Genomic DNA, 72089 nt, shown 5'->3' with positions numbered 1-72089 from the left:
GAAAATATCCCAAATGGACTTTGAAAAGGGCAGAAAAAATAGTCAGTAAAAAAGAAAGAGAAGCAATGTTAGTATCTAAAAAACATAATTTAAGAGAAAGACATAACAACAAGCCATTTATTTGTTTACAGTACAGTCCGCAGTTTAATGAAATTAAAAAAATAATCAATAAACGTCTACCGATTTTTATATGAAGACAGTACGCTGCTGAATATATTAGAAGGTATAAATGTAGTTTCAAGGAGGGCTCCTACAGTGGGAAATTTAGTTTCCCCAGGTGTGTTTCGTTCTAACACCAAATCCACTACATGGCTGGAAACAAAGGGCTGAACATATAAGAGATACCTTGAAAGGCAGTAATAGTAACAGAAATATCTCAATGGTAGCCAAACATTTTATAACATTTCATGCGGGGAATTTGTCCGCAATGAAGGTTCAGGGAATAGAACAGGTAAAAAAAAAACGATGCGCGGAGGTGACATAAAAAGGCGTCTTCTGACGAAAGAAGCTTACTGGATCTATAACCTGCATACGAGATATCCAAAAGGCTTAAATAGGAAAAATGAATTGATGTATCACTATTTGTAAATTTTTATCACTATGTTTTTGTATTGTGTTGTGTATGTATAAATTTTTTATAGTGTGTAAGTGCTTTAGAAATGCCAAATGAAATTCAATGGGGGCGTATCTGGCACAGGTGGATTAATTAACTATGTAAGAACGGAAGTAACACCATATAAAAAGACTCACAGATGAGGGTGAGTCCTAGCTGTGAAAAAGATCATATCTGACGCGTTGCTTGTTTATTTGTATCCACTGTATCAACATCCACGCTGTACAAGGACTTTGCATTTTTAATGGATAAATAAAGAATTGGAAATTTTAAAGGAGCTGGAACTACAAACTTTTTTTTTCTCTGGATTGAAGACACGTTGGTTCAGAACGGGTTTCGTGCACCTGTGAAGCGAATCGGTGAGCTGGCTGAGGCTTTGCCCCTTTTTTTTCATTTACTTTATAATAATGCACCCAACTAATGACGTGATCAAAAGGGTGGGAATATAAGGGTGCCGTCATGTCTCATGAAAAAACACATTACCAGGTATGTAATACCCGTGTTTTTCCATCATACATGACGGCACCACGAGAGAGTTACAGAGATTTGTATTCTCTTTTAGGGAGGGATCACTGCTTGTAACACTCTTCTCCGAAATGTGAGATCAGAGGTAGCAGATAGGTCTAGCCTATAATGTTTAAAAAATGTAGACGGAGAGGACCAAGTGGCCGCCTTACAAATTTGTTCGATGGTAGGATCTGCTCTCTCCGCCCACGACGTCGCCATGGCCCTTGTGGAGTGGGCTTTCAAACCCTGTGCAACAACCCTGCCTGCACTACTATACGCTAGAATAATGGCCTCTCTCACCCATCTAGCGATAGTTTGTTTTGAGGCTTTAAGGCCCTTCCTTGACCCCTGGAATGAAACAAATAAAGCCCTCTGTTTCCTCCAGGATTTTGTCATGTCTAAATATTGTAGGATAAATCTCCTAACGTCTAGGCAATGGAGTCTCTCCTCTTTCTTGCTGCTAGGATTGGGACAGAAAGAGGGTAGGGTTATATCCTGAGCCCTATGAAATCTCGATACCACTTTGGGGAGATATGCCGGATCTAATTTTAATACAACTCTATCGTCCATAATTTGCGTGTAAGGGGGGGTCAGCTGAGAAAGCGTGTAAATCCCCCACCCTACGGGCTGATGTAAGTGCCACTAACAAAGCTGTTTTTAATGTTAGTACTTTATCTGATTTAATGGCTCAAAGGGGCTTTCTGTCAAAGCTGTCAATACTAAATTTAGATCTCATGGTGGAGGAGTAGGGGATGGAACAGAGTCAGCTCTACTACAGGCTCGGATAAACCTCATCACCCATCTATTGCTTGCCAGGTCACAGTTGAATAAGGCTGATAAAGCTGAAATGTGTACTTTGAGGGTACTAACAGCTAATCCCAGATCTAAGCTCTTTTGCAGGAACTCCAGTATTGCCACTATCGGGACCTCCCCTTCCCGTATTGGCCCTGAGCTGGACAGGAATTTCTTCCATATTCTCCCATAGATCTTTGTCGTTACTGGTTTTCTGCAACTGAGCAAGGTGGATATTAAACCAGCTGAGAACCCTTCTTTTTCTAACAACGACCGTTCAAATGCCAGGCTGTCAAATGTAGCCCGGAATTCTGCGGGTGGTTGAAGGGACCCTGTGTTAGAAGGTCCTGGTCTTCCGGGAGTACCCACGGGTCCGTCACTGACATCACTCTCAGCCAGTAAAACCATGGTTTTTTCGTCCAGAAGGGAGCTATTACAATCACTCTGGCCTTGTCCTCCCTGATCTTCTTCAGAACTGCTGGAATTAGATATATCGGTGGGAAGGCATACAAGAGTCCTGACGTCCATTCTATGCTGAAGGCGTCTACTGCCAATGGCCTGTCTGCTGGGTTCAGGCAGCAGAACTTTTGAACTTTTTTGTTGGCTTTTGAGGCAAAGAGGTCTACACTGGGTCTTCCCCACATGTGCACTATCCGTTGAAAAATTGACTTTTTTAGGAACCATTCCCTTTGCCTTAATTGGTTCCTGCTTAAAAAGTCTGCCTTTATATTGTCCACACCTCGAATATGCAGGGCCGATAATGAAAGGAAATGCCTTTCGGCTAGAGTCATGAGTCTTTTGGTTATGTGCATCAGTGACCGAGCACGGGTAACCCCCTGGTGGTTCACGTATGTGACCGCTGTTCGGTTGTCCGATAGGACTCTCACATGATGCCCTGTCAAGTGTGGAAGTAACCTCTTTAGCGCTTTTTCACTTGCTAGGACTTCCCACTCGTTTGAGGATAGATTTTTCTCCTCTTGAGCCCAGGGGTCTTGGACCCATAGTGTGTCTGAGTGAGCTCCCCACCCTCATGGATTGGCATCCGTTGTGATTACTTTGGAGGCTGTGTATGTCCAGGGAACTCCTCATTTGTTTGATTTTTTCCTCTTTTTCCTCTGGGAGGCGACACTCCTGAGCCAGGGAGTCTACCGTATCCCTAGGAAATTCTGGACCATTGCTGGCTCTAGTTTGGATTTCTTGAGGTTCAGTTGCCATCTTAGTGTCTGTAGAGTGTCCATCACTATTCTGACCTGCTCCTGACAGTGAGAAAAGTTTTTCCCCACTATCAGGAAGTTGTCTAAGTAGGGTATTATCAGAGTATCTTTTTCTCTGAGATGTGCTGTGACCTCTGCAATCAGTTTTGTAAATACCCGTGGGGCTGTTGCTATCCCAAAGGGCAGAGCCCTGTACTGAAAGTGACGCAAATGGGACCCCATCTGAACTGCCACTCTGAGAAACTGATGATCTTGTTGTCTGATTGTGACGTGGTAATAAGCGTCCTTTAGGTCTAGGACTGACATGTAAACACTGAGGATATAGAAGTTTCACTGCTGATTTTATTGTTTCCATTTTGAACAATGGAATTATCAGATTTGTTGAGGCCTTTTAAATTTATTATTGTCCTCCAAGAATTGTCCAGTTTTTTTATGAGGAAAAGGGGGGAGTAAAACCCTTTCATCATTTCCTCTATTGGAACTTCTTCCAAGACGTGTTTGTCTAGGAGTGATATTATTTCTCCTTCCAGACTGTCTTGTTTCTCTTGGGAGGACTGTACCGGGGTCTGCATGTATCTTCTTGGAGGCCAGTGGTGGAATTTTAGTTTTAGGCCTGATCCTATAATCTGTCGGATCCATACGCTGGATGAGATCCTCTCCCAGGCTGGAAGGAAGTGAGAGAGCCTCCCACCCACCTGAGAAGGACCGTCACTGGGAGGGTTTCTTGGTGTCCCTGGGGGACATGCCAAAATAGAAGCCTTTTCCTCCCCTTGATCACTTGTCAAAGTTGCTCCTGTCTCGGTCTCTATACTGCTGCCTTCGGAATTTTTGGCCTCTCTGAAAGGAGCATCGAAAGGGCTGAAATGGCTGTTTCGAAAAAATTTTCTTTTTGTCACCGGCTTTTTCCAATACCTCATCTAATGCTGGTCCAAACAGGAAGTTCCCTTCACATGGCAAAGAGCAAAGATTCATCTTTGCCTGTGTATCTCCTGGCCAGCATTTAAGCCATACCGCACGGCGTCCTGTGTTGGCTAAAGCTGCTGACTTTGCTGCCAGTCTAGCTGAGTCTGCTGATGCTTCAGCTAGAAATACTGCCGCTGCTCTCATGGTTGGTATTGCCTCTAGGATAGTCTCTCTGGGAACTTTTTGTTCTACCTGTTCCTCCAGGTTGTATATCCATATTTTAAGGGATCTGGCTACACAAGTGGCCGCGATAGCTGGCCTTAGAGCTCCTGCCGAGGCTTTCCATGCTGTTTTCAGGGAACTGTCCACCTTTCTATCCAGAGGTTCCATTAGAGAACCTAGATCCTCGAATGGCAGGGAGGATTTTCTGGCAACTTTTGAAATTGCCACATCAATTTTTGGGGCTCTATCCCAAGATGAGGATGCCTCCTCCTCAAAAGGATATCTTTTCATTAGGGAGTTGACTGTTTGGGACTTTTTCTCCGGTTTTTGCCATTCCCTCTTAATCAGGTCTTGTAGCTGTTCATTAATAGGGAATGACCTCAATTTTTTCTTTTGCAGACCACTGAACATTAGTTCTTGGGCCGTCTTTTTTGCCTTCTCGTCTACCAGCCCCATGGTAGAGCGAACAGCTTTTATAAGCTTATCCGTAGCCTCCGCTGGAAATGTATCTTCCTCCTCTGAGCTACTATCTGAGCAGCGAGCTGTATCTGAGTCCTCCTCTGACTGCGAGAAATCCCTTTGGGATGCTACTGAGGGGCTGGATCTGTCCCTAGATCTGACATCTGTGTCAGGTGTCTGTAACGCTTTTACAGACCTAGAGACCTCTGACTGGATCAGAGATCTTAGGCTCTCCGTAAAGGAGGATGTTTCCTCCGCCACTGTCTTGTTGATACACTCCTGACACTGTCTTTTACTCCAAGATGTTTTTAAAGGCTTTTTACAGCAGGTAAATTCCTTATTTTTAGCTTTTGCCTTATATTTTTTGGGGACCTCCTATACTCCACCCCCCAAATGTATGTAAGAAAAGAGGGGAGAGACGGAGATAAGAGAAAAGAACAGACATTAGCGTGCTGGACTTTCTCGAAGTTCACTCACCACTTGGACGCTTTCAAAGTACGGGTACCGGATCCGGAGATTGGCTGGTTTTCTCCATGTCTCCCAATGAGACAAGGGACCCCTCCTTGGTATGGCGATCCGTCTGTACGCTGTCCGAGCGGCTTCTGCCATGGCGGATATGGCTCTTCTCACTTGAGCGAGACCGCCTCTGCTGCACCTCTTGCTGTGGCAATAAATGTTCTGGCGAAAAGCTCTCCATCTTACACACTACCACGTAACAAGAGCAGTCACAATCAACCTGGCCTGGTTTAGTGACACAGGGCAGCACTTCTGGTTCGTTTAAATAGACTCACTTCCTTCTCTTTTTTTTTTAATGGATCACCTGGTTGATCCTGCCTATTACTGGTCGTTCAACACCCTGGTGTCTGTGCTACAACCAGGTGTATATGCACACCTGTCCTGCTAATCTTACTGATTAATTACCTGGCTGATCATGCCTGCACCACTTCCGGTGCATGTGATGCAATCAATCACCTGGTTGATACTGCGTCTGTCAGCTGCCAGCGAGACGCCTGCGCTATACACTCATGCATAAGCGCGCATCCAGCAGCCACTTCCGGTGCGCGCTTCTTAATCCACCATTCACCTGGTTGATCCTGCCTCTGCCCAAACACTGCCGTGGGGTCCTGCGCGCGCACCCGGTCCTTACTTCCGGTGCGCGCTGCTGTACTGTGCTCCAGGCGCGCATCTGGTCATCACTTACAGTGCGCGCCACCTTTTTCGGTCCCCCTGCCCCTTAGCCCTATACAAACGTTCCAAGTGCTGCCGCCGGGTATTGTGCGCATGCGCGTACCCACCATTTCCGGGTACCCGGCGCCGGCTGGGAAGGAGCTCACAGCGCCGGGAATGTCCACGCCACGGACTCCAGGAGGCAGCGCAGCACTCACCCCCAACGTCCTGATCCTCTCCAGTGCTCCGGACACCGCTCCATACCCTTCCTTTGTGCAGCCTCAGGTACCAACCAGGGAGGAGGGGGGAGACCTGCTTTCAATGCTCAACAGGGAGGGCCCCAAAACCTCCGAGGAGACTTACCCAGCCCGGCACCGATGTGCCTTACGGGCTGCATGGCCACCTTTGGTCAACAGGGGGGCACCATAAAAGTGACCCCCGTGGACAGCAGGATTTTAAATCAACAGGGGGAAACACTACCTGTGGCCCCCGAGGATAATCTTTACCTGGGCATTGCCTCACGGGTTGTGGCCATGCTTCGCTCAGGGGGGGCATGGAATACATGGCCCCCGAGGTGACTACCGGTACCTGGTGACGGGTGCAGCAAACCAATGTCTGCCCAAATCCACCCGACCCAGGCATCCTCTTCTGTTTTCAGAAGTCTTCATCTTCAGGGTTCCCCATCAAGGACAGGAAACCAACTGATGTGGAGAGAGGAGCCACCCCTATTATCTTGAAGGTTTCCTGTTCTTGAAGGGCGGATCCCATCTCTCGTGTTGCCGTCATGTATGATGGAAAAACACCAACGTTACTTACTGGTGGCCAGTTTTTCCGGAACCCATGATGGCACACCTGAGAGAGGGGATCCGCCCAATCAGGACAGGAAACCCTACTGAAAATAAAAGGGCGGTACCTCTCTGTCGCTTCAGTTGGTTTTCAGAGCATGAGAGGCCCCCCTGGTTAGTATACATGGCAATCCATCACCACATCTTAACTAAAAAAGCACCCAAAACAATAGTGCACATCGAATGGGTGATAAAGGGGAGGAATACACTGGTGCCGTCATGGGTTCTGGAAAAAACGGCTATCGGTAAGTAACCTTGGTGTTTTCTCTTCCCCCATGACGGCACACCTGAGAAACTTTTGTAGAATGAAACCTTAGGGAGGGACCACCGCTTGTAGTAACCTTCTACGAAAGGTTAGGTCAGCAGAGGAAGAAAGATCTAGCCGGTAGGGCTTGAAAAAAGTTGAGGGTGAGGACCAGGTAGCGGCCTTTCAAATTTGATCAATTGATACCGCAGCCTTTTCTGTCCAGGAGGTAGCCACGGCTCTGGTGGAGTGAGCCTTGATGCCTTCAGGAACCGGAGTGCCTCACGCAGAATAGGATAAACTAATGGCCTCCCTGATCCATCTAGCAATAGTACTTTTAGCTACCCCACACCTTCTTTTGCTACCCTGAAAGGCTACGAATAGGGTTTGATCTTTCCTCCATTGACTAGTTATAGACATGTATTGTAACATAGATCTTCTTACCTCTAGCATATGGAACTTTTGTTCCCCTGGATCTCTAGGATTACTACAGAATGATGGTAAAGTAATCTCTTGACTCCTATGGAACTTTTGAACCACCTTGGGGAGATACGCCGGGTCTGGTCTTAGAACTATCCTGTCATCAAAAACCTGAGTATAAGGAGGGCATATTGACAGGGCCTGTAAATCACTTACCCTGCGTGCCGATGTTAAGGCTACTAGTAGAACCGTTTTAAGGGTAAGTAACTTAGGTGATAACTCTTGCAAGGGCTCAAAAGGGTCTTTAGTTAGGGCTTCTAAGACTAAATTTAGATCCCAAGGAGGGATTTTTGGGAATAACGACCGGTAGAGATCTACTAGAAGATTTTATGAATCGTGAAACCCATGTATTTGAAGCAAGATTACAAATATATAGGGCCCCCAAGGCTGAAAACTGAACTTTAAAGGTGCTGGTTGCTAACCCAAGATGTAATCCTGCTTGCAGACATTCTAGGAGAGGACCCACTGGAGCCACCTCCCCCAATGGTTCACCCAGGAAGTTAAGAAAATTTTTCCATGTCCTACCATAGATCCTAGAGGTTATGGGTTTTCTGCTTTTCAATAGGGTGGAGATTAAACCTGGTGAGAATCCTTGGCGACTTAGTAACGCCCTCTCAAATTACAGGCTGCCAGATGGAAGCCCTTCACCTGAGAGTGGGTCACTGGGCCCTGGGTTAGCAGGTCCGGAACCTCTGGCAGAATCAATGGGTCCGTTACTGACATCTGCCTTAGAAGGGAGAACCATGGTCTCCTTGGCCAGAATGGAGCTATGAGGATTATTTTCGCTTGATCCTCTCTGATCTTCCAGATCACAGCTGGAATCATCACTATCGGGGGGAATGAGTAGGCCAGAGAGAACTTCCAGGGTATCAGTAGGGCATCCACTGCAAAAGGATGTTCTCTTGGATTTAAGGAGCAGAACTTTTTGACTTTTTTGTTGTGTGAGTTGGCAAACAAGTCTATTTCTGGTGTGCCCCAGGCTTGTACTATTTGTTGGAATATCTGGGGGTTTAGGGACCATTCCCCTTGTCTTAAGCCTCTGCGACTCAGGAAGTCTGCTTGTGTGTTTTCTATGCCCCTGATGTGTAGTGCCGTCAGGGATGACAGGTGTTCCGCCAACTGAAAGAGTAGATTTGATAGTTCCATGAGGCCTTTGGTCCTCGTCCCCCCCTGATGATTGATATACGCCACCACTGCTCGATTGTCCGTCATGATTCGAGTATGAAGGCCACGGAGCAAAGGGAGAAAATGTCTTAGGACTTTTTCCACTGCCCATAGCTCTTTTTCATTTGACCCATAGTTTCTTTCTAGTAAGGACCAGGTTCCTTGTACTGAGTGAAACCTCAGGTGAGCCCCCCAACCTGTAACGCTTGCGTCGGTCGTGATGTCTTTGACGGGATTTTGCCACTGGACCCCCATTGTCCGGTGGTCTTCCACCGTCCACCAAACTAGGGAATCCCTTACGCCCAGGGAGAGACATAGATTTCCTTCGAAATGCCCTCTTAACAGTCTTTGAGCTGAGAGAACTTCCCACTGTAGTTGTCTTAGGTGGAATTGTGCCCATCCTACTGCCGGAATACACGATGTTAACAAGCCTAGTAGGGACATCACCTTTCTTAGAGTCATTGCTGGTTGATGTATTGCTGTACCGGCCAGGTGTATTATCTTGGCTACTTTGTTTTCTGGAAGGAGGCAGAGCTGATGCTCGGAGTCCAGCATTAACCCCAGGAAGCACTGTAGTTTTAGTGGTACTAATCTTGACTTGGGGATATTTATTATCCAACCCAGCTCCATTAGAGTTGATGTTACCACTGATACTTGATGAGTGCAGTGGGACTCTGATCTCCCTATTACAAGGAAATCGTCCAGATATGGGACAATTACTGCATCCTGGGACCGGAGGTATGACATTACTTCCACCATTACTTTGGTGAAAACCCTGGGGGCTGTAGACAGGCCGAATGGAAGGGCTGTATATTGGTAATGCTTTATCTGATTCTGAATATAGAGAGCTACTCAAGTATTTCCGATATTCCTGATGTATTGGTATATGGTAGTACACATCTTTTAAGTCTATTACTGCCATGAAGCAGTGTTGGAAGAGAAGTTTTATAGTCGTGTTGATAGACTCCATCTTGAAGGAGTAGTTCTCTATCGATTGATTGAGATTCCTTAGATTTATTATAGTTCTCCAAGAGCCATCCGGTTTTTGGATTAAAAAGAGGGGGGAGTAAAATCCGCCTCTTTCTTCCCGAGCCGAGACTTCCTGAAGAACCTTTTTGTGAATGAGTCCCAAAACCTCGGTCTCCAGGGCAGATTGCTCCTGCTGGGACCTTCATCGGAGAGTTATTATAAAGTTTTGACTGGGTGGATGGATGAATTTTATTTTTAGGCCGTCTTTGATAATATTCACGACCCAGGTACTGGGGGGAGATATTTTTCCAGGCCGGAAAGAAGAGGGAGAGTCTTCCTCCCACTTCTGGCGTAATGTCATTAGGGGGATTTTTTTTTGCTGATGCTGAGGGCCCTTTAAACATGTAGCCCGATCCTCTCTTATCCTTAAAGTCCCAATTTTACCTCTCCCCTGGGGGACGACCTTTATTAAATCTTCTCCTCTGAAAGAAAGGTTTTTCGGAATCTTTAGGGATATTGGGAAAAACTTTCTTTTTATACCCTGCATGTTCCAGGATCTCTTCTAGTTTTTTTGCCAAAAAGGAGTTGGCCATCACATGGAATGGAGCACAGCTTATGTTTAGATGGCAAATCCCCCAGACAACCCTTGAGCCAAAGGGCTCTTCTTGCCGCATTGGACAAGCTCGCTGCTCTGGTTGTTAGTCTTGCAGAATCTGCGGAAGAGTCTGCCAAGAAAGCTGCAGCTTCTTGCACTAAAGATATATTTGCAAGGATGTCGCCTCTGGGTACTTTCTCCCTTAGCTGATCCTCTATCTGCTGTAGCCAGACCATGAGAGCACAGGCCATACATGTCCCAGCAGTTTCTGGCTTCAGGCTCCCCAGATATGTCTCAGAAAACTATCTGCTTTTTTTATCAAGCGGGTCTTTAAGAACACCCGAGTCTTCTAATGGAAGGGACGATCTTTTTAAACATTTGGCTACTGCCCCGTCAATTTTAGGGATCTTCTCCCAGGATTCACAGTCTTTTTCCTCAAAAGGATATCTCCTTTTGAATGAAGAATGCAAAGTACCCATTTTTTCAGGTTTCTTCCACTCTTTCTCAAGTAATGCACATTTCCGGTCAATGCGAAAATCAAAGCATTTCCTTTTCTCTTTTAAGCCACCAAACATGACATCTTCTAGTGACCTACAGTAGGTGTCTTCTCCTTAAAGGGAACCTGTCACCCCGAAAATCACGGGTGAGGTAATCCCACCGGCATCAGGGGCTTATCTACAGCATTCTGTAATGCTGTAGATAAGCCCCCGATATTACCTGAAAAAGGAGAAAAAGACGTTATATTATACTCACCCAGGGGCGGTCCCGCTGCTGGTCAGGTCAGATGGGAGTCTCCGGTCCGCTGCGGCGCCTCCTATCTTCTTTCCATGACGTCCTCTTCTGATCTTCAGCCACGGCTCCGGCGCAGGCGTACTTTGCTCTGCCCTCTTGAGGGCAGAGGATAGTACTGCAGTGCGCAGGCGCCGGAAAGGTCAGAGGCCCGGCGCTTGCGCACTGCAGTACTTTGTCTGCCCTCAACAGGGCAGAGCAAAGTACGCCTGCGCCGGAGCCGTGGCTGAAGATCAGAAGAGGACGTCATGGAAAGAAGATAGGAGGCGCCGCAGCGGACCGGAGACGCACATGCTGAGAAATACAGTACATTACCAAAGTCGGTCTGGTCAGGTGGGCGTGGTGACATCGCTCTTTTCTTCCCCAGCTTTCCGTTGGTGGCGTAGTGGTGTGCGCATGTCCAAGTTCCGAATTCCCTGCGCGCGATCTGCACTGTTATCCCTTTCATCGGTGGGGGCGGCCATCTTCCTGGGGCCGCGCGTGCACAGATGGAGTGCTCTGCTGCACGGGGCTTCAGGAAAATGGCCGCGGGATGCCGCGCGTGCGCAGAAGAGATCGCGGCGGCCATTTTCCCAAAGCCGAGATGCAAACTCGGCTTTGGGAAAATGGCCGCCGCGATCTCTTCTGCGCTCCCGCGGCCATTTTCCTGAAGCCCCGTGCAGCAGAGCACTCCATCTGCGCACGCGCGGCCCCAGGAAGATGGCCGCCCCCACCGATGAAAGGGATAACAGCGCAGATCGCGCGGTTTCTTCACGTGCGCGCAGGGAATTCGGAACTTGGACATGCGCACACCACTACGCCACCAACGGAAAGCTGGGGAAGAAAAGAGCGATGTCACCACGCCCACCTGACCAGACCAGCCTGATTGACAGGCGAAAACGGCGACTTTGGTAATGTATGTCTCAGCATAGGTGGGGAATCAGGGTACACTACATACACTATAGTAACGCACAGCGCAGGCCCTATTTAACAGTATTTATATCTCAATCTCAAAAAACGGGGTGACAGGTTCCCTTTAAGGGCCATTTTCAAGGAGTCTTATCTCTGCCTGTATTATGGCTTTAAGGCTGGTGGCAAAATTAGGGTCTCTTCTTGGTTTTATTAATGCAGTTAGCACAGAGATCCTTCTGCCACTGAACTGCAAGCAGGTCTTTACAAAGGGCACACTCTCAGTTCTTTGTTTTACCGCTAGACTTCCTGGACCCCTAGTGATCAAAACAGAAAAAAAATGGACCCTGTTACCATAAGGGTGACATTCACATAGATCACTCACCACCACTGACAATCAGGAGTACCGGTTTTGGAGGCTGGACAGATGCACGTGAAGCGTCCCTCCTGAACGCCAACGAATCTTGCTGGACAGGATGACTGCTCCTGGTATGCTGGTGGCTTGGCAAGGAATCTGGCGAGAGCTCCTGCTGCTGTGATGGCGGCTGCTGCTCTTGCTGCCCCACTTCCATGGTGAAGTTTCTGGGCATGAGTGCATCTTCTGTGGTTATCACCCTTTTATTATGGGGGGGATCCACTGCACTCCCTGCCTCCTCCAGTGCCCAATAGTGGCCCCTATGCCAGAGTCTTTATCCACCGGCCAGCGTTTTCTTCATGGGTGCCGCCATCTTGGATCTGGTGCTGGCCTTAGACTACACACTGGCACGCACATTCCCAACATGCCTTGCGCGTGGCCCAGAAGCAGCTGCTGCATGGCAGAGGAGGGTGGCGTTGCAGCCACGGAAGGAACCCAGCCATGCTGCACAAACGCCTGCAGAGCCCCGGAGGAGCTGCTGATGGCGCATTCCAGACCCTGAGCTCCAATGCACAGGTGCTGCCTGTTCTTCCACGCTGGAACGGGAGCTGGGTAAGAGGAATCACTGCCGTGTTCAGCACAAGGGTCTGTCAGGACAGGAAACCCAACTGAAGCGAGAGGTACTGCCCTTTTATTTTCAGTAGGGTTTCCTGTCCTGACTGGGCGGATCCCCTCTCAGGTGTGCTGTCATTGGGAGGGGGGAAAAAAAAAAAAAAAAAAAAAACTTTCCCTCTAGACCAGAATGTATTTATAGGGAAGTTCACCCTTAATCCAGGTTTAGAGCTCACCCCTTCTAGCCTGGAGTATGAATGTGTTGTAAGTGATTACCTGGTGAGTTATCCTTCATTGCTTCCAAGCGTGACACTCGCCCCAAAGGGAAAGCAAAGCCACTGACAACCAGGACCCTGGGGCACAGATGCAATCTCGTTTGCCTACCCATCTAGTGGGAAAGTTGCCCCAGAGGGTATAAGAGCTCATTCCACGAGAGCAGTGGCTACCTCCTGGACTGACAGGTTGGAGGTATCGATAGATCAGATCTGTAAGACTGCCACCTTTTATAATCACCATCGGCTGGAACTAGCCTTCTGATCTAACCTTTGGGAGAAGGGTTCTACAGGCTGTGATCTCTCCCCAAGATACAATTCTCTCCATGGTACCGTCATGGGGGAAGGAGAAAGACCTAGTTTTCTACTCTGAAGTAGGGTGGAGACCAAGTTTGGGGAAAAACCTCTGTCCCTCAGAAGCACCCTTTAAGATTCCACACTGAAGTGTAAATTCACCACCTGATATACTGGTCCCAGAAAGAAAAAGGTCTGGAACTTCTGTAGTATCCAAGGGTTGGTGATGGACATCATCCTCAGCCAAGAGAACCAAGTTCTTCTTGGCCAGAAAGGGGCTATCAATATTACTCTTGCCGAGTAGTATATTGATGCCCAGAAACAGACTGTAGTCTTCAATAAGCCTGTATATTAGTCTTCTTGAGGAGTGCAAGAACAGTACAACAGTCCACATAAAAGAAATTCTTTAATTGCACAACTATATCTATTCATTAAATGCATGAGGTGTAGAATGTCACAAATTGTGCCATAATCAGCTTTCAAGACAATTTTTTTATTAAAAGAAATCTTTAATTTAAAGTGCCAGGTTCAGACTAAAAGTACATAAAAACCCATAACATTTACACTATTAAAAAAAAAAAAAGTTACTGTTATGCAGCTGCTCTTCCCCTGCAAAGTACACAGCACCCTTTATAATACATACACCAAGCTGTACAACTATTGTACCCATGAGTGTTTTTACAAATCACACATGCTGACTTCTGTAAACTAGCATATGTGAAAAGTCCAGATTATATGTGCCGCCATATGAACAATCTGAGCTTATAGTCACTGTAACAGGCGCCAGTTCTGCATGTGGCAGATAAGGACAACCCAAGTTAAATGCCCTCAGTCTTACTGCACTGAGACATTAAGTCCATTTAGAAATCAGCATCAAGAGTGAATTTATTGTCTGCAGCTTTTGCCATCACTCCCATCTTCTGATATTCTCCAACTTTCTTTTCAAAAAAGTTAGTCTTTCCTTCCAAGGAGATGTTTTCCATGAAGTCAAAAGGATTTTCTGCCTTGAAAATCTGGAATGTGAAGTAGATCATTAGTACAAATTTATAAAGAACCCCCATGAGGGGGAAAAAAAAAAAAAAAAAAAGTTATTTGAGCAACATTTCATATTCCCTTTCGAATCAAACCACTGCTGGTGTGACAGGCAGCAAATTAAGGAGCACAGGCCTTGTTGTAAATTTCACATCTCTGATCTGTCTATGCACAAAAATGTTGAGTGGTTTGGAGGCCAGACTAGTCCCTGAGCTACATGTACAAAGTGAGCTCTGTTGACGGCTCAGATCAGAAGTAATAAGCCGGCAACAGAGTGCGGTGTCACAATAGCTAGTGTGCAGAGACCGCTGATTCCACCTGCAAGGCCTGCACACTGAATTTGCTGACACTGTTGCAGTCTCGTTACCACTTATCCAAGCTGCCAACAGAGCGCAGTCATTGTGAAAGGTGAGAGAAGGGACTAGCCCAGCCACTGAAACTAGCGTGACCGATAAAATTTTGTTTCAGGGAAGGGGCAGAGGCTACAGCAGTGACTGCTGCCTCTGCCCCTGGATAACACTATTTTGAGAATTCCATCATGCACTGGGATTCAAAACAAAGCAATAAAAAGTACAGGGGAAAATAAGTTTAGGAGCAGATGGGAAATTTAATGCAAGTATAGAAAATAGCTTAAAAAGTGGCACTAAATAGAGACTGGGAATGAAAGACCACCCCAGCTGTGTGCATGCGTCATTTATATTATGATAGCCTCCCCCCATCCCAGCTCCTTAAAAACAAGTGTAAAGCAGACTGCAGTCACGACATTGTAAAATACTGCATTTACCTTGCTAAACCCAAGCTCCAGCAGGAGACGATCAGCCACAAATTCAATGTACTGCTTCATCAGATCACCATTCATGCCAATAAGTTTTACAGGCAGCGCGTCAGTCAAGAATTCCTGAAAGTGCAAAATGTTAATGTCAAATCAACTTAGAAAAAAAAAAATAAAGCCTGCCATACATTTTTCCAGGAAAGGCTTTTCTAGCATATAGATTACTCATACAATTATTGTTCAGATGCTTTGCGGACCAACTTCCAGAGCATTTTAATTTGTATAGGGTCCAAATCACGATGTTACTGGAAAATGCAGCTTTTTTTACCCACATAATGCAATAACCCCAGATACATTTTACACCGGTCAGCTAAAGGATAGTTTAGCAGTGTGGTTTAAGAACTTCTGCAGCTCATCTATTCACTAAACCAAAGGATCAGCCATTGTAAATTCCAAATCCTGATGCCTCTATCCCCCCACGGAAGTCAGGAAGGGGTCGGCTGATACCCCTGATGTTATCCTGGACGAACATGCCACGGAACAGATTTGGAAAATTCGATATTAGGCGACTTTCACAGTAGCCTTAGGAGGCAACATATTAAGGCTTACTACAAACATAGGCTCTAAATAAAACAGATCTAGGTTTTTACAATGAGATTTTGTAGTTCTTGTACACCAGCCGTTATGATTCCATACACACCTGTTCAATCTGGACAGCATCGACAATCAGCTCTCGGACACGATCTTCCGATGGTTTGTGAACCAGATGTTTGAACATAAGACACGCAAAGTCTGTGTGAAGACCCTGTGGTAGCAGATACAGAACATGTTACCCCAGCACAGAGGAAAGAAATACAACAACTCTTCTGTGGTCGAGAATATTACCCCACCTCATCACGACTGATCAGTTCATTGGAGAAGGTCAGACCAGGCATCAGTCCACGTTTCTTCAGCCAGAAGATTGCAGCAAATGATCCAGAGAAGAATATGCCTTCCACTGCTGCAAATGCCACAATACGTTCACCATAAGTGGACTGCTTGTCCCCAATCCAGCGCATCGCCCAGTCAGCCTTCTTTTTCACACATGGCAGAGTTTCAATGGCATTGAACAGAAACTCCCTGTAAGTACATGAAGTTAATAAAATGTTCAGATATTTCAATATACTCCATTTAAAGTGAAAGTGCATAGCAACTACAGCCAACACTAACAAATAAATTATGAACAGTTACAAGGTTGCACTGCTGGGGCACAATGTTAGCGTACAAAAAAAAAACAAATTTGAAAGCATTAATGGTATGTGCACACGATGCAGAAGACGCTGCGGATCTGCAGCAGTTTCCCATGAGTTAACATTACAGTGTAAACCTATGGGAAACAAAGATGCTGTACACATGCTGCAGAAAAAAACTCAGTTGTTAACATTCCGCAGCATGTCACATCTTTCTGTGGATTCCGCAGCGGTTTTACAGCTGCTCCTATAGAAACTGCAGTGAAATCTGCAGAAAAAATGCTGCATTTTTGCCCTGCAGACTTATCAAATCTGCTGTGGAAAAATCCAGTGGACCATTATACGTGTGCACATAGCCAAAGAAGTCAATTACTGTAAACGTAAACACCTTTGCATATATTTTATGCCCAGAATGCAAATATATCCTAATATTGAATATGCTAGCAAATTGCATTAATCCTATACACAGACTTTACCCATGAGAAGATTTTAGACCTTTTCATGAAGTCGTGTGAGCCCATCTGCCAGCAACAAGCCATTAAAAAGGCATTACCTGGGGACCCATCAACTACAGGCCTAAGAACAGGCAGGTAGTTACTGTCTGCTCTACTCAGCATCAGATTGAAGGACCACTCCATGTCCAGAGCTGCTCTTCTGAGCTGCTACTGTTGACCGGGTGTCATGTTGATTGTCAGCCAGCTTCTTGCAATTAGGAAGCACAAAACCGCTGTCCTTCAGCATGACATCAGCTGTCACATCCAATCAACACAGCATAGGACAAGCAGCTACGGTCGACTATGTCCACAGAAGCTGCAGAGTTCCTGACAGGGGTGGTCTGTTTGTACTGTTATCTTTGAGCCTAAGTAACTTCCTTTAAATATCCACCATACAAATGCCTACCTTTCTTTAGAATCCTTGATGTAGGTGTCAATGAGGAGACTGTACATCTCTGAATGAATGTTCTCCATAGCAATTTGGAAGCCATAGAAACAGCGAGCCTCAGTTACTTGAACTTCTTGACTGAACCTCTCAACCTGTAAAAAAGTTACATAGATGTGAATTTGAGATCACTGAGAATATTTTAGCCACGTTTTCTTGCCCTTAATTGACTGAATCTGGCGCTGAGCCAGTGAAGTATTTGATTAGCTAGGTTACATACATTTATATTCTCCTAACCAATATTTTTTATGTATTTCAATGTTCCTCAGCATGCACTTACCAAGTTCTCATTTACAATGCCATCACTTGCAGCAAAGAAGGCCAACACATGAGAAATGAAGAACCTCTCTTCATCCTTCAAGGACTCCCAGTGCTGGAGATCTTTAGAGAGATCCACCTACAAAGACCAGGGTTCAGTAGATCAGATCATTGACACACAGTAAAGGAGGACATTATGGTGCAGTAGTGAGGAGACATCCAGTGTCCGCTGCGCTCACCTCCTCTGCCGTCCAGAAGGAAGCTTCTGCTTTCTTGTACATTTGCCAAATATCGTGGTACTTGATTGGGAAGATGACAAAGCGGTGGGGGTTCTCCCTCAGGAGAGGCTCATCTTCAATGCGCTGCTGTTTAGGCTTCACCTAAAAAAATTGAATAAATAAAAATGCTGTTAAGTTCCCCCTAGACTTGTAGGGACCCAAGGAGCTGAGAAAACATTGGTACCAGGATCTACCAAGTCACATAATGAAGTCCAGTTTAATTTCAGATATAACAGAAGAGAACTAGACTAGTCAATGACCTGATCAATGCATGCTAGTCTACATAGGTACCAAACCCCATTCACACATGCAATTGCTCATTCCAACCAATGCAATGAGGTTATGCAAAATATGAGATAATTTAGGCCTCACTAAGTCAGTGATTTTTCATTAAAAGAAAAATAAAATTCTATAGAAGCCAAGCCACAACCAATGAACAGGTTGTAGGGTACTCCCTCACCTGTCACTACTGACAACTGGGGGTTAAGTTGTGGGAATTGGCGTTCTGTCCCGAAACTAGAGACCACCGCTCCTGAGCGCCCTCCACAGATAATGAAGTGACCATCATTGTATCCCTAACAGGTTATTGCGGCCCTGCCCACTTCTGTATTGTGATGCCGTGGGTATCATTAGGTCAGGACAAGGTGCGACATCCCCATTCACAGGAGTGAAGACAGAACATTCCTTTAAAGCCGTCCCAGCTGTTCCGACAGCCGCAACACATGCAGGGATTGAGTGTTAGGCAATTCCATGCATGTGTTGCGGCTGTCAGACACCAAAGATACTGTTAGCACCTGAGCATGCTCGAATAACTATCCAATCACTCATTGCTAATCAGGTGTCATACACCTGTCCTAATAAATTGGACATGTGCACAGTAACAGCCAATCAAGCAGATGAGTATACTCCACTTATGGCATGGAATTGAGCAGAGGTGCAATAATCATAACTACAAGTCTAAATTTCCCTGTCTTGCACAAATTGAAAAAAAAAAAACGAACTTGTCCTGCAGATAAATAGTGCACTAAAGCTGCACTGTAATCCCAGATAACAGGATAAAGTTAACTCCATTACTCCTGGTAACCTCCAGTTAGAGGTGCAGCTTCAGTCACTGAGCCCTGGTGCCGACTGACAGCCAGCTCAGGAGTACTTTAAGGGTATGTGCACACGTATTCTGGAGGACTGCGGATTTGGAAAAATTGCAGTGCAAAACCGCTGTGTTTTTTCCTGTGGATTTATCGTGGTTTCTACTGCGGATTCCCTTGCGGTTTTATACCTGCAGTTTTCTATTGGAGCAGGTGTAAAACCACAGTGGAATCTGCACAAAGAGTTGACATGCTGCGGAAAATAAACCACTGCGTTTCTGGCAGTGTTTTCCACATAGTTTTTTGTTTCCCATAATAAATAATAATAATAAATTTATATAGCGCCAACATATTCCGCAGCGCTTTACAAGTTATAGAGGGGACTTGTACAGACAATAGACATTACAGCATAACAGAAATACAGTTCAAAACAGATACCAGGAGGAGTGAGGGCCCTGCTCGCAAGCTTACAAACTATGAGGAAAAGGGGAGACACGAGAGGTGGATGGTAACAATTGCTTTAGTTATTCGGACCAGCTATAGTGTAAGGCTCAGGTGTTCATGTAAAGCTGCATGAACCAGTTACCTGCCTAAGTATGTAGCAGTACAGACACAGAGGGCTAATACTGCATAAAGTGTATGAGAACATGATGCGAGGAACCTTTTTTTTTTATTTTTTATTATAAATAGGCCACACAGGGATCGTTAGGTTAATGCATTGAGGCGGTAGGCCAGTCTGAACAAATGAGTTTTTAGGGCACGCTTAAAACTGTGGGGATTGGGGATTAATCGTATTAACCTAGGTAGTGCATTCCAAAGAATCGGCGCAGCACGTGTAAAGTCTTGGAGACGGGAGTGGGAGGTTCTGATTATTGAGGATGCTAACCTGAGGTCATTAGCGGAGCGGAGGGCACGGGTAGGGTGGTAGACTGATACCAGGGAGGAGATGTAGGGTGGTGCTGAGCCATGGAGTGCTTTGTGGATGAGGGTAGTAGTTTTGTACTGGATTCTGGAGTGGATGGGTAGCCAGTGTAATGACTGGCACAGGGTAGAGGCATCGGTGTAACGGTTGGTGAGGAATATGATCCTGGCAGCAGCATTCAGGACAGATTGGAGCGGGGAGAGTTTTGCAAGAGGGAGACCGATTAGTAGAGAGTTACAATAGTCCAGACGAGAATAAATAAGTGAAACAGTCAGAGTTTTTGCAGAGTCGAAATTAAGAAAAGGGCGAATTCTAGAAATGTTTTTGAGATGCAGGTAGAAGAGCGAGCCAGTGATCGGATGTAGGGGGTGAATGAAAGGTCAGAATCAAGGATGACCCCAAGGCAGCGGGCATGTTGCTTTGGAGTAATGGTGGAACCGCACACGGAGATGGCAATGTCAGGCAAAGGTAGGTTAGTAGAGGGAGAGAACACGAGGAGTTCAGTTTTTGACAGGTTTAGTTTCAGATAGAGGGAGGACATGATGTTAGAGACAGCGGTAAGACAATCGCTGGTGTTTTCTAAAAAGGTCGGTGTGATATCGGGAGCAGAAGTGTATAATTGGGTGTCGTCAGCATAGAGATGGTACTGGAAACCAAATCTACTGATTGTTTGTCCAATAGGGGCATAGGTATACATTGTACTGTAACCTCATGGGAAACTGCTGCGGATCTGCAGCAAAATCTGCATCGTGTGCACATACCCTAAGTGGGGAGCTGGCTGTTAGTCAGTGCTGGGGCATAGTTACGGCTGCCAGTCACCGTGTACTGACTGATTACTTAAGTTAACTTACACCCTTTAGCTGCCATATCAGTGCAGCAGAAGGGCAGCTTGAGTACTCCTGCAGATTTATAGGATATGGGGATGTGACTGGTCCCCCTAAAGGAGTGTGGTGCTGCCATAGTGACTGTTTGGGGTAGATGAAGAGGCTGCACAACAGGAAAGCAACAACCTATAAGGCTACTTTCACACTTCCATTTTTTGCAATCTGTCGCTTAGGGCAAAAAACGGATCCTGCAAATGTGCTTGCAGGATGCGGTTTCGCCCATAAACTTGTATTCGCGACGGATTGCAACACATCGCGTCCGTCGAGCGATGGCTCCGTCGTGTTTTGGCAGATAGTCTCACAAAAAAGTTCAATCTAACGTTTTGTCCTTCGCGTCCGCCATTTTTGACCGTGCACAAGCGGCCGAAACTGCACTCCCTCCTCCCCAGACTGCAGAATGGGCAGAGGATGCATCGAAAAACTGCATCCGCTGCCCATGTCGTGCAAAAAAAAAAAAAAATTCACAACGTGCATCAGCCCGACGCATTGCGATGGACCCGTACTGACAGAAGTGTGAAAGAGGCCTAAGGGAGGCCTGAAGACAGGTCACCTTGCAGCAGGGAGTACTTGCAATGCACGAGCTATCAAACCCATTTATAAGGTGTAATGGACCACCACAATACAACAGGGGGCAAACAATGGTGGCGACTGACGACAGTTTCCAACTCTAAGCCCAGATTCAGCATTTGTAAGCCAAAACCAGGAGTGGGTGATAATACAGGAGTGGTGACGAGTTTCTATTTTACTTTTCCTCTAATTGCTCTTCTGGTTTTGACTAAGGCTACTTTCACACTAGCGTTTTCAAAACGTTGAAATGCGTAGTTTAGGGGAAAAAACGCATCCTGCAAAGTTATTTGCAGAATGCGTTTTTGCCCCATAGATTAACATTAGCGACGCATTGACGCGCGATGGTTGCGCAGTGTTGTGGCGGACCGCCGGGAACAAAAAACCTCCGCCCCCACCTCACAATGGGGCAGCGGATGCGATGAAAACCCGCATCCGCTGCACCCGTTGTGCTGCGCAAACAACGCTAGCGTTGTTGAATCTGAACGTCACAGCGCACGACGCTAGTGTGAAAGTAGCCTAAACAAATAAGATACTGAACAGGGCAGAGTATGCTTTTTTCGTGTATTAAAAAAAAAAAAAATTAATCTGCTTATTACAGTCCCATCAAGGCAGAATCAAGGGGGAAGTGTGAAATCCCATGCACTTCCTCACTGCATTCTGCCCACCCCCCCAGGTTATTTGTTAGTGTTTACTCAAATGGGAGAAAGATACAAGACTTGCCCCCATTGTACCCAGCAATGTTTCTGCCACCACTGTGGTATTTGGTGCAGAGGAAGGCTACTTTCACACTGGCATCGGAATCTCCCCGTCGCAATGCGTCAGGCAGAGATTCCAACGCTAGCGTTTAGCGCATTGCACAATGGAGGCAGCGGATGCATTTCTCCAGCGCATCCGCTGCCCCATTGTGAGGTGCGGGGAGTTGGGGGCGGAGTTCCAGCCATGCATGCGCGGTCGGAAAAAGCAGTCCGCCAGGAGCAAAAAAAACGTTACATATAGCGTTTTTTGCTCCCGACGGTCAGCCAAAGCACGACGGATGCAACGTGTGGTAATCCATCTCAATGCGTCGTCAATACAAGTCTATGGGGAAAAAAAACGCATCCTGCAAGCACTTTTGCAGGATGTTTTTTCTGCAAAACGACGCATTGCAGTTAACGCTAGTGTGAAAGTAGCCAAAGACAATAACCATGGTGTGTGATCATAGCCTCAGATTAATAAAGCACCGATTTGTAGCCTAGAGGCGGACATGCAGTTAGCCATTTATACATATTAGCCAGGGAATATATTGCAGTTAACCCCCTCCATGCCGGAGATGACCGCAGATCAGAGGCTTCTGGTGAGATTTGGCGGGGAGGAAGCCGGTCACCACCTCCCCTTTGGCGCCAGGATAGGGCCCCTCCCGGTACAAACCACCACCCCCATTCTTCACTGCGTACACGCATGCACTGCTGGGAGTTGTGGTCCTCCTGGAGCTGCAGCTTGGGCACTTACCACCAGCTCAGTCTCAGCCTCCTGGAAGATCTTGCGGGCGGTCTTACTGGCCAGGATCCGGGTGTTGCTTAGAGATGGAGGCTGCAATGAGCAAGATAAGTAATTAGTAAGAGTTATGCATTGGATACAACAGCGCCGGGAGCGCGGACAGCAGGGAGCGCGCACTCACCGTGTTCTCCTTGTCACCCAGCGACAGGTGCTTCATTGGGGAGACGTTTTCGTTGACAGCAGAGAATGGCTGACGGGAGGACAGCATGGTAACGGCGGGAAGCGGCAGACGGCTGGGCGCACAGCGGAGAATGTGTGTACAGAGCAGGGGAAGATGAGCCCGCCGACCCCGGGCGCTGCCTATTTATACCCAGTTTGCATTTGGCGCCAGGAAAACTTCAGCCAATCAGGAGTAAGACAGGGGTTACCGGCACTGAAAGATGATTGGACAAGAGTGACTGAAGGAGGAGCCATAAGGAGTTAATCATAAGTGGCGGGTCTGGAGCCACAGCTGTTGCTGTCAAAAGTGCGCGCTTTTTACACAAAAGAGCAGAGAAAACACGAGTGATAATGGTGTGGCGTTATCAGCTGCTCCTGCACATACATGTATGACACAGTACACACACATCTGTGAGGGGAAGTTATGTATATAATATATATCATCATAAACATCTGCACAGAGGTCTGAGGTGAGGCTGCCCCACCAGACACAAAGGGGTGTGAGGTGAAGCTGCCCCACCAGACACGGAGAGGTCTGAGGTGAAGCTACCCCACCAGACATGGAGGGGTCTGCGGTGAAGCTACCCCACCAGACATGGAGAGGTCTGAGGTGAAGCTGCCCCACCAGACACAAAGGGGTCTGAGGTGAAGCTACCCCACCAGACACGGAGGGGTCTGAGGTGAAGCTACCCCACCAGACATGGAGAGGTCTGAGGTGAAGCTACCCCACCAGACACAAAGGGGTCTGAGATGAAGCTGCCACACCAGACACAAAGGGGTCTGAGGTGAAGCTGCCCCACCAGACACAAAGGGGTCTGAGGTGAAGCTGCCACACCAGACACAAAGGGGTCTGAGGTGAAGCTGCCCCACCAGACACGGAGAGGTCTGAGGTGAAGCTACCCCACCAGACACAAAGGGATCTACGGTGAAGCTGCCCCACCAGACACAGAGAGGTCTGAGGTGAAGCTGTCCCACCAGACACGGAGGGGTCTGCGGTGAAGCTGCCCCACCAGACACGGAGCGGTCTGAGGTGAAGCTGCCCCACCAGACACGGAGGGGTCTGAGGTGAAGCTGCCCCACCAGACACAAAGGGATCTACGGTGAAGCTGCCCCACCAGACACAAAGGGATCTACGGTGAAGCTGCCCCACCAGACACAGAGAGGTCTGAGGTGAAGCTGCCCCACCAGACACAAAGGGATCTACGGTGAAGCTGCCCCACCAGACACAGAGAGGTCTGAGGTGAAGCTGCCCCACCAGACACAGAGAGGTCTGAGGTGAAGCTGCCCCACCAGACACGGATAGGTCTGAGGTGAAGCTGCCCCACCAGACACAAAGGGATCTACGGTGAAGCTGCCCCACCAGACACAGAGAGGTCTGAGGTGAAGCTGCCCCACCAGACACAGAGAGGTCTGAGGTGAAGCTGCCCCACCAGACACGGATAGGTCTGAGGTGAAGCTGTCCCACCAGACACGGAGGGGTCTGCGGTGAAGCTGCCCCACCAGACACGGAGGGGTCTGAGGTGAAGCTGCCCCACCAGACACGGAGGGGTCTGAGGTGAAGCTGCCCCACCAGACACAAAGGGATCTACGGTGAAGCTGCCCCACCAGACACAAAGGGATCTACGGTGAAGCTGCCCCACCAGACACAGAGAGGTCTGAGGTGAAGCTGCCCCACCAGACACAAAGGGATCTACGGTGAAGCTGCCCCACCAGACACAGAGAGGTCTGAGGTGAAGCTGCCCCACCAGACACAGAGAGGTCTGAGGTGAAGCTGCCCCACCAGACACGGAGAGGTCTGAGGTGAAGCTGCCCCACCAGACATGGAGAGGTCTGAGGTGAAGCTACCCCACCAGACATGGAGGGGTCTGCGGTGAAGCTGCCCCACCAGACACAAAGGGGTCTGAGGTGAAGCTGCCACACCAGACACAAAGGGGTCTGAGGTGAAGCTGCCCCACCAGACACGGAGAGGTCTGAGGTGAAGCTACCCCACCAGACACAAAGGGATCTACGGTGAAGCTGCCCCACCAGACACAGAGAGGTCTGAGGTGAAGCTGTCCCACCAGACACGGAGGGGTCTGCGGTGAAGCTGCCCCACCAGACACGGAGGGGTCTGAGGTGAAGCTGCCCCACCAGACACGGAGGGGTCTGAGGTGAAGCTGCCCCACCAGACACAAAGGGATCTACGGTGAAGCTGCCCCACCAGACACAAAGGGATCTACGGTGAAGCTGCCCCACCAGACACAGAGAGGTCTGAGGTGAAGCTGCCCCACCAGACACGGAGGGGTCTGAGGTGAAGCTGCCCCACCAGACACGGAGGGGTCTGAGGTGAAGCTGCCCCACCAGACACAAAGGGATCTACGGTGAAGCTGCCCCACCAGACACAAAGGGATCTACGGTGAAGCTGCCCCACCAGACACAAAGGGATCTACGGTGAAGCTGCCCCACCAGACACAGAGAGGTCTGAGGTGAAGCTGCCCCACCAGACACAGAGAGGTCTGAGGTGAAGCTGCCCCACCAGACACGGATAGGTCTGAGATGAAGCTGCCCCACCAGACACAAAGGGATCTACGGTGAAGCTGCCCCACCAGACAGAGAGGTCTGAGGTGAAGCTGCCCCACCAGACACAGAGAGGTCTGAGGTGAAGCTGCCCCACCAGACACGGATAGGTCTGAGGTGAAGCTGTCCCACCAGACACGGAGGGGTCTGCGGTGAAGCTGCCCCACCAGACACGGAGGGGTCTGAGGTGAAGCTGCCCCACCAGACACGGAGGGGTCTGAGGTGAAGCTGCCCCACCAGACACGGAGGGGTCTGAGGTGAAGCTGCCCCACCAGACACAAAGGGATCTACGGTGAAGCTGCCCCACCAGACACAAAGGGATCTACGGTGAAGCTGCCCCACCAGACACAGAGAGGTCTGAGGTGAAGCTGCCCCACCAGACACAAAGGGATCTACGGTGAAGCTGCCCCACCAGACACAGAGAGGTCTGAGGTGAAGCTGCCCCACCAGACACAGAGAGGTCTGAGGTGAAGCTGCCCCACCAGACATGGAGAGGTCTGAGGTGAAGCTACCCCACCAGACATGGAGGGGTCTGCGGTGAAGCTGCCCCACCAGACACAAAGGGGTCTGAGGTGAAGCTGCCACACCAGACACAAAGGGGTCTGAGGTGAAGCTGCCCCACCAGACACGGAGAGGTCTGAGGTGAAGCTACCCCACCAGACACAAAGGGATCTACGGTGAAGCTGCCCCACCAGACACAGAGAGGTCTGAGGTGAAGCTGTCCCACCAGACACGGAGGGGTCTGCGGTGAAGCTGCCCCACCAGACACGGAGGGGTCTGAGGTGAAGCTGCCCCACCAGACACGGAGGGGTCTGAGGTGAAGCTGCCCCACCAGACACAAAGGGATCTACGGTGAAGCTGCCCCACCAGACACAAAGGGATCTACGGTGAAGCTGCCCCACCAGACACAGAGAGGTCTGAGGTGAAGCTGCCCCACCAGACACGGAGGGGTCTGAGGTGAAGCTGCCCCACCAGACACGGAGGGGTCTGAGGTGAAGCTGCCCCACCAGACACAAAGGGATCTACGGTGAAGCTGCCCCACCAGACACAAAGGGATCTACGGTGAAGCTGCCCCACCAGACACAAAGGGATCTACGGTGAAGCTGCCCCACCAGACACAGAGAGGTCTGAGGTGAAGCTGCCCCACCAGACACAGAGAGGTCTGAGGTGAAGCTGCCCCACCAGACACGGATAGGTCTGAGGTGAAGCTGCCCCACCAGACACAAAGGGATCTACGGTGAAGCTGCCCCACCAGACACAGAGAGGTCTGAGGTGAAGCTGCCCCACCAGACACAGAGAGGTCTGAGGTGAAGCTGCCCCACCAGACACGGATAGGTCTGAGGTGAAGCTGTCCCACCAGACACGGAGGGGTCTGCGGTGAAGCTGCCCCACCAGACACGGAGGGGTCTGAGGTGAAGCTGCCCCACCAGACACGGAGGGGTCTGAGGTGAAGCTGCCCCACCAGACACAAAGGGATCTACGGTGAAGCTGCCCCACCAGACACAAAGGGATCTACGGTGAAGCTGCCCCACCAGACACAGAGAGGTCTGAGGTGAAGCTGCCCCACCAGACACAAAGGGATCTACGGTGAAGCTGCCCCACCAGACACAGAGAGGTCTGAGGTGAAGCTGCCCCACCAGACACAGAGAGGTCTGAGGTGAAGCTGCCCCACCAGACACGGAGAGGTCTGAGGTGAAGCTGCCCCACCAGACATGGAGAGGTCTGAGGTGAAGCTACCCCACCAGACATGGAGGGGTCTGCGGTGAAGCTGCCCCACCAGACACAAAGGGGTCTGAGGTGAAGCTGCCACACCAGACACAAAGGGGTCTGAGGTGAAGCTGCCCCACCAGACACGGAGAGGTCTGAGGTGAAGCTACCCCACCAGACACAAAGGGATCTACGGTGAAGCTGCCCCACCAGACACAGAGAGGTCTGAGGTGAAGCTGTCCCACCAGACACGGAGGGGTCTGCGGTGAAGCTGCCCCACCAGACACGGAGGGGTCTGAGGTGAAGCTGCCCCACCAGACACGGAGGGGTCTGAGGTGAAGCTGCCCCACCAGACACAAAGGGATCTACGGTGAAGCTGCCCCACCAGACACAAAGGGATCTACGGTGAAGCTGCCCCACCAGACACAGAGAGGTCTGAGGTGAAGCTGCCCCACCAGACACGGAGGGGTCTGAGGTGAAGCTGCCCCACCAGACACGGAGGGGTCTGAGGTGAAGCTGCCCCACCAGACACAAAGGGATCTACGGTGAAGCTGCCCCACCAGACACAAAGGGATCTACGGTGAAGCTGCCCCACCAGACACAAAGGGATCTACGGTGAAGCTGCCCCACCAGACACAGAGAGGTCTGAGGTGAAGCTGCCCCACCAGACACAAAGGGATCTACGGTGAAGCTGCCCCACCAGACACAGAGAGGTCTGAGGTGAAGCTGCCCCACCAGACACAAAGGGATCTACGGTGAAGCTGCCCCACCAGACACAGAGAGGTCTGAGGTGAAGCTGCCCCACCAGACACGGAGGGGTCTGTGGTGAAGCTACCCCACCAGACACGGAGGGGTCTGCGGTGAAGCTGCCCCACCAGACACGGAGGGGTCTGAGGTGAAGCTGCCCCACCAGACACAAAGGGATCTACGGTGAAGCTGCCCCACCAGACACAGAGAGGTCTGAGGTGAAGCTGCCCCACCAGACACAGAGAGGTCTCCGGTGAAGCTGCCCCACCAGACACGGAGGGGTCTGAGGTGAAGCTGCCCCACCAGACACGGATAGGTCTGAGGTGCAGCTCAGCAACAATCAGGAGTGGGTGATAAATCCAGAAGTAGTGACGTGTTTCTATTATACTTTTCCTCTGATTGTTCCTCTCCTGGTTTACAAATACTGGTATAAAATACTGACCATGTGAACGTGGCCTCATTTAATGAGCACAGAGCCGTCCTAGTCATACACCCATGTATCACAGATATAAAATGTATCCTTGAAGGAGTTTTACGGGACTATTTTATTTTTTTTACTGTACGCCAAAGAAACTACTTGTCTGTTCTACCCGGCAGTGGCTCAGACCTCTTTTGCCAGTGATACTGCTACTTTCAAGTCAGAGCGGCTCTTCCTCTTCCACTCTGTTGAGGAGACGTGATTGGTGATATCAAGCAGACTGACAGTGCGCTCCCCGCAGTGAGGCAGCAGGGAGCCGGCTGTCAACCAGCTTGACGTCTGTAGTCACACCGTCAACAGGGCGGAGTGGAAGACAAGCAGCTACTGGGTCAACAAGATGTCAACAGAAGCCGTAGAATCGCTGTCAGGAGCGGTCCGTGCCGGATGAGATCTACTCCAGGCAGATAGGTAGTAACTACCTGCCTCTTATTAGGCCCATGGTAAGAAAAATAAAAAAAGTTCTGGACAACCTAACAGCCTTTAGGGCTGTTCACACGTCTGTTTTGTGGGCCAAGTGTCTACCAAAAAAAATAAAATGAACCCGTCCATTTTTGATCCAAGTTCTGGATCAAAACTGTCGAATCAAGGTGCATTCAGACGAATGTATTTCTGGCCTGTAGGGAAGGCAGACAGCTCAGGGGCACAGCGTGAGGCGCTTAGGGGGCCACGGGTCCATGTGGAAAAAAAGAAAACAGAGGGTGCGTGCGCGCACGGAGCCAGTCACGTCCGCAATTTTCAGACATGACCGGCCCGAGATTTGGTACGGCCTTCAGCCTCATTCAGACATCAGTGATCCTTTTCACACTTGGACAGATTATCATCAATGTTTTGGATCAAACTTTCTTCAGAATTTGGTCCGTTTTTACCATCAGATTCTTCAGCGTTGAGGTTTCTCACACTTTTATCAAACCGTCTGTGAAAAACAGCGCGCGGGTGGCAGCTGAGTGTTTCATTTTCCTTCACAAACCCACAGACTTGAAAGAGTGATTTTGATCCATGACTGATAAAAACTGGACGCCTCAGTTTGTTGGGGGTTTTTTCTCAAATCATTTGGTTTGTATAAAGAAATGATGGCGTGAACGGCCCCATAGAATATAATGAATCACCTCCGTCTGTATTATTATTATTTTTCATTAAAAAGAGTTGTGCCAAGTTCGGAAGTTATGCCCTATCCTATAGATAGGGGACACATTCCTGATCGCTGGGGGTCCGACTGCTGCGCTCCGCTGGCCTGCAGCTCTCCCAGTAGGAATGGACGGCGCCTCCTGGAAGATTCTCATGGGGCTCTCACCATTTCCAGGAACCCCAGACCCTCAATGATCGGGACGTTACCCCCATCCTATGGACATAAGGGACAAATGCAAAGCGTGGAACAACCCTAAACCCTGTTATGCATCTTTTGCGTTTATTATTTTTTGCACGTATTGTGTTTTATTGCTTTTTTCTCTATATGCAGAATATGCAGTGTCAAAATAGAACAAATATGGCTGCAACACAAATATGGAAAAAAAAAAAAGGAAAAATAAAAAAAGCTGCATTGCCTGTCCGTTATTGTTTCGTATGGTCATGCATGGTGTGACAATATGGCGGTACGCATGCAAGTAATACTGCGCATAGGAGGCTCGGGGTCAGGGTGTCAGTCCCTTTTTGTATGGGTACAAATGACCTGAGTGATTCCTAATCTCTGGCCCAATTCCGGGTGTAATAAGCTAATGAGGCTTCATTTTACTGCAATATTTGTGGCAAACAGCTGAAGGCTTTCCTGTGTATGTGCCCGTAAGTAAAAACTCTTATAAATTGCAGCTATGACGTCACTTCTCACATTTAATAATGGAAACTGTATTAAAACATGTAAGGGCCAGCACGTGAGGGGTTAACTGGACTCCCGCCAACCGTTTCCCCATCACGTGACTGGGACTGACAGAACTTTAATTTAGCGCGCGCGCTGCTGTCTGAACACATGAACCGTCGCATCCTATTGGTTGGGAGAGTTCTTCTACATTTTTTCCCCCCTCCAATAAGAGCCCGGCTTCGTTGTCACGTGTGTGCGTTCCTAACCTCGCTTTCGATCTTGCGCGGAAATGAATAATCCTGTATTTCCCGCGTCTTTATGAACGTGCGGCAGCAGTGATAAGTGAGTGAGAGGGCGGATCTACTGGTCTCCATCCTTACTGAAAGCTGTAGGACTGCAAGTCCCATCATGCCCCGGCACAGGGATCAGGGCTCTTTTAGGTTTGTAGTGCACACTTTGTGTTTTTACAAATAAAGATTGTAGGAAAATTGCAATGTTCCCTGTGTACAGAACCATTCTGTATGTACCTTGTTCCTGATAAAGCCCACGTATATCATCATGTAGTGGGGGGATCGTGGAGGCCCCGGCAGCTGTATACAGGGCCTGCCGATCTCTGTGCTTCATAGTGCTGCTCTGCTGGGGGCCGGGATTTCAGGTCTGTGCCCGGTCACCCCCTGATCGCAACAAACTTGTGTCCTCCTGCAATTCCAGCACTGCAGAGTCAATGCCGCCTGATAAAGCCCATCATGTTGGGGGGAATTTAGGGCCAGCTGTGCAATAATGCCGCCAGTCTGATAAATACTGTATCCTGCCCCTCACAAAGCAGAGGGTAAAAAGGGACAACACTTCTAACATAGTGTGTGTATATAGAAGGTGTTATCTGAGCATGCTCGGGTGCTGAGTGACTGAGTAATGTTTGACAACTGCAACATATGCGAGGATTGTCTAACAAGCAAGCAATCATAGAACTTAAAAAAAAAATAGTGCAAATGGAGGGATTAAGATGGTGCAAAACACTATCAGCTGGACAAAAACCAGGAGCAGATGCTATAACACATCGGGCCCTTAGTGTTCATGTAGTCTTCAGTGGTATCGGACCACAATGCACGTACTGACCACAGCTCTCCCACCCTGAGCGTGGCAGACCGCTTATATTTCTATGAGACCGTCAGACTTGGGTCTGGAGAGTCGCCGCCTCTCTGTGCTCGGACTGATTTCCACGGACGTCTGCAGGAGCCCTAAGGCTGTGTGCACACGATGCGTATTCGCAGCGGATATTTCCGTGCTGAAACGCTGCAGATCCGCACTGTGATGTACAGTACAATGTAAATCAATGGGATTAAAAAAAAGCTGTGCGGAACTGCTGCGGATTTCAAAGAAATGCATGTCACTTTTGTGCAGATCTGCAGCGTTTCTGCACCCCTCCATGTTAAAAATCTGCATCAATTCCGCATAAAAGCCGCACAAAATCTGCATAAAAACTGCGGCAAATCCGCAGCTGCGGATTCTGCCAGGAGATGCGGATTTTGTGCAGAAAATTCTGCACCTCTTTTCCTACGTGTGCACATAGCCTTGGAAGCAATGACTTGGCTGAACAATGTGGTGTAACCTGTGTTTGGTCAATAATTCCTATGTTATCGCGGGGAGTAGCTGCGCTGAATCATTCTTTGGCCCAGGGATGTGTGTACTATTTCTTGTATCTGGGCTGCATACTAGTTCTCCTCTTGCAGAATGGCACATAATAACCTGCCTCCCTTCCCCCTCTGCCTTCCCTCCCCCAGGCTGCACAATGCTTTAGTGTAGGATCTGCTGCTCCTTTCATATTTTTCTTTTTCCCTCCTGATCTGGGGCTTGCAGGAGTTCTACTTTTGGCATATAATTAATGTTTTGATATTTTTCCTTTATACAGTTTTAGAAGCACAAAATGCTCAACTATTCCAGGACTAATTGGCTCTATGGCTCTACTTACATAAGATGTTTTTGGGTGCACAGGCAAAATAACATTAAGGACAAATGCAGTTTTAATACAACTTGTTGTGTTTTTGTGATGTAGTTTTCAGCTGCAGGGTTTTACAGGTAAACTATTAAGCTGCCGTCACACTAGCAGTATTTGGTCAGTATTTTACATCAGTATTTGTAAGCCAAAACCAGGAGAGGAACAAATAGAGGAAAAGTATAATAGAAACATATCACCACTTCTGGATTTATCACCCACTCCTGGTTTTGGCTACAAATACTGATGTAAAATACTGACCAAATACTGATAGTGTGACCGCAGCCTCAGAAAGAGGAAGCCAAAAGAGAGAGAAAATTGATAAAAAGGCCAATAATGATGGTGACAAATACATAAAGCTTTATTTGATCAAGAATTTGGTGCACATAGGGAGGAGAAACCACCAGAAAAACAGAACGCACTAATTCGAATGTACCAAAATATATAGATTATAAATACGGTACATGGAAACAATATAGTGAATCCAAATTATCACAAAATATGCTTATAGTTTATTATACAAGATTATCGAGTGCAGAGTAAAGGTCGTCATCACCTATGTCTAGGGATAACATCAAGCTCAGCAGCGTAAGACAGATTCTGGTATTTGAACCATGAGGTGGTGTATCAGTGTGTGTGCTTGGAAGAGGCTATAGTCATGGATACCCAGACAAAGGAAACAAAGCCCCCAGCGTATATTATTGTGGCAAGATAATCAAGCTATAATCAACAGTAATATTAACCTCTTTACCACCTTTGGGTTTTTCCATTTTTGAGTTTCCATTTTTCACTCGCCTCCTTCCCAGAGCCTTAACTTTTTTTTTTCTATCAATATGGCTATGTGAAGGCACACAATTAATTGTTTTTTTTTGTTGTTGTTTTTTTTACCCCTTTCACCAAATGCTAAAACAAACCTGCCATTATGATTCTCCAGGTCATTCCAAGTTTATAGACACCAAACGCATATAGGTTCTTTTTTATTTAAGTGGTAAAAGAAAAATACAAAGTTTCTACCCAAAAAATAAAAGTTGTAATTTTCCGAGACCCGAAGCCTCTCTATTTTTTTGTGATCTGGGGCTCAGTGAAGACTTTATTTTTTGCAGGCTGAGCTGACGTTTTTATTTATACCATTTTAGGGTAGATAAGATTTCTTGATCACTTTAGGGTATGTGCACACGCTGCAAATCCGCAGCAGTTTCCCAGGAGTTTACAGTTCAACGTAAACCTATGGGAAACAAAAAACACTGTGCACATGCTGCGGAAAAAAACGCACTGAAACACGGCGGTTTACATTCCGCAGCATGTCACTTCTTTCTGCGGATTACGCAGCGGTTTTAGAGCTGCTCCAATAGAAAACCGCAGTTGTAAAACCGCAGTGAAATCCGCAGAAAAACCGCGGCAAATCCTCAATAAATCCGCAGCGGTTTTGCACTGCGGATTTATCAAATCCGCTGCAGAAAAATCCACAGTGGACCAGGATACGTGTGCACATAGCCTTATAATGCAATGTTGCAGCGACCAAAAAAATTTAATTCTGGCTTTTTGATTTTTTTTTTTTCTCGTTACGCCGTTTACAAATCGGATTCTTTCTTTTTATATATTGATCAGGCTTTTCTGAATGCGACAATGCCAAATGTGTCTATTTTTTTTTGAATGGGGTGTGATTTAAACTTTTATAATTTTTTTTTTAATCATTTTAAATCAATTTTTTTTACTTGCTTCAATAGTGTCCATCGGAGACTAGACGCTGCAGTCATCCAATCGCTTGTGCTACACAGAGCAGGGCTTTCAGCCCTACTCTGTGTTGCAGAATTGCTCACTTGCTATGAGTGCTGACAGCGTGCAGCACTTATAGCTATCCGGCAGTGTAGACCACGGGTTATCATGCTCACCCATCGCCTATCTGTGGTCTTGTGACACAGGCGTCGATGGGTGGGATTAGTGACACGCTTCCTGCGTGAGCATGTTAAATGCCGCTGTCAGAGATTGATAGCAGCATTTAACATGTTAACAGCCGCGGGTGTATTGCAATTCCACCTGCCACTGTTAGGGGCACATGTCAGCCCGCTGCAAATGAGTAGGCAACCTTTGACGTACCTATATGTCCAAGGTTGGAAAGGGGTTAAAGAGAACCTGTCTGCGGGAATGTCCATGTTAAACTAAAGGTATGGGCAGAATGGTGCTGTCATAGGCTACTTTCACACTAGCGTCGTGCACTGCACGTCGCAATGCGTCGTTTAGGAGAAAAAACGCATCCTTCAAAATTGCTTGCAGGATGCGTTTTTTCTCCATTGACTAACATTAGCGATGCATTGCGACGCTTTGCCACACATCGCAACCGTCGTGCGACGGTTGCGTCGTGTTGTGGCGGACCGTCGGCAGCAAAAAACGTTACATGTAACATTTTTTGCTGCGTTGTGTCCGCCATTTCCGACCGCGCATGCCTCCCCGCAACTCACAATGGGGCAGCGGATGCGCTGGAAAAATGCATCCGTTGCCCCCGTTGTGCGGCGCTTGCACAGTATGCGTCGGTACGTCGGGCTGACGCAGCGCGACAGCCCCGTATCGATGCTAGTGTGAAAGTAGCCATACTGATTTTATACTTGTCTTTATTGTAAAAACAATTGCAGCCTGGTTTTTGTTAAATCAAAATGATAAATTTTGGTGTCCTCTTCTCTTTGTGCTTTGGGGTGCGACTGTGTCGGTACTGTCTTCGGCTCAGCCACGACCCCTCCACTGTCTCTGTTGTATTCATTATTTTCGTAATTAAAATTTTGGGTTGGCGCTGTCCTAGCTGTGGGTGGCGCTCTTGCAGATTCGGCTGTTGGTGATCTTCATGAAAATGGCACATGCGCAGATCGACCTCCGGCGAGATGCACTGTCTCCTGGAGGTTTGCTGGAGGTTCATCTGCGCCGGCGCCATTTTCATGAAGATCATCAGCCGAATCTGCAAACAGATCACTGCCTGGCTTAATTTTGGTCAGCAGAAACTCTTTGATCTCTGGAAAAGGAGGCATTACTGCAGATTGCTGCTGCACAATGACAGCTTTGCCCGGCCCCAGCAGCCACCTGTCCATCTTATGTTAAGGTACCGTCACACGATTACGTTGCTTTTTGTGACGTAGCAACGATATCGTTAACTAAATCGTTATGCGTGACAGCGACCAACGATCAGGCCCCTGCTTTGAGATCGTTGGTCGCTGGGTAATGATCAGGACTTTATTTTGTCGCTGGATCACCCGCTGACATCGCTGAATCGGCATGTGTGACGCCGATTCAGCGATGTCTTCACTGGTAACCAGGGTAAACATCGGGTTACTAAGCGCAGGGCCGCGCTTAGTAACCCGATGTTTACCCTGGTTACCATTGTAAAAGTAAAAAAAAGAAAACACTACATACTTGCATTCCTGTCACGTTCCCTCAGCGTCAGCTTCCCTGCGTCCCCCAGTGTCAGCGCCGGCCGGCCGTAAAGCAGAGCATAGCGGTGACGTCACCGCTCTGCTTTCCGGCCAGCGCTTACACCGTGCAGGGAAGCAGACGCCGGGGGACGCGACAGGAATGTAAGTATGTAGTGTTTTTTTTTGTTTTTTTTTTACTTTTACAATGGTAACCAGGGTAAACATCGGGTTACTAAGCACGGCCCTGCGCTTAGTAACCCGATGTTTACCCTGGTTACCAGGGGACTTCGGCATCGTTGGTCGCTGGAGAGCTGTCTGTGTGACAGCTCTCCAGCGACCACACAACGACTTGCCAACAATCACGGCCAGGTCGTATCGCTGGTCGTGATCGTTGGTAAATCGTTAAGCGTAACGGTACCTTAAGGCATTGTATCCCTGCTTTGCCTCAGCTATTCAGGTTTTTAATCTCGTTACAGATTATTTGGATGTTTAGCCCCCCTCCTCACATTTACAATATGCTTCCATGTAGAGAAAACATCAAGGGATCTGCATGTAAAAAATAAAAGCAATACATACATTTTCCAGGACGTCCCCCTGACAGCACATTGGAGGACGTCCTCCTCCTCCTTGCAGGGACAGGAAACACAACACGAGAGGTTAAAAGGTCCCACTCCACCCCCTTTTCCCCAGTGTTTTTCCTGTCCCTGCATGGAGGGACACACGAGAGAAGGAGCGCTATACTAGCGTGAAGACTCACCAGTCCGGAGGCTCGGGGGATCGTGCGGCTAACGCCAATATCCTTCCCCCGCTCCACTAAGCCCCAGGCAGAAACTTCCCGGTGGGGAGTCCCTCTGCCATAAAGACCAGTAGAGCGGATGAGCTCCTGGGTCGAACCGCTTCCTCCCGGTGGGGGGCTCTCGGTTCGGGCGCCAGGAGAAGAGGCGCCGCTAGAGGATCCAGCAGCGTGCGTTCCACTGTGTGGAACGCGGAAGTAGGACTAATAAGACAGGCGCGATACTTCCGGTGTCAGGCGCAGGTAAGGTGACGTCACATCCGGGGTCGGGGCCATCTCGGCGTGCGTTCCACCTGGTGGAACGCGGAAATGAGCAGGCTTAAGAGCGCAAAGAGGGGCTCTTGCAGATGTTTCCAGTGCTTCCTCTAGTGGTAAGAAGCGCTAGAGGGCATCCCTGGAGAAATTGGCTACAGGACACAGTAAGGTCCGTACGACCAGATTGCTGCAGACATGCCAGAGTCTAAGGGTGAGTGCAGCAGTCGCTGCTATATCCCTTTTTTACATCTGTTACCATAAGGATCACTTACTTATAGTGGCATTTCTCCACAGAAGATATGGAGAACAGGAATGAGGAAATGGGGGTAAGTGCGCAATGCGCAGAGTACTCAAATATACGCCTGCACATACTGAGCCATTCTTGTCCTTATTATTACATTTAGGATAAAGAGGCCAGTAAAGCTCCCCTCCCTCAGTCTAAAAAGTCTGGCAAGGTATTGACTAAATCTAAGAGGTGCTCTCTTTGTAACACAAAACTGTCAGAAACATACAAGAAGGATCTGTGCAGCTCTTGTATTAAGAAAATTGTCAGAGAAGAACAACCATCAATGTTGTCCGAAATGAGGAATATAATCCGGGAGGAGGTCCAGAATTCCTTAGCTTCAATGTCACAACGGGAAGTGTACAGTCCGGGCCCGGCTCGTAAAAGACCAAGGAAAGATCCAGAACAGGAGGTTCAGGATGGTTCGTCGGAGGCGGAATCAGAATATAGAGGTTCTGATCAAGAAGAAGGAGAACTGCCAGTAGAAGAACAAGAAGGGAAAAGGTACTACTTTCCAGTCGAAGAAACAGAAGAACTGGTCCAGGCGGTCAGACGTACTATGCAGGTGAAAGAAGACCCCCAGCCGAGGTCTAGACAAGATCAGATGTTCGGAGGGCTCACATATCAGGAACGGACGGTGTTCCCGGTGAGTGAACACATACGTAAGATGATCTCACAAGAATGGAAAGATGTGGAGCGAAGATTGGTGATGTCCAGAGAGTTTAAAAACCGTCTTCCGTTTGATTCAGAAGAGATCAAGACATGGGAAGAGATTCCGAAGGTAGATGTCCCTTTAGCCAAGGTGGCAAAGAAAACATCCATACCTTTCGAAGATTCATCTAGTCTTAAGGATGCAATGGATCGCAAGGCGGATATCCTTTTACGTCGAGCCTGGGAGACTTCAGCAGCTTTAATAAAAACTAACATCGCAGCTACTTCTGTAGCGAGATCCATGTTCCTGTGGATGGAACAGCTGGAAGAACATTTAATTAATAAGACTTCATGGGCGGATATAATTGCTTCTCTGCCTATCATTAAGTCAGCCACGGCCTTTATGGCAGATACATCAGCTGAATCTGTGAGATTTGCGGCTAGAAATAGCTCCTTGTCCAATGCAACACGAAGGGCTATTTGGCTTAGATCTTGGTCGGGGGATAATGCATCCAAAAATAAATTATGCGCCATTCCATTTTCAGGTTCCAGAATATTTGGTCAGGCTTTAGATGACATCCTAGAGTCAGCAGCTGATAGTAAAAGAGGGTTTCCCGAGGATAAACCCAAGAAGTTTCAGCCCTTTCGGAGGAGGCCTCTCCCCCCTCCCCCTCTCCCCCGCAGATTTCCAGAGTATAGAGAACAATGGAGATCAGGTAGAGGATCCTTTAGGAGTTCCTACGCTCAGAATAGAAGGGGTAGGAATTCCTTGTTCGGTTCTGGCTATAGACCAAGGAAACAATGACGCCATAGGAATAGGCGGGAGATTAAGTTTCTTCCGCAAACAATGGAGTCAGATCTCAGACAACGATTATGTCCTCAAGATAATCTCAGAAGGTTACAGAATAGAGTTAATATCCCGCGTACCTCAAAGGTGTATCTTACCAACAATGTTAGCCAAAGATTCCCCTATGTTTCTAGACCTACAAAAACTGTTCGACTCCGGGGTTATAGTTCGGGTTCCTACTCCAGAAATAGGTGCAGGTCACTATTCCTCTCTTTTTTCTATTCCAAAACCGTCAGGGGAATCCCGTACAATAATAAATTTAAAACCTCTGAACGTTTTCGTCAAATACAAACGGTTCAGAATGGAGTCGATCAGGTCCATCATTCATCTTATAAACAAAGATTCGGTAATGTGCACTCTCGATCTGAAGAGTGCGTATTATCAGGTCCCGATACATCTCTCTTCTCAGGAGCTTCTGAGATTCTCGGTAAGTCTCTCGGACATGACCTGCCACTTCCAATTTCAATGCCTCCCTTTCGGTCTAGCATCCGCCCCAAGAATTTTCACCAAATTGGTAGCAGAGGTGGTGGCTTTCTTAAGAAACCAAGGAATAACAATAATTCCATACTTGGACGATTTTCTGGTTGTGGCACGATCAAGGGTCATTCTGCTACAACACAGAGATCGGGTCATAGCAGTATTAGAGGAAATAGGATGGGTGGTCAACAGGAAAAAGTCACATTTAAAGCCAGAATCCCAGAAGATATTTCTAGGAGTACTCTTGGATTCTACAACCAGGCAGTCCTTCTTACCAAGGGACAAACGAACCTCATTAAAAAAGATGATCTTAGAATTCCAAAGCAGTCCAGTGACGATAAGAGCAGCTATGAAAGTCTTGGGGAAGATGACAGCATGCATTCCGTGTGTCAGATGGGCTCAGGCTCACTCAAGGCCTTTACAAGAACAGATACTCATGGTATGGGATCGACGTCGTTCCACATTAGACAAGAGGCTAGAGCTATCAATGAAGACAAGAAGATCACTACGATGGTGGATCCAGGACTACAATCTAAAAAAGGGCATCCCTTGGATATCAACCCCTTGTGTGATAATCACCACAGATGCAAGTCAGTGGGGATGGGGAGCGCACCTGGAAGGAAAATTCTTTCAGGACAAGTGGCCCGAGGAGATCAGTCAGATGTCGTCAAATTACAGAGAATTATACGCAGTCTGGGAAGCTCTCAGAAGAAACCGTTCATGCCTAAAGGACAAACATGTAAAAATCCTATCCGACAATGTAACAGCGGTATCCTTTTTGAGGCATCAAGGAGGTTCCAAACACAAAGCGCTTCAAGGTCTAGCGCAGAGAATATTTGCCTGGGCAGAAGACGTTGTCTTATCTATAACAGCAGTGCATCTAGAAGGGTCACAGAACATACTAGCCGACTATCTAAGCAGAAAGAAAGTTTCTCCAACCGAATGGGAACTAAGTCAAGAAATGTTCCAAATTCTTTGCCACCGTTGGGGAACGCCCAGGATAGATTTATTCGCCACAAGGAAAAATTCAAAGGTTCCCAGATTTTATTCCCTCAACCCTCTAGACATGCCGGAAGCAGTCGACGCCTTAAGTCAAGCATGGAGCGAACCTCTGTCTTACGCATTTCCACCAATAGCACTTATTCCAATAGTGCTCAGGAAGATTCAGGAAGACCAGGCAACAGTGCTGACAATTGTACCATTCTGGCCAAAGAGAAGTTGGTTCCCATTGTTGGGGGCCATGGCAACGGGAGACCCTATCATGCTCCCGTTATGGAAGGATATAATTCATCAAGGGCCTGTTTTACACCAAAACCCGGAGAGACTGCATCTATCAGCATGGATCCTGAGAGGGACATCTTGAAATCCAGAGGTCTTTCAGATGAAGTAATTACAACCATCCAGGCTAGTAGGAAGCCTGTCACCTCAGCCATCTACCACAAAATCTGGAAAAAATTTTGTATGGGAAGTGGCGGGTCAGCTGTGATTCCGGGGGTCTTAGATGTTCCTAGAGTCTTAAAATTCTTACAGGCAGGCTTTGACTTGGGGCTCAGGCCAGGTACAATTAAAGTCCAGATCTCGGCCCTTAGTACTTTTCTGGATTATCCATTAGCTTCCCACCCCTGGATAATCAGATTTGTGAGGGCTATCCAAAGATTACGGCCTACCTTGAGACAGCTAGCTCCCACATGGGACTTAAATTTAGTCCTTAGGGCTCTATGTAAAGATCCCTATTCTCTAGAGGAGGACATGCCTATTTCAGTTCGTACCTGGAAGACGGCCTTCCTAGTAGCGATTACAACAGCTAAACGCGTAGGGGAAATTCAGGCTCTATCAATTAAGGATCCATATCTTCAAGTCAGAGAGGATCATATAATCCTAAAATTAGACCCAGCTTTTATCCCAAAAATAGCTTCAGCAAAAAATCGAGATCAGGAAATAATTTTACCTTCCTTTTGTGAGAACCCTTCTAATGAAAAAGAACAGGCTTTACACTCCCTGGATGTTAGGCAGGCAGTATTAAACTATCTAGAGGCCACTAGCTCCTGGAGGAAGGATTCTAATCTTTTTATCCTATTTGGAGGTAAGAATAAAGGTAAAAAAGCTTCCAAGGCGTCTATAGCTAGATGGATTACTACTATAATTTCAAAAGCCTACGCATCAGAAGGGATAGCGTGCCCAACAGGGATTAAAGCTCACTCTACTAGGGCTGTTTCAGCATCATGGGCTGAGCGAGCAGGAGCGTCACTAGATCAGATTTGCAAGGCAGCAACTTGGGCCAGAGTAAACACGTTCTGTAAGCACTATAAGCTAGACGTAGTAGCAGCTCAGCAGACATCTTATGGGAGGAAAGTTCTCCAAGCAGTTGTCCCACCCTAAACGTAGTTTTCTTTGGTATTCTCCAATGTGCTGTCAGGGGGACGTCCTGGAAAATGGGTATTATTACCTACCGATAATTCGGTTTCCAGGAGTCCATCCTGACAGCACCGTTATTTCCCCCCCTATGCATGCCAGTTCATATGCTGTAATATGTTTGGTCAAATAAAGTTTCAAAAGTATATCTATCCATGGTGTGGTACTTGTCAAAACACTGAGGAAAAGGGGGTGGAGTGGGACCTTTTAACCTCTCGTGTTGTGTTTCCTGTCCCTGCAAGGAGGAGGAGGACATCCTCCAATGTGCTGTCAGGATGGACTCCTGGAAACCGAATTATCGGTAGGTAATAATACCCATTTTCCAGTTGCTCCTAGAAGCAGATTTACGCCTCATTAACACCAGTATTTCATCAGCATGGGAGGGAACTAAAAAATTGACAGTGTAAAGCTCGTCTGAAACGGCGCCTGTCTCTGAGGACCCTGCAAGTCCGTATCTTACATGGACGGCCATTAGTTTGTAAAAAATTCTGATATTAGTATTTTAAAAGTACAGTCCTCCGTATGTATGTGTTGCGGCTTATGTCCCTATAGTATTTGGCGTTTTAAAATATTACTTTTGACTTTCGCACCTTTTCTTAAAAATTTAGCTGTCAGGTTTGACCCTTAACCGTCATTTTAAGACTTGAGATAATGATGTTTGCTAAGACTATACAAATGTTGGACGGTATAGGAGATTGATACATTTTAAGATCATCCTTGGTTTAGAGTGTGCCCAACCGTTTTCTGGTTTCTGCTTCCAATAGGTAATTCATGAAATTAAACTTCTTTTTTTGATGCAATATTTTGACTTTTTTGGTTACCCATGATGATTAAAGGGACTCTGTCACCTGAATTTGGAGGGAACAATCTTCAGCCAAGATTGCCTTATGCAGGCATGTACTATGGAGGACAGAGAATGAACTTCAATCCAATATTGCAGCCAGCATGCAGCCAGCGGGTAAGGAAAGGGTGAATCAAACACCCGAAAAGCCTGCCCCTATGGTTGAAGATTGTTCCCTCCAAATTCAGGTGACAGAGTCCCTTTAAAGAGGACATATGTATGGCTGTCACCAGGAGCTACACAGTCTCTGCGTGAGTCCTGTTCACATGCAACTGCATTTCAGTTGCTTTTTAACCTTATGGATCCATTATTCCACAAGAGACTCTTTTTAATAGGAGAAAATACTCAAATGATGCACAACACTTTTTGCCAAAAGCGTGTAAGCCTTTTGTGCACACCCTACAGGGGCTTTAGGCTGTAACTTCACATACTTATAACACCAAAGAGAAATATAAAAAACAAGTACGGTATCTTTTATCTTTTTTTTATAACATGACTGGTAGTTCTCATTTAGGCCGGAAATTCCAGTTCGTTATTTATCTGGTTAATGAAGCACGTGACTAGGTCTGATAATTATGTTATTATTTTGGGCGTCTTCCTGTTTTTCCCACTAATGTTGAATCATGTCAGAAGAATGTAATTAGATGTCTGTTTATAGGATACAGCTAGGAAGAAAAGGCCAACCGTGAAAAGTAAATAAAAGACCACTCTAAAGGTACCTTCTGTTATGGCTGGCAATCAGGCAACACAGCGTGCAGTAATCAGCGCACATACAGAGATCTGGCAATAACCAAAAACAATAGGACGAGCTCTGCGACGTGGAATCTCTGTAGACTGCAGTACCTGATCTATCCTCACACAACTATAAGCAGCAGTGGATTGCGCCTAACAACTACCTATGCAACTCGGCACTGCCTGAGGAGCTGACTAGCCTGAAGATAGAAATACAAGCCTGACTTACCTCAGAGAAATACCCCAAAGGAATAGGCAGCCCCCCACATATAATGACTGTTAGCAAGATGAAAAGACAAACGTAGGAATGAAATAGATTCAGCAAAGTGAGGCCCGATATTCTAGACAGAGCGAGGATAGCAAAGAGAACTATGCAGTCTACAAAAAACCCTAAAACGAAAACCACGCTAAGGGGCAAAAAGACCCACCGTGCCGAACTAACAGCACGGCGGTGCACCCCTCTGCTTCTCAGAGCTTCCAGCAAAAGACAATAGCAAGCTGGACAGAAAAAAACAGAAAACAAACTAGAAGCACTTATCTAGCAGAGCAGCAGGCCCAAGGAAAGATGCAGTAGCTCAGATCCAACACTGGAACATTGACAAGGAGCAAGGAAGACAGACTCAGGTGGAGCTAAATAGCAAGGCAGCCAACGAGCTCACCAAAACACCTGAGGGAGGAAGCCCAGAGACTGCAATACCACTTGTGACCACAGAAGTGAACTCAGCCACAGAATTCACAACAGTACCCCCCCCCCTTGAGGAGGGGTCACCGAACCCTCACCAGAACCCCCAGGCCGACCAGGATGAGCCACATGAAAGGCACGAACAAGATCTGGGGCATGGACATCAGAGGCAAAAACCCAGGAATTATCTTCCTGAGCATAACCCTTCCATTTGACCAGATACTGGAGTTTCCGTCTAGAGACACGAGAATCCAAAATCTTCTCCACAATATACTCCAATTCCCCCTCCACCAAAACAGGGGCAGGAGGCTCCACAGATGGAACCATAGGTGCCACGTATCTCCTCAACAACGACCTATGGAATACATTATGTATGGAAAAGGAGTCTGGGAGGGTCAGACGAAAAGACACCGGATTGAGAATCTCAGAAATCCTATACGGACCAATAAAACGAGGTTTAAATTTAGGAGAGGAAACCTTCATAGGAATATGACGAGAAGATAACCAAACCAAATCCCCAACACGAAGTCGGGGTCCCACACGGCGTCTGCGATTAGCGAAAAGCTGAGCCTTCTCCTGGGACAAGGTCAAATTGTCCACTACCTGAGTCCAGATCTGCTGCAACCTGTCCACCACAGAATCCACACCAGGACAGTCCGAAGACTCAACCTGTCCTGAAGAGAAACGAGGATGGAACCCAGAATTGCAGAAAAATGGAGAGACCAAGGTAGCCGAGCTGGCCCGATTATTAAGGGCGAACTCAGCCAACGGCAAAAATGACACCCAATCATCCTGGTCAGCGGAAACAAAACATCTCAGATATGTTTCCAAGGTCTGATTGGTTCGTTCGGTCTGGCCATTAGTCTGAGGATGGAAGGCCGAGGAGAAAGATAGGTCAATGCCCATCCTACCACAAAAGGCTCGCCAGAACCTCGAGACAAACTGGGAACCTCTGTCAGAAACAATATTCTCAGGAATGCCATGTAAACGAACCACATGCTGGAAGAACAAAGGCACCAAATCAGAGGAGGAAGGCAATTTAACCAAGGGCACCAGATGGACCATTTTAGAAAAGCGATCACAGACCACCCAAATGACCGACATTTTTTGAGAAACGGGAAGGTCAGAAATGAAATCCATCGAAATATGTGTCCAAGGCCTCTTCGGGACCGGCAAGGGCAAAAGCAACCCACTGGCACGTGAACAGCAGGGCTTAGCCCTAGCACAAATTCCACAGGACTGCACAAAAGCACGCACATCCCGTGACAGAGATGGCCACCAGAAGGATCTAGCAACCAACTCCCTGGTACCAAAGATTCCTGGATGACCGGCCAGCACCGAACAATGAAGTTCAGAGATAACTTTACTAGTCCACCTATCAGGGACGAACAGTTTCTCGGCCGGACAACGATCAGGTTTATTAGCCTGAAATTTCTGCAACACTCTCCGCAAATCAGGGGAGATGGCAGACACAATGACTCCTTCCTTGAGGATACTCGCCGGCTCAGATAACCCCGGAGAGTCGGGCACAAAACTCCTAGACAGAGCATCCGCCTTCACATTTTTAGAGCCCGGAAGGTATGAAATCACAAAATCAAAACGAGCAAAAAATAACGACCAACGGGCCTGTCTAGGGTTCAAGCGCTTGGCAGACTCAAGATAAGTAAGGTTCTTATGATCAGTCAAAACCACCACGCGATGCTTAGCACCCTCAAGCCAATGACGCCACTCCTCGAATGCCCACTTCATGGCCAGCAACTCTCGGTTGCCCACATCATAATTACGCTCAGCAGCAGAAAATTTCCTGGAAAAGAAAGCACATGGTTTGAACACTGAGCAACCAGAACCTCTCTGTGACAAAACCGCCCCTGCACCAATCTCAGAAGCATCAACCTCGACCTGGAACGGAAGAGAAACATCAGGTTGACACAACACAGGGGCACAGCAAAAACGACGCTTCAACTCCTGAAAAGCTTCCACGGCAGCAGAAGACCAATTAACCAAATCAGCACCCTTCTTGGTCAAATCGGTCAATGGTCTGGCAATGCTAGAAAAATTACAGATGAAGCGACGATAAAAATTAGCAAAGCCCAGGAATTTCTGCAGACTTTTTAGAGATGTCGGCTGAGTCCAATCCTGGATGGCCTGAACCTTAACCGGATCCATCTCGATAGTAGAAGGGGAAAAGATGAACCCCAAAAATGAAACTTTCTGCACACCGAAGAGACACTTTGATCCCTTCACGAACAAGGAATTAGCACGCAGTACCTGGAAAACCATTCTGACTTGCTTCACATGAGACTCCCAATCATCTGAGAAGATCAAAATGTCATCCAAGTAAACAATCAAGAATTTATCCAGATACTCACGGAAAATGTCATGCATAAAAGACTGAAAAACAGATGGAGCATTGGCAAGTCCGAACGGCATCACCAGATACTCAAAATGACCCTCGGGCGTATTAAATGCCGTTTTCCATTCATCTCCCTGCCTGATTCTCACCAGATTATACGCACCACGAAGATCAATCTTAGTAAACCAACTAGCCCCCTTAATCCGAGCAAACAAGTCAGAAATCAATGGCAAGGGATACTGAAACTTAACAGTGATCTTATTAAGAAGGCGGTAATCAATACACGGTCTTAGCGAACCATCCTTCTTGGCTACAAAAAAGAACCCTGCTCCCAATGGTGACGACGATGGGCGAATATGTCCCTTCTCCAGGGACTCCTTCACATAACTGCGCATAGCGGTGTGTTCAGGTACGGACAAATTAAATAAACGACCCTTAGGGAATTTACTACCAGGAATCAAATCGATAGCACAATCACAATTCCTATGCGGAGGTAGGGCATCAGACTTGGACTCTTCAAATACATCCTGAAAGTCCGACAAGAACTCTGGGATGTCAAAAGGAATGGATGACGAAATAGACAAAAATGGAACATCACCATGTACTCCCTGACAACCCCAGCTGGTTACCGACATAGAGTTCCAATCCAATACTGGATTATGGGTTTGTAGCCATGGCAACCCCAACACGACCACATCATGCAAATTATGCAGTACCAGAAAGCGAATAACTTCCTGATGTGCAGGAGCCATGCACATGGTCAGCTGGGCCCAGTACTGAGGCTTATTCTTGGCCAAAGGTGTAGCATCAATTCCTCTCAACGGAATAGGACACCGCAAAGGCTCCAAGAAAAATCCACAACGTTTAGCATAATCCAAATCCATCAGATTCAGGGCAGCGCCTGAATCCACAAACGCCATGACAGAATACGATGACAAAGAGCACATTAAGGTAATGGACAAAAGGAATTTGGACTGTACAGTACCAATAACGGCAGAGCTATCGAACCGCCTAGTGCGTTTAGGACAATTAGAAATAGCATGAGTAGAATCACCACAATAGAAACACAGTCTGTTCAGACGTCTGTGTTCTTGCCGTTCTACTTTAGTCATAGTCCTGTCGCACTGCATAGGCTCAGGTTTACTCTCAGGCAGTACCGCCAGATGTTGCACAGATTTACGCTCGCGCAAGCGACGACCGATCTGAATGGCCAAGGACATAGACTCATTCAAACCAGCAGGCATAGGAAATCCCACCATTACATCCTTAAGAGCTTCAGAGAGACCCTTTCTGAACAAAGCCGCTAGTGCAGATTCATTCCACAGAGTGAGTACTGACCATTTCCTAAATTTCTGACAATATACTTCTACATCATCCTGACCCTGGCATAAAGCCAGCAGATTTTTCTCAGCCTGATCCACTGAATTAGGCTCATCGTAAAGCAATCCGAGCGCCAGGAAAAATGCATCAACATTACTCAATGCAGAATCTCCTGGTGCAAGAGAAAACGCCCAGTCCTGTGGGTCGCCGCGCAAAAAAGAAATAATAATCAAAACCTGTTGAATAGGATTACCAGAAGAATGAGGTTTCAAGGCCAAAAATAGCTTACAATTATTTCTGAAGCTCAGGAACTTAGTTCTGTCACCAAAAAACAAATCAGGAATCGGAATTCTTGGTTCTAGCATCGATTTCTGATCAATAGTATCTTGAATCTTTTGTACATTTACAACGAGATTATCCATTGAGGAGCACAGAGCCTGAATATCCATGTCCACAGCTGTGTCCTGAAGCACTCTAATGTCTAGGGGGAAAAAAAAGACTGAAGACAGAGCTAAGAAAAAAAAAATGATGTCAGGATTTCTTTTTTCCCTCTATTGGGAATCATTGGTGTGGCTCCTTGTACTGTTATGGCTGGCAATCAGGCAACACAGCGTGCAGTAATCAGCGCACATACAGAGATCTGGCAATAACCAAAAACAATAGGACGAGCTCTGAGACGTGGAATCTCTGTAGACTGCAGTACCTGATCTATCCTCACACAACTATAAGCAGCAGTGGATTGCGCCTAACAACTACCTATGCAACTCGGCACTGCCTGAGGAGCTGACTAGCCTGAAGATAGAAATACAAGCCTGACTTACCTCAGAGAAATACCCCAAAGGAATAGGCAGCCCCCCACATATAATGACTGTTAGCAAGATGAAAAGACAAACGTAGGAATGAAATAGATTCAGCAAAGTGAGGCCCGATATTCTAGACAGAGCGAGGATAGCAAAGAGAACTATGCAGTCTACAAAAAACCCTAAAACGAAAACCACGCAAAGGGGCAAAAAGACCCACCGTGCCGAACTAACAGCACGGCGGTGCACCCCTCTGCTTCTCAGAGCTTCCAGCAAAAGACAATAGCAAGCTGGACAGAAAAAAACAGAAAACAAACTAGAAGCACTTATCTAGCAGAGCAGCAGGCCCAAGGAAAGATGCAGTAGCTCAGATCCAACACTGGAACATTGACAAGGAGCAAGGAAGACAGACTCAGGTGGAGCTAAATAGCAAGGCAGCCAACGAGCTCACCAAAACACCTGAGGGAGGAAGCCCAGAGACTGCAATACCACTTGTGACCACAGAAGTGAACTCAGCCACAGAATTCACAACAACCTTCACACTGAGCAACTTTAGAACGATAGCGATCCGTGACGTTGCAGCGTCCTGGATAGCGATATCGTTGTGTTTGACATGCAGCAGCGATCAGGATCCTGCTGTGACATCGCTGGTCGGAGCTAGAAGGCCAGAACTTTGTTTCGTCGCTGGCTCTCCTGCTGACATCGCTGATCGGCATGTGTGACGCCGATCCAGCGATGTCTTCACTTGTAACCAGGGTAAACATCGGGTTACTAAGCGCTGTGCTCTGCTTTACGGCCGGCCGGCGCTTACACAGTGCAGGGAAGCGGACGCCGGGGGACAGACACTGGAATGTAAGTATGTAGTGTTTGTTTTTTTTTTTACTTTTACAGTGGTAACCAGGGTAAACATCGGGTTACTAAGCGCGGCCCTGCGCTTAGTAACCCGTTGTTTACTCTGGTTACCCGGGGACTTCGGCATCGTTGGTCGCTGGAGAGCTGTCTGTGTGACAGCTCTCCAGCGACCACACAACGACCTAAACAGCGACGCTGCAGAGATCGGCATCGTTGTCTATATCGCTGCAGCGTCGCTAAATGTGACGGTACCTTAAGCATAGATAACATATCCCATGGGCTCATTCAGACATCAGTGACTTTTCTCATATGCAAAAAATAGTCCAAGTTTCATCAGTGTTTTTGATCAGAGTTGGGTTAGTGTCGGCTTTTACCATTAGTTTGGTCAGTTATATCCGTCTTTCTCAGATGGGAAAAAAAAAACTGGAGGTTTCTCCACCTCCTTTCATACAGTCCATGTAAAACGGGCAGCACGTGGATGGGATCCATGCAGTTATCTCAAAGATCCTTAAACTTGAATTGGCGTCTTTGATCACACTCGGATCAATATCGGACAAGTCTCTGTGCTTTTGTGCTGATCACTCAGTCCAAGGAAGAAATTGGACATGTGAACTGTAAAGTGGCCGAGGGCGGTAGCCGTGGATGAGCTGCTGGTCCATGTCACATTGGCACTTTACAGGAAAGTCGTGCGCCAGTCCCAGTGTGCTGTCAGGTGTGGGGTACATCACACTTAGGCCAGGTTCACATTGCGTTAACAGCAGCCCGTTCAACACATGCGTTAATGGGCTGCTGTTAACGCAAGTGCCGATGTGTCATCGCGTAAGCGCAGCCCGCGTCCCAGGGTCCGTCACTCAATGACGGCACATCACCATTGTGGGCGTGCACTAGCGATGCGTCCGACATTGGAATCAATGAAAGCGTTATGCTGTGGTGTAACATAGTCTATCTAACGGACGCCAGTAACGTAATGTGAACCCAGCCTTACATGTAGGCCGCCAGCCACCACTGTCTCCAGACCTCCATCATCAGGAGCTACCGCTCATAGCTCAGGGGCCACAAAGTTAGTTTTAACAAACAGGGATTTACTGGACAGTTCAAATTCATCAGATAGTAATGCTAATGCAACAATCTTCTGCTCCTGGACTATCCCTACACCTACTGGCTCTGTCAGCCCCAGGGATTTCCCATCCAATTTCACAGTGCTCCCGAGATTCATTTCCTTCCTTTCACGTGGTTCCTCATCCATTGTCTCCTGTGCGCCAGAGGATACAGCACTCTTCATAGTACCAGTATCTGACCCTGAGCTCCGGCCATTGCAGGAATGTCCACAAGGGATTCCATTAAGGCCTCCCACTAACCCCAAACTATAGGTTTTTGCTGGCCCTAGCAGCCCACTGCACTTGAACTTGACCTTGGTCACTGAACTTCCCTATCTAATTATCTACGAGGAAGCAGTCCCTTTTCACGGGCTTTTGCTTCTCCCACTATAGACTAGTCCAATCTTTAAATATAACAACACAAACCTAAATAAAATTATTTAGGGAAAAAGAGGATCCGTTGCAGAAACTATTTTTAAAAACCATACTTTTTTAATTCACATTAAAAATGTAGTGATAGAACAAAAAGTGACACTTTACTATTAAAGTATATCCTGTTTAGAATCACAAGCAGACAATGTATAATAGTGTGACCCCAAAAAATCTTAGCCTTGCACTCCCCACTTCACAATTCAAACACAAGTAAATCAACGGCTTTAGATTATAAAGTGCATGTGCATATATTAAAAGCCTTGGACACATAGTCATTGTGTTGCTGAAGCAAAATGATATCTAACAAGTGTAGGGGAGAAAAGGTCTAATAGGTTGGTATACTTACAAAGTGCCAGGTGCTTGTGAGGTAGAATGTAACGTGTCACCACCCCGACGACGCCGTTTCGCCCGATGCTTTTTCAAAAGGGCAAGAACTAATTCCAGTTCGTTATTTATCTGCTTGGTGAAGCACGTGAACAGGTCAGATAATTATGTTATTATTTCGGGCGTGTCCCTGTTTTCCTACTAATGATGAATCATCTCAGAAGAATGTAATTAGTTGTGTGTTTATAGGATACAACTACGAAGAAAAAGTCAACCGTGAAAAGTAAATAAAAGACCACTCTAATCATAGATAACATCCCATGGGCTCATTCAGACATCAGTGATTTTTCTCATATCCAAAAAAACAGTCCAAGTTTCATCAGTGTTTTTGATCAGAGTTAGGTTAGTGTTAGCTTTTACCATCAGTTTAGTCAGTTATATCCGTCTTTCTCTGGAAAAAAAAAATGATGGAGGTTTCTCCACCTCCCTTTCATACAGTCCATATAAAACAGGCAGCACATGGATGGGATCCATGGAATTATCTCACAGATCCATAAACTTGAATTGGCGTCTTTGATCAAACACTTGGATCAATATCGGACAAGTCTCCGTGCTTTTGTGCGGATTATTCAGTCCATGGAAAAAATTGGACATGTGAACTACTGTAAAGTGGCTGAGGGCGGTAGCCGTGGATGAGCTGCTGGTCCATGTCACATTGGAACTTTACAGGAAAGTCGTGCGCCAGTCCCAGTGTGCTGTCAGGTGTGGGATACATCACACTTACTTGTAGGCCGCCAGTCTCCACTGTTTCCAGACATCCATCATCAGGAGCCACCGCTCATATCTCAGGGGCCACAAAGTTTTAACAAACAGGGATTTACAGGACAGTTCAAGTTCATCAGATTGTAGCATTACGATCTACTGCTCCTGGACTATCCCTACACCTACTGGCTTTGTCAGCTCCAGGGATTTCCCCTCTAGTTTCACAGTGCCGAGATTCATTTCCTTCCCTTCACGCAGTTCTGCATCCATTGTTCCCTGTACGCCAGAGGATACAGCACTCTTCATAGTACCTGTACCAAGCCCTGAGCTCCTGCCATTGCCAGAATATCCGCAAGGGATTCCATTAAGGCCTCCCACTACCCAAAACGATAGGTTCTCCAGTCACCTTCCACGACAGCGGTACTGGAGGATGTCTCCCCGCCCTAATGGGGGACAGGAAACACAAAGAGGTTAAATACCCTCCCCTTCCTGCCATCTCCAGTGTTTTTCCTGTCCCCTTTGGGGCATGAAGAGGTCCTGCGGTAGTGCTGCCGTGGCCGGCGATCGGAGCACTCGAGATCTTACCTAGCCGGGCAGCCTGGGTCGGGATGTTCCTCCTCCCTGCGGCGCTGCTCCCGTCTCCCCACTTGGTGTGGACTCGGGACCCTTCCTCCGCTCCTCCCGCGCTCCTTCGGGAGTAAAGCGGAGCGGTATGGTGCGGCCGGGGTCCCCGCACGGCTCCCCGGCATTCCTCCTCTCCTGCATGGCCGGAAACGGTGGACGCGCAAACCGGAAGTACCCGAACTTCCGGTTCACGGCATGTGCGTTCCAGCGGTGGAACGCACGCGCGTCGGAAAGCAATTCTGATGGGGCATGGCGGTTCTCTCCCCTATGCCTGGGACCGGGAGGAGGAGCACACGATTGGACGCAGCTTCCACGGTATTTAACCCTGGAAGTCACCTCCAGGTAAGGCCCCCTGTCTGACTGACTGGACTTCAGTACTGACTGACCATGGAAGGTGACAGACCTATCTCTGCTTCTGCCGAGCCCTGCGTCCTCCCTCCTACCGTGAGTAGCGGGTTAAGGTCCCTTTATCCCTGTATTCCTTAGGGTGCTATATACTTAGTCCTCCTTCTCTCTCTTTTAGGGAGACAAGGCCTCTGCCCCTAGGAAGGACAGATCTTCCAAGACAAAATCGGAAGATCGGAAATGTGGTGTTTGTGCATCAAGGCTTCCTTCTTCTTACAAGAAGAAACTGTGCCAGCCCTGCACTGATGAAATTTTACGCTCAGAACAGCCATCCTTGTTTGAGAGCATTAAATCCCTCATTAAACAGGAAGTTCAGTCCTCAGTATCGGCCCTTTCCCAGTCTCTGTTACCTCCGCCACCTCCCCCTAAAAAAAGGAAGATGGCTACGGTTACGTCTGATTCAGATTCTGGTGAAATTCGTTCCTCCGGTTCGGAGGATTTGTGGGAGAATGAGGGCTCCACTTCCACCCCCAAAGAGGAGAGTAAGAAATACTATTTTTCCTCGGAAGACATACATGAGTTAAATAGTATGGTCAGGGGGACAATGGGCGTTGTGGAGCAGGAGGAGAAACCATCAGTGCAGGATGAGATGTTCGGTGGGTTAAAGCCAAAGAAATTAAAGGGGTTCCCTATACACGAGAATGTACAGAGTCTCATTCTTCATGAATGGGAATCGCCCGAAAAGGGACTTGCTGTTCCCTCTGAGCTAAAGAATCGTTTCTCTCTCGATGGAGACGTCTCTCTGTGGGATACCCCTAAGGTAGATGTGCAGGTCTCTAGAGTCTCAAAAAAGACAACCCTTCCCTTCGAGGATGCTTCCCAACTCAGAGACCCTATGGATCGCAAGATGGAGAGCTTGCTAAGAAAATCCTGGGAGACTTCCACCAATCTCCTTAAAACAAATATTGCGTCCACCTGCGTGGCTAGATCCCTATTTCGTTGGCTCCGCACACTTGAAGACCACCTTACCCAGGGAACATCTAGGGAAGTAATCTTAGATTCCCTCCCGCTTCTCCAGAAAGCTACAAGCTTCCTAGCCGATGCTTCGGCAGAGTCCGTTAGAGTAGCTGCCAAATCTGCAGTTCTCTCTAATTCAGCCAGAAGAGCTCTATGGCTAAAGTCTTGGAGTGGGGACATAACGTCCAAAACAAAGCTCTGTGCCATTCCCTTTCAGGGCCGCTATCTGTTCGGGCAGGCCCTAGACGATATTCTGAAAAAAGCAACGGACAAGAAGAAAGCGCTTCCGGAACAGAGGAATCCGAAGAAACGTTTTTTTCGTCCCTCAAAGGAACAACCCTTCCAGCGAGAGTTCAAAGGGAAGGGCAAATCAGGACGCTGGAGCTATCCTAAAGGGGGGAAAGGTAGGAACATCCTGGTTTCCCAGCCCCAGCAGACCCCGGATAAGCAGTGACTACGCCCAGGGCGTTGGGGGTCGTCTCTCGAGCTTCATCAACCAGTGGAGTTCCATTTCGTCGAACCAATGGGTACTCAACACTATTCAGAATGGACTAAAATTGTGGACCTTTTTGCCAACAGTCAGAATGCCAAGCTGCAAACTTATTTCTCCCTGAACATGGCAGACAGAGCACTGGGCATGGATGCGTTCTCTCACCCGTGGAGGTTCAACCTCGTCTATGCTTTTCCTCCGATTCCATTGCTGTCAAAAACTCTACAGAAGATTCGATCGGAGCGAGTTACGGCGATTCTAATCGCGCCAACATGGCCGGGGAGAAGTTGGTACAGCGCCATGTTAGACATGGCTCAAGAAGGTCCAGTATATCTACCCCAGAAGGAGAATCTTCTTCATCAGGGACCTTTGCTGCATCCAAACCTTCACAGGTTAAATCTTTCAGCATGGCTTCTGAGGCCGAAATACTAAAGGCAAGAGGCCTCTCGGATGAAGTAATTCATACTCTCCAAAGCAGTAGAAAACCCGTGACGAATGCCATTTATGCCAAGATATGGAAGAAGTTTTCCTCATGGTATCTTCCAGATATTCCAGACCCATTTCATCCTAATATTGCCAAGATTCTGGATTTCTTGCAAAAAGGTCTAGAGTTGGGTCTTAGGCCCAATACCTTGAAAGTACAAATTTCAGCACTTAGCTCCTATTTTGACCAAGAACTAGCCAAACATCGGTGGATCAGGCGTTTTATAACTTCAGCAAGTAGAATCCGTCCCAGAGTTCTCAACAATACTCCTCCTTGGGACCTTAATTTGGTCCTTAATAGTCTAACTCGGGACCCTTTCGAACCTTTATCTCAATCTTCATTAAAGGTTCTTACCCTGAAAACGGTCTTTTTAGTGGCTATTACCTCTGCCAGACGGATAGGAGAACTACATGCCCTATCCATACAAGAACCTTACTTGAGGGTAACATCGGATAGTATAATCCTTCGTCTAGACCCTACCTTCTTACCTAAAGTAACATCAGACTTTCATAGAGGTCAGGACATAGTGTTACCCTCATTCTACCCGGATCCTTCTAATGTGAGAGAAGAGTCCTTCCACACTCTGGATGTCCGCAGAGTGGTTCTATATTATCTTTCACAAACAGAGAGTTGGAGGATTGACCAAAATCTCTTCATTCAACTCTCCGGAAGGAACAAAGGAAGAAAGGCGACAAAAAATACTATCGCCAACTGGATTAAACAAGCCATATCTCTGGCATACTCATCCCAGAATCTACCACCTCCTCCATCACTGAAGGCCCATTCTACACGGTCGGTGTCAACATCATGGGCAGAGAGAGGTGACGCTTCTACGGAGCAGATTTGCAGAGCTGCCACCTGGTCATCAGTCCATACATTCACCAGGCACTACAGGCTTGATTTTCAACCGGGATTTAACTTTCGGCAGAACAGTTCTGCAGGCGGTTGTCCCCCCCTAGAAATTATTTGTTGGTACTACTCCAGTACCGCTGTCGTGGAAGGTGACTGGAGAAAATAGAATTATTCTTACCGTTAATTCGGTTTCTAGGAACCTTCCACGACAGCACTAATTTCCCTCCCTATCTGATAATTTTATTGGATGATTCCTGCACTTAAGTGGTAACTATACATACTACTGTGTCCAGAAAAAACACTGGAGATGGCAGGAAGGGGAGGGTATTTAACCTCTTTGTGTTTCCTGTCCCCCATTAGGGCGGGGAGACATCCTCCAGTACCGCTGTCGTGGAAGGTTCCTAGAAACCGAATTAACGGTAAGAATAATTCTATTTTTTTGCTGGCCCTAGCAGCCCACCACACTTGAACTTGACCTTGGTTACTGAACTTCCCTATCTAACCATCTACGAGGAAGCGGTCCTTTTTCACGGGGTTTTGCTTCTCCCACTATAGACTAGTCCCAACTTTAAATGTCTGTCCCTACAATATGTAACTGAGCAGATCACATTCACAACGTTATATGTTACAATTCCTTTCTGTCAAAACCTATTACACCTAGGCTGCTTACCCAGTCTATCTTATGTCCTAAATCTTGACTTGCACCCTCCTATACTGTACACTAACCATTACGACACATTGCCATGTTGAGATATATATATATTAGCTGAAGAGCCCGGCGTTGCATGGGCAGAGTAAATATCTGTGGTTAGTTATAGCACCTCACATCTCTCATTTTCACCTTTCCCCCTCATTCCTCCCTAACACTTGTCATTTCGACCACACATCTGTCATTTTCCGATCACTCCACTATTTTCCCTCACTCCTCTCATTTTGCACTCACACTTTTTCATTTTCACCTCACACCCCTCATTTTCACCTCACACCTCTCATTTTCCCCTCAGTATAAGGCTGCCGTCACACTAGCAGTATTTGGTCAGTATTTTACATCAGTATTTGTAAGCCAAAACCAGGAGTGGGTGATAAATGCAGAAGTGGTGCATATGTTTCTGTTATACTTTTCCTCTATTTGTTCCACTCCTGGTTTTGGCTTTGGCTTACAAATACTGATGTAAAATACTGATCAAATACTGCTAGTGTGACGGCAGCCTCAACATGTTTGTCATCTCCCTTATATATAGTATACACCTGTATGTCATCTCCTATATATAGTATATACCTGTATGTCATCTCCCCTGTATATAGTATATACCTGCTGTATGTCATCTCATCCTCTATATACCTATGTGTCATCTCTTTTATATAGTATATACCTGTATGTCATCTCCTGTATATATCTGTGTGTCATCTTCCCTATAAATAGTATGTACCTGTATGTCATCTCCCCTGTATATAGTATATACCTGCTGTATGTCATCTCATCCTCTATATACCTATGTCATCTCCTCTTTTATATAGTATATACCTGTATGTCATCTCCTCCTGTATATAGTATATACGTGTCATCTCCTCCTGTATATAGTATATACGTGTCATCTCCTCCTGTATATTGTATATACATGAGTCATCTCCCCTGTATATAGTATATACCTGTCATCTCCTCCTGTATATATCTGTGTGTCATCTTCCCTGTAAATAGTATGTACCTGTATGTCATCTCCCCTGTATATAGTATATACCTGTGTCATCTCTTCCTGTATATAGTATATACCTGTGTCATCTACCCTGTATATAGTATATATGTGTGCGTCATTTCCCCTGTATGTAGTATATACCTGTGTCATCTCCTCTTTTATATAGTATATACCTGTATGTCATCTCCTCCTGTATATATGTGTGTCATCTTCCCTATAAATAGTATGTACCTGTATGTCATCTCCCCTGTATATAGTATATACCTTTGTCATCTCCTCCTGTATATAGTATATACCTGTGTGTCATCTCCCCTGTATATAGTATATACCTGCTGTATGTCATCTCATCCTCTATATACCTATGTCATCTCCTCTTTTATATAGTATATACCTGTATGTCATCTCCTCCTGTATATAGTATATACGTGTCATCTCCTCCTGTATATAGTATATACGTGTCATCTCCTCCTGTATATTGTATATACATGAGTCATCTCCCCTGTATATAGTATATACCTGTCATCTCCTCCTGTATATATCTGTGTGTCATCTTCCCTGTAAATAGTATGTACCTGTATGTCATCTCCCCTGTATATAGTATATACCTGTGTCATCTCTTCCTGTATATAGTATATACCTGTGTCATCTACCCTGTATATAGTATATATGTGTGCGTCATTTCCCCTGTATGTAGTATATACCTGTGTCATCTCCTCTTTTATATAGTATATACCTGTATGTCATCTCCTCCTGTATATATCTGTGTGTCATCTTCCCTATAAATAGTATGTACCTGTATGTCATCTCCCCTGTATATAGTATATACCTTTGTCATCTCCTCCTGTATATAGTATATACCTGTGTCATCTCCCCTGTATATAGTATATACCTGCTGTATGTCATCTCATCCTCTATATACCTATGTCATCTCCTCTTTTATATAGTATATACCTGTGTCATCTCCTCCTGTATATAGTATATACGTGTCATCTCCTCCTGTATATTGTATATACGTGTGTCATCTCCCCTGTATATAGTATATATGTGTGCGTCATTTCCCCTGTATATAGTATATACCTGTGTGTCATCTCCTGTATTAGACCTCGTTCACACGTTATTTGCTCAGTATTTTTACCTCAGTATTGGTAAGCTAAATTGGCAGCCTTATAAATCCTCAGCCAACAGGAAGCCCTCCCCCTGGCAGTATATATTAGCTCACACATACACATAGTAGACAGGTCATGTGACTGACAGCTGCTGTATTTCCTATATGGTACAGTTGTTGCTCTTGTAGTTTGTCTGCTTATTAATCAGATTTTAATTTTTGAAGGATAATACCAGACTTGTGTTTGTTTTAGGGCGAGTTTCATGTATCAAGTTGTGTGTGTTGAGTTGGGTGTGGCAACATGCATGTAGTGACTTTTGTGAGATGAGTTTTGTGTGGCGACATGCGTGTAGCAATTTTTTGTGTCGAGTTGCATGTGACAGATTAGTGTAGCAAGTTATGTGCAGCAAGTTTTGCGCATGGCGAGTTTTATGTGTGGTGCGTTTTGAGTATGTGCAAGTTTTGTGTGAGGCAACTTTTGTATGTGTTGCAACTTTTGTGCATGTGGCAATTTTTCCGCGTGTGCAAGTTTTGCGTGTAACGAGTTTTCCATGAGGTGAGTTTTGCACGTGTGGAGAGTTTTGCGTGAGCCTAGTTTTGCATGTGGCGAGTTGTGCGCGTGGCGAGTTTTGAGTGGCGACTTTTGTGTTTCGACTTTTATGTGGCGAGGTTGGTGTATGTGTGGTGAAATGTGTGCTGAGGGTTATATGTGTTCTAGCACGTGGTAGTGTGTGGCGAATTTTGTGTGTGTGTTCATATCCCCGTGTGTGGTGAGTATCCCATGTCGGGGCCCCACCTTAGCAACTGTACGGTATATACTCTTTGGCACCATCGCTCTCACTCTTTAAGTCCCCCTTGTTCACATCTGGCAGCTGTCAATTTGCCTCCAACACTTTTCCTTTCACTTGTTCCCCATTATGTAGATAGGGGCAAAATTGTTTGGTGAATTGGAACGCGCGGGGTTAAAATTTTGCCTCACAACATAGCCTATGACGCTCTCGGGGTCCAGACGTGTGACTGCAAAATTTTGTGGCTGTAGCTGCGACGGTGCAGATGCCAATCCCGGGGAGAGACACACACACACACACACACACACATATATTGAGCAGCACCGCCTGTTTACTAGGAACCAGGCACAGTCTATACTTGGTGTTACTAGGAGCCCTCCTGCGGACATCGGGTGCTCACATGGAAAAAAACAATGTAACCATCCATGCAACAGAAAAAATGCGGCAGCACTCACCAGTCCTTGAAGTATTGTGGTTCCTTTATTCAATCATGATTAAAAAAAAAGCTTTTCACGGCTCGGGGGTGTACATGATGGACAAGAGTGTGTCGGCACCTCTTCCTCGAGAGAGAGATATATAGTGTCCATTACTGTATTGCTACTGACCCCAGAACAGGGTTCAATTTATTTGGGCTCGTAGGCTAATATAACAACTGTTGCCCAATAGTCCGTGGGCATATCCCAACTCCTCCTCCTGCGCATTACTTAGATTGGTCAGTTCTCTCGGTTAGGAATATGGATTTTATGTCCATCCGAGTCCTTTTTTTTTTTTTAAACAAAGGCCCTCCGTCCCGCACAAAAAAGACCATCGGTCCATGAGCATAGTCCATAGGTCCTTAAATTGAGGAATTGCGGAAAGAAGAAACTGGGAAAAAGCGCAGTAGGGTCTTATCTGATGACAAAGGGGTGTCAGGTGAAGGAGAGAATACACTCACCTTGCTAGGTTGCTGAATTGCAATACATAACGGGCATATAACAGCTGCTGCACAGATACCGGTCAAGAGGACGACCATAAATACAGAGAGAAGACGAAGGTATCACTCATGTACTGCTGATATCAAAATATCGGTGAAGTTAAAACATTTCTTTAAACGGGTTTAAAAGTCAACGTGTTTCGAGGTCACGCAGGACCTCTTCATCAGGACAAACCTACACCAAATGTAAAGTGGCCAAGGGCGGTAGCCGTGGACGAGCTGCTGCTCCTCCATAATGCCCTGGCACTTTACAGGAAAGTCGTGTCCCAGTCCCAATGTGTTGTCAGGTGTGGGGTGCATCACACTCACTTGTAGGCCTAAGGTCTCTTCTGTCTCCAGACCTCCATCTTCTGGAGCCGTCACACATAAGGGGTGACACGTTTGCCACTAGATCCACTGGGGGTGTTTTGGCTGTTGCGGAAGTCCCGTACAAACCGATCTGTAATGGATCTCCACCGGGTATGGACAGCATTGGCTTTAAAGTTAAAAAAATGAAAAAATTCTTTGACAGCTTGGAATCTTTACATTTTGCAAGTAATTAAGTTCATCAATATTTACCAATTTTTTTTCTTAAGAGGATGCGGACTTCTCCAAATATCGTGGGTCCAATTGGCATATGATTTTATCCCACAACCTCCGTTTTTTAATTATGTCGTGGTGGGAGCTGTCACTTTGATCCCATATGGACGGATTGGCTTCCACTAGAGTGATAAGTGTCTCGTTCTCTATGTCCAAGGGCTCTTCGTCGACCACAATGTTCCTTTATTTTTTTGGCGGGCTGCTTGGACTATGTAAACACAAAACGTTATATTACAATGTATACGTTCATTTTGGGTTGTATATAACAGTATCTCATCGGAAACACTACATTTTATTATTCAGTTTATCCTAAATTTTTCCCTTTTTTTTAAAACACTTAACTTTTCAGAAATTATTTTTCAATCTTTAATTTGGTTGCTTGTCCTTGTAGGGTTTTGTTTGTTATATGTATGTAGTTTTTTAACCAGGGTTTTAGACGTTGTTAGATATATGTTTCTTGTATTATGTTTGATTAGTAGGTTAGATTTTCTATTTAAAAAAAAAAAAAAGAAACAATTTTTTGGGGTCAAAAAGGAACCTTTATAGCTTGATATTTACTGCTTGTAGGTGAGGCGAAGACAGACGGCGAGGCTGTTTTTTTTTTTTTTTTTTTGTGTCCTTGTTCAACAACCTATGGTGTAGTAAAAAAAAAATTACAATTCTTGTATCAATTAATTTATGGGTGAAATACACAAAATGTGTGGCATGTACCTTCGTTGTCACTTTAGGCAGTTTTTTGGGGGGTGGCCTAGCAGGTTCGGGATCAGAAGATTCCTATTTGCAATAAAAACATGATTACACGTGATTACCTCAATACACTGGAGTGACACAACATTATTGTGGCTTTTTAAAGTGAAAGCCTACCGATTGGGAGGAGAATACCGCAGAAACGCTGCTGCTGCTTCCCTCACTATCCGACATCTGTGTACAAACAAAACAATACATTTTTAGTACACACACATCCGACGGGCACTACACACTCAAATGATGTATACAGAAAAATAAATACATAGAATTGTACTTACATTGCCTCTGATCACTTGCAAGACACACACACTGTGCTGCTGGCGTTTTCAGTGTGTTTGCAGAGTCCAAAATGGCTGCAATCATATTTCCTGTCACATGACAACAGGGGCCACCGTCATTAACGCAATTCAAACGTATGGTTTCATTTGGACATTTTTCATGATTTGCGTTTGGCTGCGTTTGCAATAGCCTTCAATGGCAGAATTGACGCTTCCGTTACTCTTGCGTTAGCTTGAGCGGACCCAAAAACGCTGCAAGCCGCGTCATATAAAAACGGATTGTGTCAAATGCATGCCAATTTTTACATGCGTCACGATGCGTCATACAATGCAAGTCTATGGGTGCGTTACAATGTCTGTTACATTGTGTTTCACTATTTAAAAACGTGTCCGTTAGACGGACTCCCCTAGCGCAATGTGAACCTAGCCTTATGTGCATTATGAGCAATTGCTGTTTCTACAAAAAACGTCACAGCGCTCGTAAGTAAAAAGCTTCGGTGTGAGAGACGAACTAGTATAAATTAAAATCTCTTAAATATTTTTATTTTTTTGTTATAGAACGATATGCAGTACCGCTGCGCCTCGAGTGGCAGAGGAACCGGGGCCATCTCAACTGGAAACAAGCCAGCAGACGGGCGCTGAAGATGTGTCTGGCCTGAGCGAGCCACAATATGTGGAGAGAAGTACTGTGGCTCCTGTTGTCAGTGCCCTTTTGCAAGCACAGCGCGGACGCAAGCGATCATCTAGAAAAAATGAAGTCGATGTCATAATTGTAGATGGACTCCAACGGTTAGAGGATCTGTGTCGCAGTGAACACAGAGATCTAAGGCGGGAAATTACGGACTTGCAATCCCGTGAATCTGTATATGCAGCCAATGAGTGGAAGCTCCTGCTTTTGTCATATGTGCCTGTACTCCAAAACATACCGCCGCACAGAAATATGATGTTTAGGCAAAGATTGCATGACCTAGTCGACGAATTTTTGGCCCCTCAGGAACCCACTTCCTCGAGACCAAGAACCATGGACATGCCGTCATACAAACCACAATACAGAGGCCAGGGTGAAGTATGAAACAGCAGAGGCAATGTAGCAGTCCATCGTACAGTTGGGCAGACAATACACCCGCGCAATATCAGTCTGTAATTACTGTAACAACAAACTTTTGAAATTACTGCGTTTAAAATTTTTTTGTTAAATTTTAGGGTACCCAAGTTTTTTGTGTATGTTTTTGTTCATCTATGGGATCTCATATGTTTAAATGTCTACCAACAGTGAGGTTGGAATGTTTTCGAAAGATTTTTAGTAAAGTTTAACTGTTATTATAAAATTTCATATTCTTGTATGGCTTGAACTTTTTACAATTGATAAGGTTATATAAACTCAAAAAAAAGAGAATTGCCCCACACATTTCACCAATATCAACAGGCTTCAACATTTTCACACGTGTATGTCTTGCCATGGAACAAGACCTTCATGTGTGAAGTAATTAACAAATTGATCACGAATCCTCATTATTTCAACAGTAGACTGAACAGTAGTCAAATCTATGCTCATGAGGTTTGAATCACAGTCATCGGGGTCAAGTTGGAGTCTTTGAAGACTCTGGAATCGTTCGTCCGTCCAAATGCACCTATATCCACAGCAACAAAACAGTATCTAGCATCTGCAATAGCCATCAACACAATAGAAAAGTATTTTTTTGTAGTTATAGTATAGGGATTCACTATGCGCTAGTTTCTGAATCCGAATGTGCTTGCCATCCACGGCACCCATACAATTGGGGAAATTAGCCAAATCCTCAAAATGTTTGGAAATCGCTAGCCACGTTTCCGTTGTCGGGGTTGGTAGCACAAGTGGTTGCAAGTTGTTCCAAATGGCATCACAAGTTTCACAAACCAGTTGGCAAATGGTTGATTTCCCCATTGAAAATGCAGTGACGCAAAAGATTCTCCGGTAGCCAGAAATCTGTCGGCAATCACAAAGAAAAAATAAATAAATAAAACTTTATTCAGTGCCTGAAGGCAGACAAACGGATGCTTCACGAACGGACATCAGAATGACATAAACGCAGTCACGTGCGTTAACGCAAGTGTTAACGTGAAGCCAAATTTGGCTCATTTCTGTACATGCGTTTAACGGATCCGTTAAACGGTATGTACTAAACGCAATGTGAACCTAGCCTAACTCAGAACACCCAAATTGCTTTAACAAACAACTGAATAGTTCAAGGTCATCAGGTTGTAACACACAGTTCTGGGCACAACACTTCTTTTTTTTCTTGTTTCCGTAATACAGTACCTTTTCAGCATTACTATCCGTTCCTCTTGTCTAACTACCAGGAAGCAGTCCTTGTTACTGGGGCTTGCCCCTCCCCCTATGGACTAGTCCCAACTTTATCTGAATTCCAGGTGCCTTCTGGGAGAAGCGAAGTCTCCCTAAGCTAGAAGATCGTTGGGTACAGCCGGGACCAGCTGCTTCGAAAGCATCACCAAACCAGGGATTCAAGCTTCAGGAGGCTAATTTGCATATTCCAGGTGCCTTCTGGGAGAAGCGAAGTCTCCCTAAGCTAGAAGATCGTTGGGTACAGCCGGGACCAGCTGCTTCGAAAGCATCACCAAAATTTTTGCCTGTAGGACATTATTGCAAGAGAGCTTGGCTGAGTAGATTACACAAGAAGGAAAACACACAGCAAGTCAGCAGGATCTAGGAGCAACATGGCAGATGTGACAACCTACATGGTGAGCTGCAGCATGTGCTACATGTTCACAGATCGACCAGAAGAAGAATCCAATTTCACCTGTCAGAAGTGTAGACTAGTGGCCCTTTTAGAAGAAAAGGTGCGGGGTCTGGAAGAAAGAATAGCAACTTTGAAACTCATCAAAGAGAATGAAGACTTTCTAGACAGAACAGAAGCATCTCTACTGGTCACAGAAGGTGCAAAAAGTGTCAGAGAACCTCCAAAAGCAGATGAGTGGAAGCATGTGACCAAAAGAAGCAAGAAGACCATGGAGAAATCACCAACCACACAACTGAAGAACCGATATCAAATCTTTGTAGAGGATGAAGATGGCATACCTAAGAATGAAGCAATACCAGCAAGCAAAAAAGAAAAGGGCACACAGCAACAAGTGACAGCAAAAAGTACAGCCAAGAAGCAACGAAGAGTGGTGGTGGTGGGAGACTCACTACTGAGAGGCACCGAAGCAGCCATCTGCAGACCGGACATAACTGCAAGAGAAGTATGCTGCCTTCCAGGTGCGATGATCAAGGATGTGACCGATAGGATACCAAAGCTCTTCAGCTCCAAGGACGTCCACCCATTTCTTCTGATACATGTTGGCACCAATGACACGGCAAGGAAGGACCTACCGACAATCTGCAAGGACTTTGAAGAGTTGGGGAAGAAAGTAAAGGAACTGGATGCACAGGTAGTTTTTTCTTCTATCCTTCCAGTAGACGGGCATGGCACCAGGAGATGGAACAGGATCCTTGATGCAAACAACTGGCTAAGACGATGGTGCAGACAACAAGGATTTGGATTCCTGGACCACGGTGTGAATTACTGGTATGATGGACTCCTCGCCAGAGATGGACTACACCTCAACAAACCTGGGAAACACACATTTGCCAGAAGACTCGCTACACTCATCAGGAGGGCGTTAAACTAGAAGAAGAGGGGACGGGAAGAAAAACATTAGACTCGAACAAAGACGACCCAGGAAAACATACTCAGAAGGGAGGTAAGAACATTTCTAAAACAATCCACAGTGAGGAGATTGGAACAAAACAAAATCCTCTAAACTGCATGCTCGCAAACGCCAGAAGCCTGACAAACAAGATGGAAGAACTAGAAGCAGAAATATCTACAGGTAACTTTGACATAGTGGGAATAACCGAGACATGGTTAGATGAAAGCTATGACTGGGCAGTTAACTTACAGGGTTACAGTCTGTTTAGAAAGGATCGTAAAAATCGGAGAGGAGGAGGGGTTTGTCTCTATGTAAAGTCTTGTCTAAAGTCCACTTTAAGGGAGGATATTAGCGAAGGGAATGAGGATGTCGAGTCCATATGGGTTGAAATTCATGGAGGGAAAAATGGTAACAAAATTCTCATTGGGGTCTGTTACAAACCCCCAAATATAACAGAAAGCATGGAAAGTCTACTTCTAAAGCAGATAGATGAAGCTGCAACCCATAATGAGGTCCTTGTTATGGGGGACTTTAACTACCCGGATATTAACTGGGAAACAGAAACCTGTGAAACCCATAAAGGCAACAGGTTTCTGCTAATAACCAAGAAAAATTATCTTTCACAATTGGTGCAGAATCCAACCAGAGGAGCAGCACTTTTAGACCGAATACTATCTAATAGACCTGACAGAATAACAAATCTGCAGGTGGTTGGGCATTTAGGAAATAGCGACCACAATATTGTGCAGTTTCACCTGTCTTTCACTAGGGGGACTTGTCAGGGAGTCACAAAAACATTGAACTTTAGGAAGGCAAAGTTTGAACAGCTTAGAGATGCCCTTAATCTGGTAGACTGGGACAATATCCTCAGAAATGAGAATACAGATAATAAATGGGAAATGTTTAAGAACATCCTAAATAGGCAGTGTAAGCGGTTTATACCTTGTGGGAATAAAAGGACTAGAAATAGGAAAAACCCAATGTGGCTAAACAAAGAAGTAAGACAGGCAATTAACAGTAAAAAGAAAGCATTTGCACTACTAAAGCAGGATGGCACCATTGAAGCTCTAAAAAACTATAGGGAGAAAAATACTTTATCTAAAAAACTAATTAAAGCTGCCAAAAAGGAAACAGAGAAGCACATTGCTAAGGAGAGTAAAACTAATCCCAAACTGTTCTTCAACTATATCAATAGTAAAAGAATAAAAACTGAAAATGTAGGCCCCTTAAAAAATAGTGAGGAAAGAATGGTTGTAGTTGACGAGGAAAAAGCTAACATATTAAACACCTTCTTCTCCACGGTATTCACGGTGGAAAATGAAATGCTAGGTGAAATCCCAAGAAACAATGAAAACCCTATATTAAGGGTCACCAATCTAACCCAAGAAGAGGTGCGAAACCGGCTAAATAAGATTAAAATAGATAAATCTCCGGGTCCGGATGGCATACACCCACGAGTACTAAGAGAACTAAGTAATGTAATAGATAAACCATTATTTCTTATTTTTAGGGACTCTATAGCGACAGGGTCTGTTCCGCAGGACTGGCGCATAGCAAATGTGGTGCCAATATTCAAAAAGGGCTCTAAAAGTGAACCTGGAAATTATAGGCCAGTAAGTCTAACCTCTATTGTTGGTAAAATATTTGAAGGGTTTCTGAGGGATGTTATTCTGGATTATCTCAATGAGAATAACTGTTTAACTCCATATCAGCATGGGTTTATGAGAAATCGCTCCTGTCAAACCAATCTAATCAGTTTTTATGAAGAGGTAAGCTATAGACTGGACCACGGTGAGTCATTGGACGTGGTATATCTCGATTTTTCCAAAGCGTTTGATACCGTGCCGCACAAGAGGTTGGTACACAAAATGAGAATGCTTGGTCTGGGGGAAAATGTGTGTAAATGGGTTAGTAACTGGCTTAGTGATAGAAAGCAGAGGGTGGTTATAAATGGTATAGTCTCTAACTGGGTCGCTGTGACCAGTGGGGTACCGCAGGGGTCAGTATTGGGACCTGTTCTCTTCAACATATTCATTAATGATCTGGTAGAAGGTTTACACAGTAAAATATCGATATTTGCAGATGATACAAAACTATGTAAAGCAGTTAATACAAGAGAAGATAGTATTCTGCTACAGATGGATCTGGATAAGTTGGAAACTTGGGCTGAAAGGTGGCAGATGAGGTTTAACAATGATAAATGTAAGGTTATACACATGGGAAGAGGGAATCAATATCACCATTACACACTGAACGGGAAACCACTGGGTAAATCTGACAGGGAGAAGGACTTGGGGATCCTAGTTAATGATAAACTTACCTGGAGCAGCCAGTGCCAGGCAGCAGCTGCCAAGGCAAACAGGATCATGGGGTGCATTAAAAGAGGTCTGGATACACATGATGAGAGCATTATACTGCCTCTGTACAAATCCCTAGTTAGACCGCACATGGAGTACTGTGTCCAGTTTTGGGCACCGGTGCTCAGGAAGGATATAATGGAACTAGAGAGAGTACAAAGGAGGGCAACAAAATTAATAAAGGGGATGGGAGAACTACAATACCCAGATAGATTAGCGAAATTAGGATTATTTAGTCTAGAAAGAAGACGACTGAGGGGCGATCTAATAACCATGTATAAGTATATAAGGGGACAATACAAATATCTCGCTGAGGATCTGTTTATACCAAGGAAGGTGACGGGCACAAGGGGGCATTCTTTGCGTCTGGAGGAGAGAAGGTTTTTCCACCAACATAGAAGAGGATTCTTTACTGTTAGGGCAGTGAGAATCTGGAATTGCTTGCCTGAGGAGGTGGTGATGGCGAACTCAGTCGAGGGGTTCAAGAGAGGCCTGGATGTCTTCCTGGAGCAGAACAATATTGTATCATACAATTATTAGGTTCTGTAGAAGGACGTAGATCTGGGTATTTATTATGATGGAATATAGGCTGAACTGGATGGACAAATGTCTTTTTTCGGCCTTACTAACTATGTTACTATGTTACTATGTTAATAATAGAGGTGGAGATCTAAAGAAATAATGTGCTCAATTGGAATCACTGAATTTGGAAAAGTCAACACAGAAACGCCTTTACAAAATTTTGAGTTTTACACTTTTTTTTGTGATTTGGATTTATGTATTTTTAATTACTTAAAATTTTTCTCTGATGCCCATGACGGCACCACGGAGAGTGGGGGATCCGCCCACCAAGGACAGGAAACCTACAGATAAAAAGGTGGTACCTCTCTCCCACATCAGTTGATTTCCTGTCCTTGATGGGAGACCTACAGACTTACCGACAGAAGAACGTCGTGGGAATCCGGGGCCAATCAGTCCGACTCAGGCAGCGGGGGTCCCCCTGTCTCGGCTGGTGTGGTGACCCGAGGCGCCACCGCTGGGGCTAGTGGGCCTCTATGGTGTGCGGGGGAGGTGGCATGGAGTTCGCGGCCACCTCTCCAGGTAAGATGCCTGCAGCAGCAACAACATCCAGGGGGGGGCCCTCTGTGGTTGGGGGGGAGCGTGGCTCTCCCTCCTGAGTGTCAGCCTGCTCACTGCAAAAGCTGGGGGTTCCGGTGTGCAGCGTCCCATGCGTCATGCGCAGCACCATTTTGGAACTGGATGCGCGTGTGCGGGATTTGGCCGCGATTCTCGCGAATACGGGCCATTGTGCCGGCAGAGCGTTACTGTGCAGGCGCAGATTTAAATACACGGCGGGAATCACCGCCACATAAAGGTGAGAAGTTGCCCAGGTCAGGCGCTTCTGTGGGCTCAACCAGGCAACATGAGCGACCTAGAGGCATCACCCCTATCAAAATCACCACCAGCATCGCCGCAGCAGAAAAAGCGACGACTGCAAAAAGGACACCAAGATGTTAACGGTAAAGGACACCAAAGGTCCCTACATAGCAAGCAGTCCAGTACGGCGTCCGGCACAAGGATGACAGATGCAGAGCATCCGCAACCGGTATTTATGGGTCCGCAAGGTGGTAAGTGATCTCCGTGAAAGTCAGCGACAATAAGGACATATTTGTCTCTTACATTAGGGGAAGAAAAGCTTAGACAAATCTAAGCCTAGGATTTGCGCCCTGTGTAGAGAAGACCTTCCGACTACCTAGGTCCTAGGAGAAAAGGCTTTGTAGCATGTGTATACAGCAGACAGTATCCGAAGGGCTTCCCGGGTTTGCAGCCGACCTCAAAACCCTGATAAAAAATCAGGTGGAAGACACCTTTAGATCCCTAAAGGGTGGTAAAAAGCGGAGGAAGACTAGACACAGGTCCCCATCACCTGGGTCTAATATTACGGATAGTGATGATGTGGACTCAGATATACAGTGGGGCAAAAAAGTAGTCAGTCAGCAATAGTGCAAGTTCCACCACTTAAAAAGATGAGAGGTGTCTGTAATTTACATCATAGGGAGACAAACTGAGATAAAAAAAATCCAGAAAATCACATTGTCTGTTTTTTTAACATTTTATTTGCATATTATGGTGGAAAATAAGTATTTGGTCAGAAACAAACAATCAAGATTTCTGGCTCTCACAGACCTGTAACTTCTTCTTTAAGAGTCTCCTCTTTCCTCCACTCATTACCTGTAGTAATGGCACCTGTTTAAACTTATCAGTATAAAAAGACACCTGTGCACAACCTCAAACAGTCTGACTCCAAACTCCACTATGGTGAAGACCAAAGAGCTGTCAAAGGACACCAGAAACAAAATTGTAGCCCTGCACCAGGCTGGGAAGACTGAATCTGCAATAGCCAACCAGCTTGGAGTGAAGAAATCAACATTGGGAGCAATAATTAGAAAATGGAAGACATACAAGACCACTGATAATCTCCCTCGATCTGGGGCTCCACGCAAAATCCCACCCCGTGGGGTCAGAATGATCACAAGAACGGTGAGCAAAAATCCCAGAACCACGCAGGGGGACCTAGTGAATGAACTGCAGAGAGCTGGGACCAATGTTACAAGGCCTACCATAAGTAACACACTACGCCACCATGGACTCAGATCCTGCAGTGCCAGACGTGTCCCACTGCTTAAGCCAGTACATGTCCGGGCCCGTCTGAAGTTTGCTAGAGAGCATTAGGATGATCCAGAGGAGTTTTGGGAGAATGTCCTATGGTCTGATGAAACCAAACTGGAACTGTTTGGTAGAAACACAACTTGTCGTGTTTGGAGGAAAAAGAATACTGAGTTGCATCCATCAAACACCATACCTACTGTAAAGCATGGTGGTGGAAACATCATGCTTTGGGGCTGTTTCTCTGCAAAGGGGCCAGGACGACTGATCCGGGTACATGAAAGAATGAATGGGGCCATGTATCGTGAGATTTTGAGTGCAAACCTCCTTCCATCAGCAAGGGCATTGAAGATGAAACGTGGCTGGGTCTTTCAACATGACAATGATCCAAAGCACACCGCCAGGGCAACGAAGGAGTGGCTTCGTAAGAAGCATTTCAAGGTCCTGGAGTGGCCTAGCCAGTCTCCAGATCTCAACCCTATAGAAAACCTTTGGAGGGAGTTGAAAGTCCGTGTTGCCAAGCGAAAAGCCAAAAACATCACTGCTCTAGAGGAGATCTGCATGGAGGAATGGGCCAACATACCAACAACAGTGTGTGGCAACCTTGTGAAGACTTACAGAAAACGTTTGACCTCTGTCATTGCCAACAAAGGATATATTACAAAGTATTGAGATTAAATTTTGTTTCTGACCAAATACTTATTTTCCACCATAATATGCAAATAAAATGTTAAAAAAACAGACAATGTGATTTTCTGGATTTTTTTTTCTCAGTTTGTCTCCCATAGTTGAGGTAACATAGTAACATAGTAACATAGTTAGTAAGGCCGAAAAAAGACATTTGTCCATCCAGTTCAGCCTATATTCCATCATAATAAATTCCCAGATCTACGTCCTTCTACAGAACCTAATTGTATGATACAATATTGTTCTGCTCCAGGAAGACATCCAGGCCTCTCTTGAACCCCTCGACTGAGTTCGCCATCACCACCTCCTCAGGCAAGCAATTCCAGATTCTCACTGCCCTAACAGTAAAGAATCCTCTTCTATGTTGGTGGAAAAACCTTCTCTCCTCCAGACGCAAAGAATGCCCCCTTGTGCCCGTCACCTTCCTTGGTATAAACAGATCCTCAGCGAGATATTTGTATTGTCCCCTTATATACTTATACATGGTTATTAGATCGCCCCTCAGTCGTCTTTTTTCTAGACTAAATAATCCTAATTTTGCTAATCTATCTGGGTATTGTAGTTCTCCCATCCCCTTTATTAATTTTGTTGCCCTCCTTTGTACTCTCTCTAGTTCCATTATATCCTTCCTGAGCACCGGTGCCCAAAACTGGACACAGTACTCCATGTGCGGTCTAACTAGGGATTTGTACAGAGGCAGTATAATGCTCTCATCATGTGTATCCAGACCTCTTTTAATGCACCCCATGATCCTGTTTGCCTTGGCAGCTGCTGCCTGGCACTGGCTGCTCCAGGTAAGTTTATCATTAACTAGGATCCCCAAGTCCTTCTCCCTGTCAGATTTACCCAGTGGTTTCCCATTCAGTGTGTAATGGTGACATTGATTCCTTCTTCCCATGTGTATAACCTTACATTTATCATTGTTAAACCTCATCTGCCACCTTTCAGCCCAAGTTTCCAACTTATCCAGATCCATCTGTAGCAGAATACTATCTTCTCTTGTATTAACTGCTTTACATAGTTTTGTATCATCTGCAAATATCGATATTTTACTGTGTAAACCTTCTACCAGATCATTAATGA

At 46.3% G+C, this 72089-nt stretch overlaps 1 protein-coding gene and 1 long non-coding RNA gene across 2 annotated transcripts; both read right to left on the bottom strand.

Annotated features, from left to right (window-relative positions):
- Positions 1-13773: 13773 nt before the first annotated feature.
- Positions 13774-50991, bottom strand: RRM2 (ribonucleotide reductase regulatory subunit M2). Its single transcript, XM_069728087.1, has 10 exons — positions 50890-50991; positions 23008-23259; positions 22839-22919; positions 17854-17994; positions 17637-17753; positions 17318-17451; positions 16079-16307; positions 15889-15993; positions 15201-15314; positions 13774-14397 (listed from the first exon to the last, which is right to left on the bottom strand). Exons 2-10 carry the CDS (start codon positions 23092-23094, stop codon positions 14245-14247), a joined length of 1161 nt encoding a protein of 386 aa, XP_069584188.1. The 5' UTR covers positions 23095-23259; positions 50890-50991; the 3' UTR covers positions 13774-14244.
- A 10136-nt stretch (positions 50992-61127) lies between these two features.
- Positions 61128-61810, bottom strand: LOC138680931 (uncharacterized). Its single transcript, XR_011321840.1, has 4 exons — positions 61606-61810; positions 61445-61501; positions 61292-61354; positions 61128-61211 (listed from the first exon to the last, which is right to left on the bottom strand). It is a non-coding gene; the product is annotated as an uncharacterized lncRNA (long non-coding RNA).
- Between the last annotated feature and the right edge of the window lie 10279 nt (positions 61811-72089).

This window comes from Ranitomeya imitator, chromosome 5 (genome assembly GCF_032444005.1).
Source record: "Ranitomeya imitator isolate aRanImi1 chromosome 5, aRanImi1.pri, whole genome shotgun sequence".
NCBI lineage: Eukaryota > Metazoa > Chordata > Amphibia > Anura > Dendrobatidae > Ranitomeya > Ranitomeya imitator.
Note: the sequence above shows the minus strand (reverse complement) of the source record. Positions and strands in the feature narration are given on the sequence as shown.

What these genes read in the sequence shown, in the direction of transcription:
- RRM2 (XM_069728087.1), bottom strand. Translation starts at nt 23,094, where the DNA reads ATGCTGTCCTCCCGTCAGCCATTCTCTGCTGTCAACGAAAACGTCTCC. An exon ending in TGGGTGACAAGGAGAACACG is followed by an intron (nt 22,920 to 23,007) that starts GTGAGTGCGCGC and finishes TGCTCATTGCAG; the next exon opens with CCTCCATCTCTAAGCAACAC. An exon ending in TGGAGCTTGGGTTTAGCAAG is followed by an intron (nt 14,398 to 15,200) that starts GTAAATGCAGTA and finishes TTCACATTCCAG; the next exon opens with ATTTTCAAGGCAGAAAATCC.